This window comes from Ambystoma mexicanum, chromosome 5q, assembly GCF_040938575.1.
Source record: "Ambystoma mexicanum isolate Mex_15411 chromosome 5q, UKY_AmexF1_1, whole genome shotgun sequence".
NCBI classification, from domain to species: domain Eukaryota; kingdom Metazoa; phylum Chordata; class Amphibia; order Caudata; family Ambystomatidae; genus Ambystoma; species Ambystoma mexicanum.
Window position 1 is genome coordinate 889782044 of NC_090933.1, and position 72089 is coordinate 889854132.

A 72089-nucleotide genomic window follows, 5' to 3' on the forward strand; every position below is an offset into this window, starting at 1 on the left:
GGCCTCCCTCTCGGAACCTCTCTGTGCCCTCACCAAAAAGGGCGCTGCCTGGATATGATCAGCGGTGGAGCAGAAGGGGTTCGACACCATCAAAGTGGCGCTCACCGGGGAGGAGACAATGGCGTTCTTTGACCTCAAGAAGGAATCAGAACTGGTCATAGATGCCTGCCCGGTGGGACTGGGGGCAGTACTTCTTCAGCCGGACACTCAAGGGCAGATGCAGCCCGTAGCATGGGCCAGCAAAGCTCTCACCGATACTGAGCGACGGTATTCCCAGATAGAGAGGGAAGCACTGACCATTGTGTGGGGCTGCAAACAATTTAGGCTATACATACTGGGAAAGCCTGTGTCGGTTGTCACAGACCACAATCCCCTGATTCCCATAATGACAGGGGCATCATCCAAGCTGCCCCCAAGAGAGGTGGATGCTGACCCTCATGGAGTATGGGGTGAAGCTGCAGTACAGGCCTGGCACGAACAACCCAGCAGACTATCTGTCCCGCCATCCCAGGGCCGGTGATGTACAGAAATTTCAGTCAGGCGGAGACTGTGCCGAGGTGGTTCGGCAGGTGGTCGTGGCAGCCATGCCCATCGCACTGACACTGGAGGAAGTGGCGGAAGCCTCGCAAGCAGATGAGTGTTTCCAGCTGGCTCAGTCTGCCATGGTTCCGCTGGTGTTGGTGGACCGTGTAGTAGAGCTTGCTCATAGCGGCCTCCAGGGGACTGCCAAGACCAAAGCACACCTTAGAGCCAAAGTCTGGTTCACGGACCTTGAAAGAAGGGTGGATGAGCACGTACAACAGTGTGTCTGGTGTCAAGCAGCTGCGCCAGTGTCTCGGGAGCCCTGCATCGTGTCGATGGACGGGAGCGACCAGCCATGGGGGACGGTGAACGCGGACTTTGGGTCCAACGGGCGAGGTACTTCCTGGTCATCATAGATCAGTGGTCCCGCTACCGGGAGGTGGAAATGGTGGAACTGGTCAAGTCCACATCCAGCGATAACACCATCCAGGCGCTGGAGAAAATCTTTGCCACCCACGGGTTTCCACAAGAACTGTGTTCAGATAATGGTCCCCCGTTCCAGGGCCTCCGGTTTGCGGCATTCATGGAGGAATGCGGTGTCACACACTGGAAGGTCACCCCTGGGTGGCCACGAGCTAATGGTGAGGTGGAACGTTTTATTCGAACCCTCAAGAAGGTATTTCGGATTACCCATGGTCAAAGGGGCGAACTGCGGAGATATCTATACCAGTTCCTACGAGTGTATCGAGTGTATCGAGCCACACCCCACCAATCCACCGGGATGACTCCAGCCGAAGCCTTGTTCAGCCGGTGCCCACGGAGCCTACTGCCGGAGCTGGGAGGTCGGTCCCTGCGGTCATCGATAACCAGGAGACCCTGGAGGCCAGGAGGGAGCGCAATGAGTGTGAGAACATCCGGAGGAATCCCAGGCCAGTGAACATTGAAGTAGGGGACACCGTCCTTGTTTGCACCTGGCATCCGGAGGGGAAGCTGTCCCTCAACTAAGAGCCCAAGCCCATGGCAGTGACTCACGTCAAAGGCTCCATGGTGACGGCATCAGACCAAATCGGAACTGCCACAAGGAACTCTTCCTTCTTCAAGGAGGTGGACCTCCGAGACAGCCCCGACGAACATCCGGGCGGTGACCCCAGGGACCCAGTGCTGCTGGAGTCTCCTCGAGAGGCACGCAGAGAGGAGGGGCAATATCCCCGCAGGGAAGAATGACGATGCCCGGCCCGTTTCCAGGACTATATTCTGGACCCTGAAACCTAAAGGGCCAGAAGGGACGGTAATGGCCCAAGCCTGGCCTCCACCAAGTTGTGTGTGTAATGATTATCACTGTGTGTCCCGTTGACATTTCGTAGGTTATCCCACTGTTTCAGTTTATTTGTTTGTTATGAAAAAGGAGGGATGTTACGAAGTGAAGCGCGCATGCGTGGGCTGGAATGAGGCCCTGCATGCGCTGTAAGAATAAAGGGAGCCTGTGCCGTCAGTTGCGGCCTGGACTCCATAGCATGCAGTCCTGCCTCTGTGTGTTCTTACAAGGTACGGGGGCGGGGGCGATAGCTACGGAGGGGACCAGGCCTCATTAGACTTTTTAGCAATGGGTAAGCATACAAATGTTCTTCCATTTCTAGAATGTCACGCACAGGCATACAGTTGTGAGGACCCCTTGTGAGCATCAGGCAGCAATGTGAATCCCCGCCCCCAGCGGGGCGAAAACGTAAGGTTCAGCAAAGGGAAAAGGGGGGACTAGCAGGGAAGTCTGGGGTGGCTCCTCTGCCTCTCTTTGTCCCACATATTATACTATTCACATGGGGAAGGGAGTTGAATCCCCCAGTCATTATCACATTCTTAAATGCCCCTACACACAGCTCTGCATTGCCCTCTCAAACCGCCTCCCATCCACCAAACATTTTACTATCATTTACTTCATGTATGCTCAAAGGGAGCCAGCTATGGCTCACAATTGAAGTGCCATACGTGAGCTCATAGAGAATTCAGTCTGTGGTATACACTACATAAATGATCAATATTATTGTAAATAGAGCATGACTGTGGCCTATTAAAACATGACTGAATGAGTCCTTTTATATAGTGCTTACAGATAAGAAGAATTCCCGGGTGATAACAAATCCTGCGGTCAATGCAAAAAAAGGTACAGGGAAATCAATCAAACTCTGTGATCAGAGGCAAACCACTTAAGTGGGTATCCAGGGATTTGAGTCCCTATTTCCCGTTTTCACACTTTGAAATTTAAGCAATATCATGTTCCCCCTTGTGGTGCCCTTCAGGGTGGGCCTCTGTTCCCCTGCACGCACGCCATGAAGGAATGAGGGACACGGAGCCAGAGAATGATGCGTGTTATCGCTTTTTAATCATTTACACAGCTTTGTTTGGTTTGTTTGTTTATTTATTTGTAGGGCGCACCAAATCCGTAGGTAACTGGGTGCAACAAAGCAAGAATACTTAAGGCTTAGGTTACACAATGACATAGATACAGAATTAGGAAGAAACACGAAATAAAAATATACAGGAAATACATCAGAAAGGTGCAGTGGGTTACATAGATACAGATACATAGATATGTACATAGCAAATATAAGTATAGCAAAACTGTAACGAGGGTTACATAGATCAGATACAAAGGTAAATACATAGGAGTTGAGTCCAGTCCAGCAGGGATCATGTATCATTGGACAGCAACCAGTTCAGGGCTTTTCCGCCTGAAGCTGAGGTATGATTGGTCAGCTCTAGGAGCTGGAGGTAATGCGTTCCAGGACTGGGCAGCTTTCACCGGGAAACTATTTCCTCCAGGATGTTTTACCTTGTATCTAGGTATTTCTAGGCAGAAGGAGTTGGCCACTCTAGAGGGACGGGTAGATGATCTCCTAACCATTCTTTCTGTGAGGTATGGGGGTGCTGTGGTGTTGAGACATTTGAATGTTAGCGAGACTGCTTTGAGTAGGATCCTGTCATTTATCTTTAGCCAGTGGTGTTCTCTTCAGATTACTGAGACATGTTCTCTGTTGGGAATATTCCAGGCCGTTCTAAGGGCATTGTTTTGTAGGATTTGGATTTTGTCTAGGATATATTTGTTGGCCCCTAAGTATAGGGCATTGCAGTAATCCAATTTTGACAGTGTTAAGGCGTTGGCAAGGATAATGCAGCTCTCTTTGGATAAAAATGGTCTGCAGGCCCTGATGAGCTTACAAGTGTAGGCGGTAGATGACGCCAAGAAGTTAACCTGTTTCCTTAGTGATATGGTAGAATCGAGGTAAAAACCTAAGGTTTTTACTTCTTTAACTACCTTGATTGTATTACTGTCTATGTTAAAGGAGGAATAGTTTGAATTCAGTTTTTTTAGGTTTGCAGCAGAACCAAGGATGAGGATCTCTGTTTTGTCGTCATTCAGGCAGAGGTCATGGGATGCCATCCATGCCTGAATAAGGTTTATTTTATTTACCAAGGCCGTATCCTCGTCGAAATTGCCTAAAAGGGGGATGAAGTTCTGGGTGTCATCCGCATAATTGGTGTAGGTGACACCCAGTCTGTCCAATTTGTCAAATAGGGGCTTGGTAAATATATTATACATGGTTGGCGATACACAAGAGCCTTGTGGGATGCCACATGTAATCTGGATAGGGTCTGCCGATGCCGAAGGGGAGAAAACTCTCATTGTTCTATTGTCTTAGAAGGACTGGACCCATGCTATAGCATCCCTCGAGAAGTGGGCCGCGTAGGCTAGGTGTTTGTATAGAACCTCATGTTCCACCAAGTCAAAGGCCACTGACAGGTCGAGTGGGAGCAGCATGGCAATTTTCCCTTTGTCCAGGAGCTCATCAATTTGTGTTTTTAAGTAAATTAGTGCTGTTTCCGTGCCATGTTGTGGCCTAAAGCCAGATTGGCAGGTGCCTAGGAGGAGGTTGGGTTCAAGGTAGTTCTGAATTTGCAAGTATGATACTTTGTTGAATATTTTGAGGAGGAAAGTCACCGTGGTAATGGGCCTGCAATTAGTTGGGATGGAGGGGTCCAAGGTCTGTTTTTTAGCAGAGGTAGGACCCAAGACTTTTTTAGGTTGCTTGGGACAGTGTTAGTCATGAATGAGGCATTAATTAGTTTGGAGATGAATGGCGCTAGGTCTCTTGCTGCATCTTTCATTATTTGGGTGGGACAGTTGTCGCCCTGGCAGTTGGATAGTTTCAGTGACAGCATAATTTTTTCCGTTTCCTGGATAGTTACTTTTGTGAAGCTAAATGGTTCTGGGTGGCTGGAGGATTCAATAGGGATGGTGGACTGCATCTCAGAGGGAGGCAAGGAGGCTTTTTTTATTGCCAATCTTGTTTTGGATTGAAGTTATTTTATTGGTTAAAGCATTCTGAATGCTAGTGCACCATAGTTTGTCCTTAATTGCATTGTCTAGGGGAGGAATGGGAGATTCCAGTTCCCAGAGGATTACGAAAAGTTCCTTAGTGTTGGAACTGGCATTGGATATTCTTTCATTATAGAGGTATTTTTTTGTGCGAATTATTTCCTTTCTGTAATTATTTGCAAAGTGGGTCAGTTGCAACTTGTTTTCATCTGAGGGGGGTAAGGCACCATAGTGATTCTAGTTTTCTTTTTTGTAGTCTGAGGTCTCTGAGGTGTGGTGTAAACCAGGCATTGAGATGTGCGCTCTGTTTGCTTTTTTGCAGTTTGACCGGTGCAATAATGGCTAAGGCCTTAGACATGGCATTATTGAATGCCTCTACAAGGAGTTTGGGATCGGAGCTGCTTGGGAGAGAATTGAGGGATGGAAGGATATGTGGTAGTGATTTGTCTGAGGTGATATTTTTTTGGCTTCTAGTTGAAAGAGGTGGTACCAAGACTTTATCTTTGGGTATTTGTTTGTATATTGCTAGAGAGAAATCAATCAGGTGGTGGTCGGTCCACAACTGCAGGGTTATTTTAGTAATAGAGGTTTCGCAGTTCAGCAAATTCCCTTTGAGCATGCACAAGCCTGATTGGTTCCCATTGGCGTGATGAGGCTCCTCGTCACGCTGTGTTAACCCTTTTCAGGTGGGACACGACATCTCCCACTCTTAGGCAAACAGAAAAACCCTTTACTCACAGGTGGATTCACATCTCTTTGATCAGTCTTATGGGCCTTGTGTTGCACCACTTCGGCCTCATCGACACATCCGCAAGCTTCCCAGACTCTGTCGGGGTCACATTCTCATTCCCTGACCTTGCTTGAACACCTTCCGCAGCACTCTCCTCGTCCTCATAATCCTTCTCCCCTTCTCGGTAGCGTCGGAATTGTGACACATTCCGCGTGATCACTCGCCCTGGGTATCAGGCAGTCACCATGGTCCTTTTGATCTGCATGATGACAAAGGGATCGGGATCAAATCGGGACTCTGACTTCCGTTCTTGCTTCCGACACACAAGAACCTTGTGTCTCGTTTGCAGTGTCGTCCACTTTGCTCCCCTCTTCTCATCAGCATATCTTTTCATACCCTTTTTCTTTGTTGCATCCTCATTTTGGAGCTCCTTTAGGTCTTTTTCTCAGGTGTCTCTGCTGTGGGGCAATCTTGTCTTCACATTCCTCTAAAACACCAATTCCGATGGGCACTTTCCTTTTGTTCCATGCAGTGAGTTCCGATAGTCCCGCAGCATGCTACACAGCACCTGGTTCAGTGACCTCTGACTGAATGCATTCTGTTGCAGCACCTTTTTTAAACTCCAATCAACTTCTCAATCATTCCATTGGCTTGTGGCCAAAGGGGTGTAATCTTTCTGTGACGTACGCCCATGTGGCTCATGAATCGGGCAAACTCCCAACTACTGAACGGAGTCCCATTGTCTGACTTGAGTGTTTAAGGAATGCCCCACGCTGAGAATATGACATCCAGCTCAGGGAGGACGGTGCTGGCTGCTGTGGACGAGATCATCTGTACAAGATGGAATCGAGAGAATTTGCACATGATCACCATCCATTATTTCCCTCCACAAAACAGTCCAAAGAAATTGATTGCAACACAGAGTGGGGCACAAGCTTGTTCTATGATATCTTCCTTCAGTAGACTCTAGATCTCTTTCTTTACTTGAGGCTGCAGGGGAATGGGTATCCGCCGCAGGTGTTGCGCCACTGGAGATGTAGATCCGTCTATGTGTAGGGTGACTTGGTCCCCTTTCAAACACCCCAATCCTTTGAATAGTTCTTGGAATCGTTGCACCACTGACACTTTGTGCTGCATGGAGTATGTCATGGCTGCAATCTTCATTTCAAGGGCAATTGGTCGACCTAACAGATTACTTCCCAGCACTTTTCCTTGAGGAACTTGTAGCTCTGCCATGGCTCTTCTCCCTTTGTAGTTCAGTATTGTCGATAACTTGCCATGATTTCAAACTGGGCCTCGAGTGGCCCACTAGAATATCTTCAGTTCGGAGGGTTCTAGCTCTGGTGAGTGTGCCATCTTGTGAAATTCAGATATGCACATGATGTTTAGAGTGGCTCCCGTGTCAATGACAAACTTGGTGGGGTGATCACCCATTTGGAATTCGATATCTCCATCTGGGGCAGTCACTACATCACTCATCATGTACGCGTATTCATGCAGGTCTCTCTCGCTCTGGTGGAGGCGATGGCGACCTCCTAGTAATTTGCTGAGCATGACTGACCAGGTCTCTTCTCGCGTTGGTGCCCTGGGGGATGTGAATTGTTCTCCTGTCTCATCCCGCTGGGACCACCTCCATGCACGCTGTGTTGAAAGTATGTCTCTCGTGGTCGATGTTGCGCTGGGGGTCAAAGTATGTACACAACGCATCTGTAAGTCCGTCATACGTCTTGACATTTTCATTTGGAAACATGGGGATGGGATTTTCAACTTCATCATCAACTAGGTTGATGAGCAGCCTCTTGGCAAACTTGTCTGGGGCCTTCTCATCATATGCAGGCATTCATTTTTTCAAATCTTCGTAGCCATCTCTGCCATCTCTGTCCTTGGGCTTGTTGACCACCCATGTCGAATGGGCCTGGTCGCCGAAAGGCAGCAGCACTGGGCTCTTCATTTTCGAAAGCTACACTTGCCTGCCTCTGGCTGTCTCTCTCCATCCCCAGGCATCTTTACTGCAAGCAGGTGCTCCTCAGCTGCCCACTCGTGATGACGCAGTCACAGTGCCCACTAAGATTCCGTCTTTCCTATCACTTCACCTGGTTTTATTTATGTCCTTTTTTCTTTTTTTTTCTCCAGCTGGGGTGCAGGAATCCCACCTTCATCGCCAGTTATCGTGTCTCCCTTGTTGTGCCCTTCAGGGTGGGTGTCATGGCCACAGGCCCCAGAACACAAAAACCACACCATCTAGTGATGGGGCAATGGGTCACTTGACTCACTTATGTCCCTTTGGGACCTATAAATGCAGGGGCCCTGGCTGGACTCAGTCCTGGCGCCTTTGGCGCCAGGCTCATATAGAGATGTGAGCAGGAACACTTTATTTCAGTGCAGGAGTGCTTTTACTTTATTTCAGTGCAGGAGTGCTTTTATTTTACAAGAACTTTCCAGGAGCTGAAAGCCTTTATTCCAGAGAACATACTCATGTGCTGACTCATCGGGTGTGGCAGGGTGTGGCAGGCAGGCTGAACCTGGTGGGCCTGGCTTCAGAAGCTCAGCTATATAAGCTGCTCCATGCTTAAGGCCGGTGCTTCGGGTTACTGTGCACTCGCGTGCAACGTGACGCTCACTGCCGCTTGGACCAGTTTACTAACCTTTGGAAACCAGGAGTTCTCCTGCATACTCACCTCCAGGAAACCGGTGCTTCATCGCTTCATCTGTTGACTCATCTCCTGACATCCAGTGATCTTGATCCCGACGCTGCAGCACCGCACTCTGTATTCCACGAACTCAGACCCTGTGAAGAAGAAAAAAGACAAGGTTAGAACATCCATCTTAGGGCCGCGCCGCATTTGAACCAAGCTCCCCCTAGTTAACAACTTACAGCTACTGTACCGCTGCAGCTTCGTTCCTCATTCCCCCCGGCTGTTGCCTCGAGTTCTGCAGCTTCTGCTGGGCCGGCAACATCACCTGCAAGGGAAGAAAGCAAAAGAGCAAACATCAAAAAGACAGCAATGCAAGACAACAAACTTTACAATACAACAAAAACAGACTAAGAAAGACAAAAGAAAACAGGAACACTTACCTGAAGTATAGTGGCTTAGTCGCAGCAGGACTGGACTACCACGTGCAAGGGACCAGTGAAGGAACTCGGTCCAGATCATACAAGCGCCCCTGCCAGAAGCAGCAGGACGGAGTGCTTGCCAAAACTAATCAACAGGTGAGCTTTCCAGGGACAGTGCATCCCACGGGTACCACGGTTTGATAGAAGAGGTCTGGAAGGGGATCAGGTGCACAAACTCGCATACTCACGCCCCCTATTCTCCACGTAGGAGCAATCCCGAGCAGCATCACTTATTACCACCAGTCACCACATAAGTGCAGAGGGCGAAGTCGGACCCGAGCGACCTCACCCCCAGGAGGGCTGCAACCATGACCCAACGCCTCCACAGAGACCAGGTGCGCGTAACAGTGGCCTTCTGTTCCCCTGTGTGCATGCCGCGCAGGAATGAGGGACATGAAGCCAGAGAATTATGGGTGTTATCACTTTTTAATAATTTGCATTCTGCCGCAAACACGGCAGATTCCCTTTGCGCATGTGCGAGTGTGCACAACCTTGATTGGTTCCCGCCGGCGTGACAAGGCTCCTCATCACGCCGCGTTAACCCTGTGCGGGCAGGACACGACTAGCAGTAGACTACATATGCTACAAACCCAGGTTTAGTTTTGGACTGACGTTCAATGCTTTCTGCATAGTTTTCTTTCAAAAGATAAACTGGTATGCTGTGTTCAATTAAGCTCTGTAACTTAAACTATCACTAAAACACATGGCACATCAGCCTGTCACTTTATAAGAAGTCTTTACAGAAATGTTTGGAAAAATAATTATAGATCAACCTGGAATTATTTTAAGGGACCTGATGGGGCTTTACCAGCAAAGGCTGAAACCATCAAGTGCACCATCTGTCAGGAGGGGTAAGATCTCCAACAGCCATTCACTGGGTAAAACAGCCCTCGTCAACCACCTGCAGAACTTGTACAGGGGACTGTATGGCACTGTTCACTCCCTAAACCCCAAAAAGATGAGGTTGTGGCTAACTGTTCACAGGACACTTTTCAATGGCATCAGTGTCATAATCGAAATTGTGTCCCTACACTGAGTCCTCTTCCAGTAGTAATGGACTGGTACTGACACACAAAAGGCACAGATGCCTTCCAGGCAGCATACCAGGGTCTGTTGGTTCTAGAGTTTGTGTCCGAGAGAACAGGGACATGGACAACAAAAAAGACAACCCAAGAAAATATTTTAAACTTTATTCTATATATTTTGGTGTAATGCAGAGTATTGGAAAATAGAGATTCAAGTGAGGGTAGACATTTGAAGACCAGTTGTTCTACTTCAGGAAACAGTAAGCCTTTTTATGCCTTGAAACACTTGTGTATAGGCGCGTTACAAATGCCATATCATATCATATCATATCATAATGAATAAGAATGAATCACTTGCCAATGGTTTATAATCTCCCTATCCTCTTTTAGTTGGGTGGTGCATCTTTCAAATGTCGATGGAGGACCCTATACATAGGGACGTTTTTCTTTCCAAACATCACACATACTGAGTAGGAAATCAGATTTGTGCTGTGGGAGTGGATTGCAGACAAATCTAGAAATGAGTGAAGAGTTGTCAACGATCTGAAACCTATCTACTGGGTATTTTCTCTCATATGTCTTCCTTGCTGATGCACAAGAGTTCAACACTTTAGAGGTCTTCACCAACTTCATCTTCAAGGGTCTGGGCAATACATCAAGGCACATACGTTGCCCTGACTGTAAAGGTCTGCATGGCTTGCCAGGAATCTGTCATGGTGCAGGGACCCAAAACCCTGAAACTGGTGGGGCCATCCCAGACTTTGGCCCCCTTGGGGGCTTATCAGGCCCCAGCCAGGCTCACCTGGACTCAGTCCTGGCGCTGCTGGCACCAGGCTCATGGAGGTGTTAGTTACATGGTCCATTAACTTGGCTCTGAGAGGCTGAGCCACTCAGTTCAGGGTGTGGCCTGGAACTACTTTACCTGAGAGAAGGGATACGGAGAAGAGGACTATTTTCTTGGAACTACTTGCAAGGCTATTTAAACCGCACCCAACAATCTGAACACGCTTTGCGTTATTCTGCACTCATGCAGCGTAACGCTCACCGTGTCAGACCAGTTCTTGCTTCCTTCTGCCACGCCCATCCAGAGTCTTCCATCCATCGGCACCTGCGAACAGAGAATAACAGGAGTTATTTAAGCATCAAAGGCCTTACCTGCAGTACATCCAGTTCTCATCTCCTGCTTTCCCACGGACTGCCGCATCTGCAGAACAGAACGAAAAGCACCCTCTCGGGTAGCTACTCACCTGATCGGCCCGCTCCAGGAACTTCATCGGACAGTTCTTCACTCAGCAGCGTGCCTCAGCTCGACACCGCCACACGGATCTTCTATTCTTCTTCCTGGACTTGCGCTGTACCTGCTGAATAGAAAAGGACAAACAGGTTAGTCGCACATAGCAAAGGAAATCTACAGAGACGAACATTCGCAAGCCCAGCACAGCGCAAACCTTATTGGCAGGAATCCTGAGCATCATTGTCAGGAGGGTCATCCATCATCCGAAGGTCGCTTAACACCATACCTGTAAGACAATAACGGACATTAGTTATCTTGAACAGAAAGACTTCAAGGCAGTCATTCCAAGCAGTTATTGGAATAGAGACTTACCTGCTTACTCCCGGGCCTTCTACTTCAGCAACTTCCTTCGGATCAGTGACGTAACTCGATCCAGGAAAGACTGTGAACCGCGCCCCTGTCAGAGTGTGCAGGACGGAGAGCTCGCCCATTAAAAAAACAGAGGTGAGCCAGAAGAAGTGAAGGATAGACTGGAAGGAGGTGAAACCACTGACCAGCTCCCTTCGGTAGCTAATATCTTGTTTCGACTTGCAGGCTAACATCTCCTGAAGCAAGGACTAAGGGGAGACGCAAGCTAGCATCACCAGCCAAGCAGAGCAGCATGAGGACAGACAAAACCCTACGCACACGAGCACGTCCCCGTGGAGACCAGTTGAGCGTGACAGAATCTCAGGGGTAAGATCTGTACCACACATTCACTGAGACGCACAGCCCTGTCATTCAGTCTTGAATCATGACGCTTTCCACCATCCTAGCCCCAGCCCTTAGAGCCACCACAAGTGACAGGGAGGAAAAGGACTACCTACATGTCATTAATGGCACATTGGCAAAACAAAGAGGTGATGACTGGAAGGTTTTAAATTAATCTGAACCTCTGGTATTCCTCTGTGCACCCCCCTAGACCCTTGCTTTTGCCTGCTAAGCCAATAGAGAAAGGGAAAGACCATATGTAAATCAGGCTTGGTCCTACCTCAAAAGGGGTAGGCCAGTCCAAACCCCTCCTCCATTCAGGTTTGCAGTGCATGAAATGCAGCAAATGGATGTAGACGTGAGAGAGTGGGTCACGAAGAACACCATAAGAGCAGTAGCTCTGCAGGAAGACTCCTTTATCAGCAGTGTCTTCTAAGTTCAGAGAAAGGAAAAGATCAGACCTGTTATAAATTTGAAGGCTCTCAATGTGAATCCGGTCTACAGGCATTACAAGATGAAAGGCATTCACCTCCTCAGAAATCTATTGCAGACAGGGGGCTGGCTAGTTCATCTGCACCTCAAGGGCGCATGTTTAGCGCTCCTGATTCCCTGCGCCTCTCACAGGTGGATCCTGCCGTTTTTCTGGGCAGGACAGACCTGGGAGTTTTCCAGTATGCCCTTCGGTCTATCCTCAGTGCCATGGTGCTTTATAAAGCTTCTGTAGCTGTTAGCAGCCAAGCTCTGTTAACAGGGCATACAATGATAATTTACCTGGATGATATGATCCTGATGTCACAGGACAGAGAGCTCTTGACAATACAGGTTCAGATGGTGGTAGCCCTTCTGCAGGACATGGGGTTTCTGATAAACTGGGACAAGTCAGGTCTAGTACCAGCTCATTGGTTCATCTACATATCCTTTGTGAAACGGTCTTTCCTACCTCAGATATGTCGAATGTTTAACAGGTTGGGGTACTAAGTCAAGTCAAAAGAGATGTTGAAACTCGAGTTTACTTGGATTTCTTGTTTAGTAGATGGTATACCTTTTACTTTGGGTAGTCATTGTGAAGCATATGTCCTGTGCAAGTTCATCAATAGGCAGGATGCATCTATCACTAGCTTCAACAACATCTGCCATTTCTTGGGAAAATCTGCCAGCTATACCTTTACAACAGACCTTTTTTCCTAGAGTCAATACTTGACCTGGTCTGAGTGTCTCTGAAACTGAGATGACTCCTAGGTCCCCATTGAATTTTGGCCCCTATCTGGACATCTGGAGTAACATTTCAGGTATAAATGACAAACATTCTTGGTTCTCCGTGAGTCTTAGTCTCACAAACATCCCAAAATGACCCAATCCCAGTTATAGCCTGTCCAATGACTGGTAGGAATTGGTAAGTAGGGGGCTTATATTCCATGACTGGATCCACGTTTGTAAATCCAAGAAACCATTATATAACAGACCACGGCGTAGGCCATTCCAAGATAACTGTGACCTTTCTAGGATTCATTGTAGTTCCTTCAGTGGTAATAATATAGCCCAGGCCGGATTGGTGAAAAAGGCATTACTCTGGTTTGGCTAACAACAGATGCTCCCAGATGCACTAACACTTCTCAGACATGTCATGTACTTCCCTATCCTTTGAATATATAAGGATGTAATCTAAATACATAATGACCTAGTCTAGAGGAAGGTCAGCGAATATGTGATTTATAAAGTGCTGGAATATAGAAGGGGAATTGGCTAGGCTGAAGCACATTAACTGGTATTTGTAGTGACCAAAAAGTGTTCTGATGGCTATTTTCCACCCGTCTCCAGAACATATGCAAATCAAATGGTAGGGTCCTGTGATGTCTAGTTTTGTAAACATCTTAGATTCCTGTACTGATTCCAGGATGCCGGAAATTAGCTTAAAATGGTATTGGCCTTTAACAGGGACCTTGTTTAATTCCCGGTAATCCAGGCAGGGTCTCATTTTGGTGGTGCCTTTCCTAGGAACAAAAAACAGCGATACACTGGCAGGAGACTCGGAGATCAGGCCTTTGTGAGGATTTGTCTGTAAAAACCCATTTAGCACCTTCCTTTGTGCCTTATACAACACGAACATTCACCGAAACGGCATCTCAGAAAACAGGAGAAGTTCAGTGGCGAAATCATTGGGATGATGAGGTGGTAACTTCCTGTGTTCAGTCTCAGCAAAAACATACCAAAATGCTTGGCATTGTTCAGGTATCCTGTGTATGGGATCTACCATTGTGTTCTTCATCCCTTTTTCTATTTCAGATCTTTGATGAAGGTAATGATTAACACATGGATAGGAACCTAGCAATAATGAGCCCACTGCCCAATTAAAATAGGGGTTGTGAACCTGCAACAATGGTAGCATGAGGATTATTGGGAAGTGCACGATTCTGATTAAATCTTGTGGGAAGAGTTGGTAGCATCCAAATATCGCTTTGTTCCCGGATGGGTCCTGAAACCAAGGGCTGCCGGTCCACACCTTCCTCCAGGTGAACTGTTTCCCTGAATATACCAGGAAGACAGTCAATGACCATGTGTCGTTCATCAAATTGCCTGAGGCCTGCAGTCCACCAAGACAGGAGTGTTCCAGTAAATGGTTTCTCCATATCTAATGGATACGTTAAGGACCACCATACAACTGTTGGACTGATAAGTGTTCATTAGGGTGGAAGAAGAGGGGCCTAGAACAGGTTTTCTAAAGGGAATTCTCTGACCAGATGATCCTTGGTGGCACAGTACATGCAGTGAGCTTCATTACCTTCTGCTGTGTTCTTATGAAGGCATGCGTCCAAGCGCTGCACTGACCTGCACTGCTTCATGCTCCTCAGTGGGATTTGATAGCAGATGAGGAAGGCCTGGCAATAGTCTGGCTGCAGGAACTGGCCTTTTTTGAGTCCGGTGCGCCTACAGATTGTACTTGTGCTGTGCTTCATCACAAGGGTAATCAATTTGGTAAGAATAGTCAGGTGAGGCATCTCTGCTAGTTCATCATTGAGATCATCGTTAAGGCTTTTTATTTATAAGGTTACATGCAGAGCATCTTACCATGCCGTCCCAGATGCTAGATAGTATCACTCTGTCATGGTACGACATAACATCCATGCTTCTTTTGTGCAGATCCATTAAAGATTCTTAGGCAGAAAAAGTCTGTTCTGGATGCTCAAACATGGCTTTCATGCTGGTAACAAATCCGGAGAAATTACTCACCTTCTGTTTTTGGTGGTGACATTAGGGGTCACCTATGCCAGCGTGTTCCAATCCAGGTTTGAGATCACGTACCCAACTTTGGTTCGGTTAGAAGGAAAGAAGGAGGTCTTAAATGTAAATTATATGGTGCATGCATCAAGAACTTCCTTCAACTTCTTCGGATTGCCAATTTATTTCCCACATGGTAAGGCTTCCGGAGGTTTTATTGGAGGCGAGGGTGTTTAACAGTCACCATTTGTCTTAGGACTACATTATTTTAACGACTGAACTTCAGTTGTGAGCGTCCTGACAGCTGTAACTAGTTGCTTTAATTGGTCCATTGATAATGCACGAAGCTTCTATAGCAGGTTGTAACATCTGCTGGAGATAAAAGGTGTGCTCCAATAGAGGCACTGGCTGTCCGTGGAGTAACAATGGACAGTCCAGTGCTACCTAAGTTGATCACACAAGTGAAGCCCTTAAGTGGAAGAAAACCCTTGGAGAAGAGCAGGTCCAGAGTGTAAGAAACAGTGTTCATGATACCACGATCTGAAGGGACAAGGCAGGCTGTTCTTTGCTTGAATAAGTTATGAGGGGTCAGAAATGCGAGGGGGACGACTTTGTAAAGAGTTTTCAAAATTCGCCATTTTATTCACTCAAAAAGGTTGGATGAATGCCTCACTGTCCCTACCCTTACGAGGATTTCCCTGCTTAAAGTAACTAACGGAAACACTCTAACAAAGTATATCTGTCCCTGACACCTATACATTCAACACATCAATAAGGTAATGCATGGCAGTTCAACACAACAAAATAATATCACAATTGAACCTGTAATGTGACCACAGTCTTGGCTTATGATCTGGGTGAATTCCCCTTCCCCAGATTCAACCAGGGTTTTTGTTTCACAGGTCAAAAGAAAATAAGAAAGTCTTGGTTAGTAATAAAGTTCTAACACAGTTCTTTGTAACTTCCAGTGGACAACAGAAAGTTCCAATACTTCAGAATAGAATGCTCTTTCTCTTCTTCGCATTTATTTTAATTTTACTTTATTGTTAATTTGTACCGCACATAAGAATGGACCACAAAATAATCTTCTCCACAAGGTAACACAAATTGTCTTTGTCAGGATGATTTTTGCCACAACTGAATGCTTTCAAGAAATGTAACTCCTCCGCAGCGGGACTATACAATTCTTCCTTCAGCACCATCAATTATATAACATTGAGTGTCAGGCCAACAGTTCAGCACTTTGTCAACTACCACCTGGTCTTCATACAAAAAAGAAAATTAGGGAGAGTCCCTAATGCAAAAGTGGATCGGGACATTAAAGAAAAAAGGCAAACAATGGTATCCACTGAGTTAAATTTAGTTTTTAGAAGTAATTTAAATTGATTTCAATTGATGTGTATCCAAAACAGATCTCACAATTGGTTAAAGCCTCTATAGATACTGCAAACAATCCGTGAGGTAGATTGGTTAACAATTTAATAATGCATATGAATGGAAAAAACAGTATTCAAAGAAACCAAACATACAGGGAAATGATTTAAAAAGCATAAATTCATTTTCATTAATGAGAAAAAGAGGAAACAAGGGTATTTAGTAATGCAAAATTCAATAATGAATGGGAGAAAAAATTGAAACATCAAGAAACAGAAAGACAAAGTTTTTAGTAGACATGAATCAATCTGAAATATAATGAAAAATGAATCAAAGTTGAAACAAAATAAAAAATGGGTGGCCTATATAATAATATTCAAAGTACCACTCAAGCAACTAATTGTTTGGTTGGACAAACGTTTTTTGTCAAATACACGTCTGCCACCTGGTCTACTTCCATGCCAGGCCTACAATTTCAAAGGGTTGCAATCCGGGTATGCTCCCCTGCCTGAACAAATAGAACAAATAGAACACACTTCAGTGGTAACCCACAACTTGAACAACTTTGCAACAACAACTTCACAATGTTCTTTAGTTTAGTAGCATTAAACCGGTATCAACCTTTCAGGGAAGCAAGATTCACCTTTCTGCTCTTTCTCTGCAAATTATGGTTCTCTCCCTCTGAATGACCTTCTTCAGAAGGGTAGGTTTTTTGCCACTTTTTGTTTTTGTTTTGTTTCCCACTGCACCAGTAACCAAACACAGATTTGTTCTGCTTTTGTCTTGGCTTTGACAGTTTGTGTTTATATTAGCTGTTGTTATAGAGTACATCAAACATGAATAACGGATTTCACAACCCGGGTGTCTTCTATTACTCCCCTTTCGTCTTTGACATTATCTGTTGGACTTATATTGCTCAGGCTTTAAATTTTCTTGTCTTGTGTAATAGTTGTAGACATTAGCTTTTAACAAAGTTGCCTCTCCCGGATGTTGGCCTTTCCATAAACTCATATTCCCAATTTTACAGTCACTTGTTTTTTTAATATACCACTTGTACTGCTTTTTAATAGTTTGGTATTCAAGAATATTCGTAAAACTTCTTTCACTCATAAATGAGTGAAAGTGCCTACCTGGACCATGCGAGCAGCATCGGAACATCTCAGAGTCATTTTCAAACTGTGAACTCGCCGAGTAGGTTGAACACCTCCGATCCTCTCTGCAGTTGCAGGTATTATGATGCTTTGGCTCTCACCAACCAGGCAAACACTCTCTCTTCTATTTTTTTGTATTTGTTTATTATTTATATCGCGCACCTAACCATGAGGTAACTAGGCGCTTGAGACTTAGAGGTTACAAGCATGGTGTGGCAATGTACATTGAAGGCAAATATAGCTACAGAGATTGGGACCATGGTTACAGGTGGGTCAGACAACAGAAGACATTTGTACAATACCATAAGTAAACAGTGGTCAGTTAAACATAACAGTAATATCTTAATGTATTGCTCAGCCAATTTTTATTCTGGCTTTGAAGATGAGGAAGGAGGGTTCTTGTCTGAGAGGGATGGGAATAGAGTTCCATCATTTGGCAGCTTGGACTGGGAAGTTGTACCTTGGTGCCACAAGGTTGTGAGAATGAGACAATATGGTGGTACGTGAGGTTTGGTGTTTGCAGATTTTATCGGACAGATATTTAGGGGCTGTTTTGTGAGGCATTTGTGCTTGATGGCCAGGGTGCGTAGTGTGATTCTGTCAGGGATAGGCAACCAGTTGGCATTGTGTCTGTAAATGGAGATACAGCAGGATCTGGGTAGACTGAGTGCTGCTCTCTTGTGAGTTGTTCTGGAGTACTTGAAGTCTATTTAGGTTGTGTTCAGAGGAGCCTAGGAATAGTGTATTGCAGTAGTCTAGTTTCGACAATGCCAGTGCTCTAGCTAGCGTTAGGCAGCTGATTGTAGATAAGTACGATTTACAGCTGTAAATCAGTTTATTTGTGTGGGCTGTGGAAGACACCACACTGCTGACTTGTTTTTTAAGAGATAGTGTTGAGTCGAGGTAGACCCCTAGTGTTTTTATCTCTTTGGATACTTTGATTATGTTGCTGTCAATGCCGAAAGATGAGTACCTGGTGTCAAGTATATTTAATCGTGCCTGAGTACCCACGATCATTAACTCAGTCTTATCATCATTGAGACAGACTGTTGGTGGCCATCCAAGCTTGGATTTAAAGATAAATATCGTTCAGTAGTTTAGAGTCTTGATCGTAACAGCCAGCAAGGGTGATGGGTTCTTGGGTGTCATCTGCATAGTTGGTGTAAATGACACCCAAATTGTCCAGACGGTCGAATAGCAGCTTCGTATATATATTGTATAGTGTAGGTGACACACATGATCCTTGAGGGATTCCACAGAGTATGGGTGTTGGGTCTGCTGAGAGGGAATTCTGGTGGTTCAATTGGAGAGGAAGGATTTAACCCAGTCAGATGCGTTAGCAGAGAATGCTGCCGTTGTGGTAAGGTGCCTGGCGAGAATCTGGTGGTCGACGAGGTCGAACGCAGCAGATTGTTCCGCTTTCACCCGTGCCACTTGTTGCTGGAGCCTTCCTGGCTCCTGAGAGTTCCGGTTCACCGGACACCTCTCCAGGGGGAAAACATCCCTTGCTGCTTTTGCCTTCCGCTGCGCAGCACCTGCAGAATTAGTCTTCAAAGGGCAAGCGTTCGCTCGTCACACTTCCTGCTGCATGACCTCTGCACCTGGGACATATGGAGACACAGACCTTCTCCAGACCATCCACAGTCTTTGGCTTTCCAATAGCCTCAGCGTCTTCCTTCTCCAGTCCCGACCTCGGCTGCATATGCACAGGTCATTCTCTTCACACTGCTCTCCTCCTGCTTTCTCTACTGCCTGCACCTGAGGGGGCCTTTAGAGCCTCCAAGTCTCCCTTAGTTATGGATCAATATCATCAATTAGTTGACCACTTCTGCATCGTTCCTCTTCAGACCTCTTCCTCGTCCCAGTACGTAGGGAATTATGGGACTTGAAGTCCCTGTCATGAGCGCTACTCCCGAGGAGCCAAGACTGGCCCAGCGTCCCCGGAAACAGGCTCATCATCCACACCCCCGGTTCCAGCAGACCCCTACAGGGGCCCTTTGGACCATGTCCTGGCGCCTTTGGCGCCAGGCTCATAAGGAACCACAGTCCCGGCGCCATGGGCGCCGGGCTCATATTCTTAAAGTGTGCAGTAGTAATTGGGTGGACTTACCTGTGGCAGACCATGCTGCATACTCACCTAGAACAATCCAAGCTGGGTGAAGTCCCAGCCACTGGCTGGGAGGGACCAATCCTCTGTTACAGGAACTCTTTTCTTACCTGGGTGAGGCTGGAGGAAGAATACGCACCAAAGCACTTCTCCACTATTGAAACCACGCCCGATAGAATTCACGTGCTTCGCGTTATTCTGCAACAGCAGCAGGACGCTCACCGAGTCGGCTCCTGCATTCCAGGTCCAGACACACCCTCAGCTTCTCGAGCAGCAACCTGTGGATGAAGAAAAAGCACAGGAACATCTACTCACCAGAATTCAGCCACAAGAGTCCAGTCTCCGACAACCTGCAAATAAAGACATAAGGTTAGAAAACAGGCAACACGCTCGCAAGCTGCGCTCGCTTACCTTATCCATCCGTGATCACACCGGAGTTCACCGCGGCCTTCGCTTCGGCAGCATCCCAGCACCTGGAAGACAAAAGACATTGTTAGTGGTGTCCGAGCCGAAGGGTTCGCAACTCAGTTATACTTACGCGCTTCTTCACGCGCAGCAGCGGCAGCATCGCCCTCAGCATTTCGGCACCTGAAAGGAAGGAAAAGACATTATCAGAGGCGCCCATTTGGAAACGGCCACAATCAGTTATACTTACGTGCCACCGCAAGTGCAACAGCGGCGGCATCGCCCACAGCATCTCGGCACCTGAAAGACAGAAAACGACATTATAAAAGGGTGCTCCTTCAGAAGCGGCCTCAGATCTTCTATACTCACGAGCCTCTTCTTGCACAGCAGTGGTGGTGTCGCCAACAGCTCCTCGGCACCTGAAGGACTATTACAAGCCACAAAAGGACACTGAGCCTAAACACTGAAATCATCCAGTGACGTAACTGGATTCCACGCGCCCCTGCACCAGAAGCAGGATGGAGAGCTCGGCTTTACTAAACCAAAGGTGAGAGTTCATGGAGACCAGTCGACAACCAAGAAGTGGGAAAAGCAGAAGATTGGTGGGAGAACTTATCCAACCAGCTTGTAATTACCCCTTTTTCTTCCACCTGCAGAAAACTCACCTTACAAGCCAGACAGTCAATATTCGGAGGTCCTGCCCAGAGCGTCTTCCGAGTTCTACGCCTCATCATAGTCATAGAAGCAACTGTAGCAGTCCAGTTTGGGTCAGCGCCTCCTTGGGAATCAGGTGAGCGTTACAGAACGCGAAGCCTACCCATAATCTCCTACCCAGGCGCTATGGAAACTTCCGACACAGACCAATGGCCCAGTTGTTGGGGGAATTAAGAGCTGAAGTCCATGCTGCTCGCCAGGAAACGAACGCCCTTAAGAGGGAATTGATAATGTCAAAAGAACGAACTGACGATCTCGCCAGACAGTTATTACAGAGTCAAGCGGGGCAAACTCCTCTACCTAACTCAGGGGGGAATTATACCCCAGTTACTTCAACCAATCCCGTTCAAATCAACCTACCTGGAAATGTGCCATTGGCACCACCTGAATGCTTTTCTGGTGACCCTAAAAGATTTGCAGTGTTTATAAATCAATGCCGACTGCACATTCTTTGTAGACCCGCAGCCTTGCCAACTGACCAGACCAAGGTAGCCTTTGTACTTTAGTATCTTAGCGGCAGCGCCGCTGATTGGTCGATCCCTCTGGTTACACAGGATGACCCAATTCTTCGGAACTTCTCAGCCTTCCAGGCGAGTCTGGAGAGACTTTTTGCAAGACATTCCCAAGGGCAGGCCCTGGACAACGAACTCCTTTCCCTGCGACAGGGCAACCAGGACCTCTTAGCCTACATTGCATCTTTTAATAGGTTAATCGTGGAAACTAGATGGCCCGAGGATAAAAGGATCACGCTATTTCACAGAGGTCTGCGTGGTGAACTTAAAGACGTCCTTGCCCAGGTCGGGAATCCTCCTCAGGACTGTTCGGAATATATTGATTTGGTGGTCCAATTGGATCATAGGCTCCAAAACAGAAAGGCGGACCGATCCAGGTTTGAAACCCGAGTATTCACGAAAACACAAAGCAACGCCAAAGGGGTCGACACCGTTGAACCTATGCAGATTGGGGCCGTAAAGGGTCCCTTAACCCAGAAAGAGCGTGACAGAAGACGACAAATGCAATTGTGCCTCTATTGTGGAAACTCTGGACATTTTCTTCGAGATTGCCCGGTAAAACCACCTAAGAAGATAGTAGGAGCTTCTGACAAGAACTCTGAAAAGCCTGAGCCGGGAAACGACCTCGCCCGACAAGTGTAGAGGTCCGCTTGCCGAGCTTAAAAACCAGTTCTTTGACCTCGCACTTCATAATGCCTATGGTCCTTGTAAACCCAAAGCAACCAGAACGTTTGCATGCTATTAAGGCATACATTGATAGTGGAGCAATAGGAAATTACGTGGACCGCAAATTGGCTTCCAGGATGAACCTACCTCTTTGTCCAAAGGCGGTTAAAGACGTCATTACCACGGTGGATGGTACCGAAATCGCCTCCGGACCGGTAACCCATACCACTGCTGAAGTGACGTTACTAGGCCAAGACGGGCATCGGGAGGTAATTGTGTTCGACGTGATCAAGGCTCCTCAATTCCAAGTAATCCTAGGAATCCCTTGGTTGGAGAAACACAACCCTCAGATTGATTGGCGAGCAAAGACGATAATGTTCCCTGAGTGTGCACCAACCTGCTATCCACGACCCAGCATTGGCCTAGCGTCAGCAACGACTGACGGTCCACAATTACCTCAAGAGTATCGAGAGTTCCAAGATGTTTTTCAAAAGGAACAGGCTAACACCTTGCCACCTCACAGATCATACGATTGTCAGATAGATCTGCTACCCGGTGCAACTCCCCCTTGCAGTAGGATCTACGCCCTCACCGAGCCTGAGAACCTTCATCTGCGACAGTATTTAGACCAGTATCTGGCCAATGGCTTTATCCGTCCGTCAAAGTCTCCTGCATCCTCGGCTCTGTTCTTCGTACCAAAAAAAGAAGGTGACCTCAGAACCTGTATTGATTACCGTGCTCTGAATCAGATAACAGTAAAAAACAGATACCCCTTACCTCTGATCCCGGAACTCCTCGACCAGGTGAAAAACGCATGTATTTATACCAAGCTTGATCTCCGGGGAGCTTATCATTTGGTACGGATCAAGGAAGGTGATGAATGGAAGACGGCATTTCGCACTAAGTATGGGCTATTTGAATACCAAGTGATGCCCTTCGGACTATGCAATGCGCCGGCCGCCTTCCAATATTTCATGAATGACGTCCTCAGAGAGCTCATTGATGTCTGTGTTGTCGTCTACATAGACGACATTCCTGTGTACTCATCTTCGGAAGCTGATCATCGTAATCATGTTAGGGCGGTCCTTGAAAAACTTTGCCAACATAAACTCTTTGCCAAGCTCGAGAAATGTGCCTTTCATGTCACCGAGGTCGAATTTCTGGGATTTATTCTGACACCCAAAGGAGTCCACATGGACTCGAGAAAAGTTGACGCAATCCTCAAATGGCCATCTCCTACTTCCGTGAAAGGCGTTCAAAGCATGCTAGGCTTTGCCAATTTTTACTGCAGATTTATTCCAGAGTTTTCACGAGTGGTACAACCCATCACATCCCTCTTAAGAAAAAATGAGCGCTTTGAATGGTCTGCAGAAGCTGAACAAGCCTTCCAAGAGCTAAAGGCCAAGTTCACCTCGGCGCCAATACTGAAACACCCACACCCGGATCTCCCTTACATCGTTGAAACCGACGCCTCCAGCTTAGCAATGGGAGCAGTTCTATCACAATGGGATCCAGAGACTAACCATCTGCATCCTGTGGCGTTTTGGTCTCGAAAGTTCTCGGCGCCTGAGATTAATTACACCATCACGGACAAAGAGCTTTTAGTTATTAAATCCGCCTTTAAGGCCTGGCGGCATTATCTCCTCGGGGCCAAACACACCGTTACGGTGATCACCGATCATCGAAATCTACAGTATCTGAAAACCGCCAAAGCTCAATCCTCCAGACAGCTTCGCTGGGCTCTATTCTTTGCTGAATTTGACTTTGTGATCACTTACCGCCCGGGCAACAAGAACGGCAAAGCAGATGCTCTTTCCCGAATTGGAATGGGAGATAACGTTGTCAATCCCGAACCCGTACCAATAATTCCTGAACAAAGGATCTTGGGTCTGATTTCTTCGCAATCCATCGAGGATATTGAGGCAAAAACTAAACAACTTGTGACCCCATCAGACTTACAGAGCTGGTTACAAAGAGGAGAGAACTTCACCGTAAACAATGACTTGCCTTATTTCCAAGGACGATTATTCCTACCACACGCCGATTTACAAAAACAGGTAATTTCCTGTTATCATGATTCATTAATGGAGGGTCACCCTGGCATTGCCAAAACCACAGAAAAGGTGAAGAGACACTTCTGGTGGCCTTCATGGAGAAAAGACATAAAAGAATTTGTGATGTCCTGTGGTGTGTGGCTCAAAATAAGGGTCAAAAGAAAAGGCCGGCTGGTCTTCTGCAACCATCAGACATTCCACCGTGTCCCTGGCATACCCTTTCCATGGACTTCATCACAGACTTACCCTCTTGTTCCGGGTACATCCCTATTCTCGTTATTGTGGATTTGTTTTCTAAAATGGCCCACTCCATTCCGCTAAAAGGCTTACCTTCAGCTTCAGTACTAGCCAGAGAATTCCTTGAAAACATTGTCCGGTTACACGGCTTCCTGTCGGTACTAATCACTGATAGAGGAAGCCAGTTTATTTCTCACTTTTGGCGTAGTTGTTGTCGGTCAGCTCAAATCGATGTAAGACTTTCAACCAGCCATCACCCCCAGACCGACAGGCAAACCGAGAGAACAAACCAGACTCTCGAACAATATTTACGATGCATGCTAAAACAGTCTGAAAGCAACTGGAAGGACATCCTTTGGATAGCTGAATATGCATACAACAATTCAGTTCATTCGGGAACCGGGAAGAGTCCCTTCTACATCTTGTATGGAATTCATCCTCGAACCTCCAACCTCGACCCACCTCAAGATCTTGGAACACCCGCCGTAGATCAGTTGCACTCTGTTATTACCCAAGCTTTCAAGGAAGCGACTGCACATCTACAACAAGCTAAAGAAAGGTACAAAAAAGGAGCAGACCAACACCGAAGCGATGCCCCTCAATACCAGGTTGGGGATCAAGTCTGGTTGTCCACCAAACATTTATCGCTAAAAGGACCTTGCACCTTCAACCGCAAATACCTGGGACCATATTCAATTACGGCCATAATTAGTCCAGTGGCCGTTAAATTAGATTTGCCAACCCATATGAGAATACATCCTGTGTTTCACGTATCTCTTTTGAAACCCATGCAACCTGGAACCAGACTGACCAGACCTCCAGAACCCATTCAGGTGAATGGAGAGCCCGAATTTGAAGTTAAAAACATTTTGGACTCCAAGATCATCAAATCAAAACTATTCTACCTAATCGACTGGAAAGGCTACGGACCCCAGGAAAGATCCTGGGAACCCTATGACTACGTCCATGCTCCTCGTCTAGTCAGGAAATTCCACCGAACCTTTCCCGATAAACCAAAACCCCTGGGGAGGACAAGTTTGGGAGGGGCCTTGAGGGGGGGTGCTGTCATGAGCGCTACTCCCGAGGAGACTGGCCCAGCGTCCCCGGAAACAGGCTCATCATCCACACCCCCGGTTCCAGCAGACCCCTACAGGGGCCCTTTGGACCATGTCCTGGCGCCTCTGGCGCCAGGCTCATAAGGAACCACAGTCCCGGCGCCATGGGCGCCGGGCTCATATTCTTAAAGTGTGCAGTAGTGATTGGGTGGACTTACCTGTGGCAGACCATGCTGCATACTCACCTAAACAATCCAAGCTGGCTGGGAGGGACCAATCCTCTGTTACAGGAACTCTTTTCTTACCTGGGTGAGGCTGGAGGAAGAATACGCACCAAAGCACTTCTCCACTATTTAAACCATGCCCGATAGAATTCACGTGCTTCGCGTTATTCTGCAACAGCAGCAGGACGCTCACCGAGTCGGCTCCTGCATTCCAGGTCCAGACACACCCTCAGCTTCTCGAGCAGCAACCTGTGGATGAAGAAAAGGCACAGGAACATCTACTCACCAGAATTCAGCCACAAGAGTCCAGTCTCCGACAACCTGCAAATAAAGACATAAGGTTAGAAAACGGGCAACACGCTCGCAGCTGCGCTCGCTTACCTTATCCATCCGTGATCACACCGGAGTTCACCGCGGCCTTCGCTTCGGCAGCATCCCAGCACCTGGAAGACAAAAGACATTGTTAGTGGTGTCCGAGCCGAAGGGTTCGCAACTCAGTTATACTTACGCGCTTTTTCACGCGCAGCAGCGGCAGCATCGCCCTCAGCATTTCGGCACCTGAAAGGAAGGAAAAGACATTATCAGAGGCGCCCATTTGGAAACGGCGACAATTCAGTTATACTTACGTGCCACCGCACGTGCAACAGCGGCGGCATCGCCCACAGCATCTCGGCACCTGAAAGACAGAAAAGGACATTATAAAAGGGTGCTCCTTCAGAAGCGGCCTCAGATCTTCTATACTCACGAGCCTCTTCTTGCACAGCAGTGGTGGTGTCGCCAACAGCTCCTCGGCACCTGAAGGACTATTACAAGCCACAAAAGGACACTGAGCCTAAACACTGAAATCATCCAGTGACGTAACTGGATTCCACGCGCCCCTGCACCAGAAGCAGGATGGAGAGCTCGGCTTTACTAAACCAAAGGTGAGAGTTCGTGGAGACCAGTCGAGAACCAAGAAGTGGGAAAAGCAGAAGATTGGTGGGAGAACTTATCCAACCAGCTTGTAATTACCCCTTTTTCTTCCACCTGCAGAAAACTCACCTTACAAGCCAGACAGTCAATATTCGGAGGTCCTGCCCAGAGCGTCTTCCGAGTTCTACGCCTCATCATAGTCATAGAAGCAACTGTAGCAGTCCAGTTTGGGTCAGCGCCTCCGTGGGAATCAGGTGAGCGTTACAGTCCCTAGCAACAAAGTTAGTTTTTCTGTTATTCACAACATTTTCTGAAAAAGTGTTATAGGTATTAGTCATTGGGCTTAATTGATAAGAAGAATACAATTCTTTAAAATGTAGACTGTTATTATTCACACCATTCCTTTCACTATACTTTTGAGAGTTAGTGGAAACTTTAGTTGTATGAGTTCCTCGGGTTTGAGGAGGGGTTTTATTTCTCTTTATGCCAAAGGGTTGTGGATTATTTTACCCACAGAAAGGTGTTCAAATTATTATGGAAACAAGCCATTATATACTTTGGCATCTCTGATATGTCTTCCTTAGAGGAAGACAAATTCTGTATCTGACCCCATAGATTCCTCTATCCTCCCTGGGCCGTTTCTCCAGGTGATCCTCCTGCAGAGCCCCACCCCCAAGGTCAGGATCAGGAAGCATCTGCCTTTCCCTGGCAACCTGGGAGGAGACTTAGGCTGGGGTTTAGTGGGGATCTGTAAGATTAATCACAAAATGATCTCATTGACGCAGGGGTCGGGACAAATGATTTGGAACTGTGAAGGAAAGAGAGAGAGGAGCATGAAAACAAGGTCAATGTAAGAATCCATAGTGAAGACACAGTAAAAGGAAGTATCAGCGCAGGGAGGTTACCTGCATTTTGCAACACACAGACGTCCTTCCCGAGAGCTATTTTCATAGAGTTCCGGACCTTTGATGTTCACATCATCATGGGGGTCGTGTTTTCCTGCAGCCATCTTGGAGGTGGCTAGGCAGTTTACTTGGTCTGCTGAGCCCGCCATATTAAATGGGGCAGGATGCCCGCGAATGCACTAGCACTTCCACAAGGACCATGGCACTCTCCTGACAAGATCTTCTGGTGTCCAGTGAGCATGTACTGTTCCTAATTTCCCAGCCCTGTTCGACGTGACTAATGGTAGCTGTCTTAAAGAGTCTTGTAGTTGAGTGGCTGCACAAATACACTCCACAAATACACTCCTAGTATGCTGAATGCTAACATATGCACTGTCACACCCGCTAGGGGAGTATGGTGGAGGGGTGAAGGCCATTGCTGCTGTAGGGCAACTTGCTGGTAAAGGAGTGATTGCTGTGGTACCAGAGCTGCAAGTGCTAATGCCAGTAGAGTAACGTTGCAGAAAATGCTGGGGGTGGGGGGGAAATGACATCTAAGTGAAAGGGGCCACTGCCAAATGAGTGGGACAAAATGGTGTGCCACAAAAGTTGGCGGTCAAACATCCTTGTACCCCCACAAAATTACGCCCATGGCTAATGCAGCCATGTTTGTTGTTGCTGCTGTGGCTGAGGAGGAGGATGAGATGGGGCATTACTGACCAAATAAACAATATCTTGAGCTGTTTCCTCTCTTTCATTTTCTTTGAGTAAATTAGTATACTGTTATGTTACTACTGGCTGTGGGGTAGTGGAGAATACGCTATTTTTCTTTTTATACTTTTTTTTTAACTTTGTTTTTCAATTTTTTTATTAGAATCTTTTAGACCTCTAAATCAGGGCAGGCTATGTCACTTATAGTCTTCCTCATCCCAATCAAGATACTCTGTTTCAAGCATATCCTCCACTTTATGATTTTTGTGCAAGCGCCACAAAATTTCTGAAACCATCGTTAGGGAAGGGAAAGAGAGAAGGAATGGGTGTTCCGAACTGGGAATATCTGGTTGGCATAGCAACGGGCAATGCCATGGCATGAAACTGCCAAATCACTAAAATTCCCTAGCAATATTTTCTCCAATCAGAAGTTTTGTAAGAAACAAGTTGAGTGCCAGGCTTTCCATTTGCCAGCTGAGCAGTGATTTCATATTGGGCTAGAAATGCTTGTGTAAATGCGCATTATAAATACGATATCATATATCATATCATATCATATCATATTTTGGGCTCATTTTCCATAAACAACAGGGCCATTTTGGGATACTTTTGATGCCAGATCCAGGTTCACTCGCTCTACCCCCACCCCACTCTCTCTATCCCAACCTGTCACCCCATTAAGTGTACAAGTTGGGTTTTGTTGGGGCTATTTTGGGCTACTTTTGATGAGTCCTCCTGAGGCTACTTTGTTCTTCATGTTTTTTGCCCCAACCAACTACCATCACTCACTCACGCCAACACCACTCTCTCTAACCCCACCCACCCTCCCACCACACTTCCTCAATCCATCCACCGTACCCGATCTCGCTACACCCACTCACTGTAGCCTGCCTCTCTATACCTCAACCCACCCACCCTACCTGATCTCTGTACTCCCACCCACCTACCCACACTTTCTGTACCTCAACCCACACACCCTACCTTGATCTCTCTACCCCATCCACCCTACCCCCACTCACTCTATCCCACCCTCCCTGCCCCCACTCTCTCTATCCACACATGCCCAATCTGCACCTTCTCTACCCTCACCCACCCAATCCCCACTATCCCTACAAATTCCCCCACCCTGTCTACCACTTCCCACCCACCCTACCCCCACCTTCTCTACCCACACCCACTCTCCCTACCCCCACTTTCTCTACCCCAATGCACCAATCCTACCCCAGCTCTTTATACCCCCAGCCACTCCCCACCTTCTATATCCTCACCCACCCAATCCCCACTGTCCCTACCCCCACCGACCCAACCTTCCTGTCCACCAATGCTTCCCACACCCTGTCTACCAATACCCACCCACCGTACCCTTCTCTACCCCCACCCATCATCCCTAACCCCACTCTCTCTATCCCAAACCACCCACCCCTTCCCCGCTCTCGCTACACCATCTACCCTACCCCAACATTCTGCTGCCGCTGACCCACCCTACCCCACCCTACCCCCACTCTGTACACCCACCCACCCTATCCCCAAACTCTCTACTCCCAGCCACTCAACTACCCTACCCCTACTCTCTCAATCGCCACCCACCCAATCCCCACTCTCTCTACCCGTGCCCTACCCCCATTCTTTCTAACTCCCACCCACACTACCCTCACCCACTCTACCCCCACCCACACTATGCCCACTCTCTCTACCTCCATCCACCCTACCCCCACTCTCGCTACCCCAACCCACATCCCACTGTCTCTACCTCCACCCGATCCTACCCAATTCACTCTACCCCCAACTACCCTACCCACACACTCTCTATCACCATCCACCTTACCACCACTCTCTCTACACCAACCCACCCACCCTACCCCCACTCTCTCTACCCCTACCCACCCCTGCTCTCTCTACCCACACCTACCCCCACTCTCTGCCGCCCCTCACTCTACCACCACTCTCTCTTTCCCTACACACCCTATCCCCACTCTCGCTACCACCACCGACCTTACCCACGCTACCCCCTCTCTCTACACCCACCTACCATCACAGACCCACTCTCTCTACCCCCACTCTCTCTCTACCCCCACCCACCTACTCTATCTCCACTCACTCTACCCCCAACCCTACCTTCACTCTCTCTACCCCCACCCACCCAACCTTCACTCTCTACACCCACTCAGCCTACCCCTACTCTCTCTATTCACCCACCCTAGCCCCACTCTCTCAACTCCCACCCACACCCCACTCTCTTTACATACAATCACCCACCCTAACCCCACCAACCGTACCCATACTCTCTGTATCACAACCCACCCTACCCACACTCTCTACTCGACCCCAACTCTCTCAACCCCCACCGACCCACCTTACTTACACTCTCTATCCCCACTCTTTCTATCCACACCCACCCACCCACTCTACCTCCACTCGCTTTATCCCCACTCAAATACCCCAGCGTCAATCTCTCTATCCCCACCCACCCAGCGTCCACTCTCTGCTATCACCCACCCTACCCCCACTCTCTGTACCTCAAATCACACACCCTGCCCTCAACTCTCTACCCACACCCACCCTACCCGCACTCGCTCTATCCCACCCACCCAATCCCCACTATCTGTACAAATCCCCCACCCTGTCTAGCACTTCCCATGCACCCTACCCCCCTCTCTCCCCACACCCACCCTTCCTACTCCCACTTCCTCTACCCCAAGCCACCCACCCTAACCCATCTCTTTCTATCCCCAGCCACTCCCCACCTTCTATACCTTCACCCACCAAATCCCCACTGACTGTATCCCTACTATCCCAAACGTCCCCCACCCTGTCTGCCATTACCCACCCACCACACCCTGACCCTCTTTACCCCCACCCACCATCCCTAACCCCACTCTCGCTACCCCAGCCCACACACCCACCCCTGCTCTCTCTACCCCTACCTACCCTACCCCCACTCTCTGCTGTGCACCCACCCACCCTACCACCAATCTCTCTCCCTACGTGCCCTTCCCCACTACATACACCCACTCTCTCTACTACCACCCACCCACCCGAGTCGAGAACAGTCAAAACAACATTTACAATTTGAATGTGTCAAGTACCTGGAATGCAGGTTGTGGGTGAAGGTTACTTTGTCTATGTAGAAAAATTCATGCGTACTCTCTCTACCTCCACCCACCCACTCTGTCTACTCCCACCAACCATACTCTCTCTATCACCACCTACCATAACGATACTCTATACTTGACCCCCACTCTATCTACCCCCACCAACCCACCTTAATCCCACTCTCTACCTCCCCTCTCTCTACCCAAACCCACCCATTCTACCTCCACTCGCTCTACCCCCACCCAACCATCCTACCTTCACTCTCTGTACCCCCACCTACCCAACATCCACTCTCTACCCCCACCCATCCTACCCACTCTCTCTACCCCACCTACCATACCCACACTCTCTCTATCACCCCCCACCCTAACACCACTCCCTCTACTCCCACCCACCCACCCTACACCCACTCTCTCTACTACCACCCACCCACCCTACACCCACTCTCTCTACTCACACCCACCGACCCTACACCCACTCTCTCTACCCCCACTAACCCTGCTCTCTCTACCTCCACCTATCCTACCCCCACTATCTGCTGACACCTACCCACCATAACACCACTCTCTCTATCCCTATGCACCCTACGCCCACTCTCTCTACCACCACCCACCTACCCCACCCTACCCCGACTCTCTCTACCCCCACTAACCCTGCTCTCTCTACCTCCACCTATCCTACCCCCACTATCTGCTGACACCTACCCACCATAACACCACTCTCTCTATCCCTATGCACCCTACCCCCACTCTCTCTACCACCACCCACCTACCCCACCCTACCCCCACTCTCTCTACCCCCACTAACCCTGCTCTCTCTACCTCCACCTATCCTACCCCCACTATCTGCTGACACCTACCCACCATAACACCACTCTCTCTATCCCTATGCACCCTACCCCCACACTCTCTACCACCACCCACCTACCCCACCCTACCCCCACTCTCTACACTCACCTACCCACCCTACCCCCTCTCGCTCTACCCCCCACCCACTCTATCCCCACCCACCCACACAACCTACCATCACTTCCAGCCTCCCAACCTCCACTCTCTACCCACACCCAGCCTATTCCCACTCGCTCTACTCACTTACCCTATCCCCACTCTTTCTACACCCACCCACACCCCACTCTCTCTTCTCCCACCCACACCCCACTCTCTCTCCCCAGCCACTCTCTCTCCCCTCACCCATCCACCCTACCCCCACTCTGTCTACCCCCACCCACCCAACTCCCACACTCTCTACCCCCGGCATACCCATACTCTCGCTATCACCACCCAACCTACCCACACTCTCTACTCGACCCCCACTCTCTCTGCCCCCACCGACCCACCTTACTCCCACTCTCTCTACCAGAATCCACCCACTCTACCGCCACTCGCTCTACCTCCACACAATCACCCCATCCATCCTACCCCCACTCTCTCTACCCCCAAAGACCCACCCTACCCCCACTCTCTCTACCCCCACTCTCTCTCTCTCTACCCCCAACAACCCACTCTATCTACAAACACCCACCCACCCTCCACTCTCTACCCCCAAGCCTACACCCACTCTCTCTATTCTTCCACCCTATCCCACTCTCTCTACACCCACCCACACCCCACTCTCTCTGCTCCCACCCACACCCCACTCTCTCTACCCCCATACCCCCACTCTTGCTACCCCCACCGCCCATACCCATACTCTCGCTATCACCACCCACCTTACCCACACTCTCTACTGGACCCCCACTCTCTCTGTCCCCACTGACCCACCTTACTCCAACTCTCTTCCCCTCTCTCTCTAACCAAACCCACCCACTGTACCTCCACTCGCTCTACCTAACCTGCACTCTCTAGACCTCCACCCACCAAACCCCCACTTTCTCTACCCCCACCCACCCACCACCATTTTCTCTACCCCCACCCACTGCCACTATCTCTACCCCTGCCCACCCCCACTGTCTCGACCCACACCCCCACTCTCTATACCACCACCCACCCCCACTCGCTCTACCCCCACTCACCCACCCCCACTCTCTCTACTGTCACCCACCCCCAGTCTCCCTACCTCCACCCACCCTACCCCTGCTCTCTCTAACCCCACCCACCTGACCCTACTCTCTCTACCCCTTGCACCCAGCATCCACACTCTCTGCTCCCACCCACCTTACCCCCACTCTCTGTACCTCAACCCACACACCCTGCCCTGTTCTCTTTAGCCCCACCCACCCCACCCCAGCTCTTTCTACCCCCAGCCACTCCCCACCTTCTATACACTCACCCACCCAATCCCCACTGTCCCTACCAAACCCCACCCTTTCCCCACCATCCCACCATGTATATCACTATGCACCCACCATACCTTCACCATCTCTACCCCCACCCACTATCCCTAACCACCCTCTCTCTACCCTAACCCACCCTACCCCACTTTCTCTACCCCACCTACCCTACCCCCACTCTCTGCTGCCACCCATCCACCCTACCACCACTCTCTCTATCCCTATGCATGCTACCCTCACTCTCTCTGCTGCCACTCACCTACCCCACCCTACCCCAACTCTCTCTATCCATATGCACCCTACCGCCACTCGCTCTACCCCCACCCACACTACACCCACTCTCTCTACCCCCACACTCTCTACCCACACCACACACTCTACCTCCATTCACTCTACCTCCACCCACTTTACCTCCATTCTCTCTACTCCCACCCACCCCCCATTCTCTCTACCCCCACCCACCCGGCCCCACTCACTCTGCCCCATCGCTATCCTACACCCACTCTCTCTACCCCACCCACTCTATCTCCACTCTCTCTACCGAATACTTACACTCTCACTACAAATAACCACCCACCCTACCTTCACTCTCTTTACCCCATTCATCCAACCTCCACTCTCTCTATCCCCACCCAACACCCACTCTCTACTTAATTCCTTGCTTTCAAAACTGCTTCTCATTGGGATGCTTGGTGTGGCCAGGTTGAGCCTCGTCCCCATCCTAGTGAACAACGTATTTCATTCATCAACATCCATTATTTTGTCTGGCTTATATCCTTCCGTTTTATCGTACTATTCTAACTGAAAGCTGTGTCTTTAATTCTGTATGTGCACTGAAATAGTTTAAAAACCTGATCTATTAGTTACTTATTTTCTAATCTTCTCCCCTCCTGAATGCCTGCACGTGCAGCTCAGAACAATATGGTTATCGGTTAAACCCAAAATAAAACACCAACCTTACGCACAGCCCTCCTCTGAAATGCCACAGATATTTCAAAAGGTTTCCTACCTCTCAAAGGCAGCGCTAGGGGGTGGGTGGGTAGAGGTCCACGGCAGATGTTGCAGTCTCAGCTGGACACTGCAATCATAAATCGCGGCACTGTGATTGCTGATGAATGACTCTTCTGAACTTGAATTTAGCAGCAATGAGTCAAGAGTCAGCTTTATTTCATTGCAATGCAAGGAACACATTGGACATAGTAACGTAGCCTGAGACAATCTCTCCCAACCAAGATTCAGATAAGAAAATATTTGAAGAATGTTGCTGGAAACCTGATTATGTGTTTGAGACAATCAATGTGATAAAGTTGTATACATCAATTAAACATGAAGTAGCTAAACAAGCAGTAAAATACTATTTAGAAGAAAAGTCTGCAAGCTGATATGCACGCAATAATATGGTATTGGAAATGTTGAAAATTATCCTAACCAGTAATTACTTTGATTTCAATGGGGCTATTCACCTACAACAACAAGGAGTAGCCGTGGGTGCAAAATGTGCACCGTCTGTGGGCAATTATATTTATGTCCTTGTTAGAAAAATAATTCAAATCACAAACAATTAGTTGGCATAGATATATGGATGAAATTATATTGTTTTGGAAAGGAACTGTTGTGGAATTTCAGGAATTTGTTGAATTACTGAATCATAACTTTTTATATTAAATTCACATTGACATATAATTACGAAAAACTCACATCCTCATATTTGGACATTTCTGCAACAACGGATACATTACACACTACATTGTTTAGGAAGAAATGTGAGGCTAACCGTGGGGATACTAGAGCTGTAATTCACAATATTCCGAAAGGAGAATTCTTGAAAGCAAAGAAAATATGTACACAAGAATTAGAATATCAAAAAGTAGCAGATAACATAATGGAGAGATTTCTTGAGAGAAACTATAGTGTAAATACACTGAACAAAGCGAGATCAGATGTTGCAACAAACAAAAAACCCCACATAAAATGTTATTACATAGTCCTGCTAGACCGAAAAAGGAAATGAATATCCTAAGATTCATCTAAAAATGTACAAGAAATAGTGGAAATGTAGGTAAAATACTACAGAAACATTGCCATATACTGCAACTTGATAAGGACCTACAAAAGTTAATAGATATATCGGCTCACATAATATACCAAAATGCTTCCACTTTACAAACATAACTAAGTTACAGTTATTTAAAAGTAAAAACTCCATAAAAGATACGGCTTGGTAAACCTAATGGTTTTTATAAATGTGGGAAATGTGTGATCTTTCCTTATACGTTAGACACAAATTACAACTCAGGCGGTAAGGGGTTTACGGCGCCGTAAACAGCGCCGACCCTTACCGCCTGAGTACGAGGTCCCTTAGCGCCATGGCGGATTTAACACCTGCTTTTAGCAGGTGTTAAAATCCATGGCGCTAAGGGACCATGGGCCTCATTACGACCCAGGCGGTAAGTTACCGCCTGGGCCGTGACTTTACCACCATGGCGTAAACTATGTTTACGCCATGGTGGTTGGCGGATTTACCGCCCCATTCCAACCTTGGCGGGGCGGTGAATCCCCATTTTCCCATTTACCCTTCCCCATTCCCATTTTGCCCCATAGGGCATAATGGGAGTGGGGAAGGCGTTAATTACGCCACCGTAAATTACGTGGCGTAATTAACTCCATGGTCCCTTAGCGCCATGGATTTTAACACCTGCTAAAAGCAAGTGTTAAAACCTCCATGGCGCTAAGGGACCTCGTACTCAGGCGGTAAGGGTCGGCGCTGTTTACGGCGCCGTAAACCCCTTACCGCCTGAGTTGTAATGAGGCCCCATGTTGTTAATTACGCCACCGTAATTTACGGTGGCGTAATTAACGCCTTCCCCACTCCCATTATGCCCTATGGGGCAAAAATGGGAATGGGGAAGGGTAAATGGGGATTGGGGACTTACCGCCCCGCCGACCTCGGAATGGGGCGGTAAGTCCGCCAACCACCATGGCGTAAACGTAGTTTACGCCATGGTGGTAAAGGTACGACCCAGGCGGTAACTTACCGCCTGGGTCGTAATGAGGCCCAATGAAGGCGATGCAATTACCAAACGGCTACATTACAAAGATTAGCAGGGTAATTCATAGAATTTCGCTGAAAAGTGTCGCAAGCGGCTGGCTCAGAGTGTCTGCGTGCGATTGTCTGCGCCAGGCACGTGCGCTAAAACCGATTTCCGCGGACAGCGTATTCATGGATTTTAGGCTCCCAAACCAGCCGTGGCGCAGAGAATCGCAGCGACCCTGCAGCAGCGCCAGTAACGCCCCGAAGAACGCCCTGGCGCAAGGAAAACCCATCAAAATCGCTAAATCATCGCAAAGGGCTGCGCTAACCCTGGACCAGTTCACCGGGCTGGCAAACAGCAAACGCCAAGCGGGGAACGTGTATTTCAGGGGTGCGCGGGAAGTTCCAAACGCGATTGGCCCAGTGCGAGCAAGGTATGTGTATTTCAGGGGTGCGCGGGAAGTTCCACAGGCGATCGGGCCTGGGGGAGCGGGCTACGTGTATTACAGGGGTTCGCGTGAACTTCCTCACGCGATCGGGCCTGGGGGAGCGGGCTACGTGTATTTCAGGGGTTCGCGTGAAGTTTCTCACGCGATCGGGCCTGGGGGAGCGGGCTACGTGTATTTCAGGGGTTCGCGTGAAGTTTCTCACGCGATCGGGCCTGGGGGAGTGTTCTACGTGTATTACAGGGGTTCGCGTGAACTTTCTCACGTGATCGGGTCTGGGGGAGCGGGCTACGTGTATATCAGGGGTTCGCGTGAAGTCTCTCACGCGATTGGCCCCGTGCAAGCAGGGTACGTGTATTCCAGGGGTGCGCGGGAAGTTGCACACGCGATTGGCCCCGTGCAAGCAGGGTACGTGTATTCCAGGGGTGCGCGGGAAGTTCCACACGCGATTTCAGCAGGGTACGTGTATTCCAGGGGTGCGCGGGAAGTTCCACACGCGATTTCAGCAGGGTATGTGTATCCCAGAGGTGCGCGGGAAGTTCCACACGCGATTCCAGCAGGGTACGTGTATTTCAGGGGTGCGCGGGAAATTCCACACGCGATTGGGCCCGTGCAAGCAGGGTACGTGTATTCCAGGGGTGCGCGGGAAGTTCCACACGCAATTTCTGCAGGGTATGTGTATCCCAGGGGTGCGCGGGAAGTTCCACACGCGATTTCAGCAGGGTATGTGTACTTCAGGGGTTCTGGGGAGTACTACACGTGAATTGGCCGTGTGGGTCCTCCCAGGTGTACGCTCCACAACCTCCACGGACCCTGCAGGCAGCCCACACCACGGGGGACTACCCTGCACCCCTGCTCATGTCCCGCAGGCAGCCCATCCACCATGGGCATGCCCCCCAGCCAACCCACATGTCACCTTGCACTACTGATCAACAATGCATGTCTCCCACCACCCCCACCCCCCAGCAGTGCAGGGGCACCCTCCACCAGGCCCCCACTTATGTCTCCCACCACCCCCACCCCCCAGCCACCATGGGCAGACCCCACCAGGCCCCCACTCATGTCCCCCTGCACCCCCACCCCCCAGCAGTGCATGGGCACCCTCCACCAGGCCCCCACTCATGTCTCCCACCACCCCCACCCCCCTGCCACCATGGGCAGCCTCCGCCAGGCCCCCACTCATGTCTCCCACCACCCCCACCCCCAAGCAGTGCAGGGGCACCCTCCACCAGGCCCCCACTCATGTCCCCCTGCACCCCCACCCCCCAGCAGTGCATGGGCACCCTCCACCAGGCCCCCACTCATGTCTCCCACCACCCCCACCCCCCTGCCACCATGGGCAGCCTCCACCAGGCCCCCACTCATGTCCCCCTGCACCCCCACCCCCCAGCAGTGCAGGGGCACCCTCCACCAGGCCCCCACTCATGTCTCCCACCACCCCCACCCCCCAGCCACCAGGGGCAGCCTCCACCAGGCCCCCACTCATGTCCCCCTGCACCCCCACCCCCCCCAGCAGTGCAGGGGCATCCTCCACCAGGCCCCCACTCATGTCTCCCACCACCCCCACCCCCCTGCCACCATGGGCAGCCTCCACCAGGCCCCCACTCATGTCCCCCTGCACCCCCACCCCCCAGCAGTGCAGGGGCACCCTCCACCAGGCCCCCACTCATGTCTCCCACCACCCCCACCCCCCAGCCACCAGGGGCAGCCTCCGCCAGGCCCCCACTCATGTCCCCCTGCACCCCCACCCCCCAGCAGTGCAGGGGCATCCTCCACCAGGCCCCCACTCATGTCTCCCAATCCAACCCCACCCCCCTGCCACCATGGGCAGCCTCCACCAGGCCCCCACTCATGTCCCCCTGCACCCCCACCCCCCAGCAGTGCAGGGGCACCCTCCACCAGGCCCCCACTCATGTCCCCCTGCACCCCCACCCCCCAGCAGTGCAGGGGCACCCTCCACCAGGCCCCCACTCATGTCTCCCACCACCCCCACCCCCAAGCAGTGCAGGGGCACCCTCCACCAGGCCCCCACTCATGTCTCCCACCACCCCACCCCCCGGCAGTGCATGGGCACCCTCCACCAGGCCCCCACTCATGTCCCCCTGCACCCCCACCCCCCAGCAGTGCAGGGGCACCCTCCACCAGGCCCCCACTCATGTCTCCCACCACCCCCACCCCCCAGCCACCATGGGCACCCTCCATCAGGCCCCCACTCATGTCCCCCTGCACCCCCACCCCCCAGCAGTGCAGGGGCAGCCTCCACCAGGCCCCCACTCATGTCCCCCTGCACCCCCACCCCCCAGCAGTGCAGGGGCACCCTCCACCAGGCCCCCACTCATGTCTCCCACCACACCCACCCCCAAGCAGTGCAGGGGCACCCTCCACCAGGCCCCCACTCATGTCTTCCACCACCCCCACCCCCCAGCAGTGCATGGGCACCCTCCACCAGGCCCCCACTCATGTCCCCCTGCACCCCCACCCCCCAGCAGTGCAGGGGCAGCCTCCACCAGGCCCCCACTCATGTCCCCCTGCACCCCCACCCCCCAGCAGTGCAGGGGCACCCTCCACCAGGCCCACACTCATGTCTCCCACCACCCCCACCCCCCTGCCACCATGGGCAGCCTCCACCAGGCCCCCACTCATGTCCCCCTGCACCCCCACCCCCCAGCAGTGCAGGGGCACCCTCCACCAGGCCCCCACTCATGTCTACCACCACCCCCACCCCCCTGCCACCATGGGCAGCCTCCACCAGGCCCCCACTCATGTCCCCCTGCACCCCCACCCCCCAGCAGTGCAGGGACAGCCTCCACCAGGCCCCCACTCATGTCCCCCTGCACCCCCACCCCCCAGCAGTGCAGGGGCACCCTCCACCAGGCCCACACTCATGTCTCCCACCACCCCCACCCCCCTGCCACCATGGGCAGCCTCCACCAGGCCCCCACTCATGTCCCCCTGCACCCCCACCCCCCAGCAGTGCAGGGGCACCCTCCACCAGGCCCCCACTCATGTCTCCCACCACCCCCACCCCCCTGCCACCATGGGCAGCCTCCACCAGGCCCCCACTCATGTCCCCCTGCACCCCCACCCCCCAGCAGTGCAGGGGCACCCTCCACCAGGCCCCCACTCATGTCTCCCACCACCCCCACCCCCCTGCCACCATGGGCAGCCTCCACCAGGCCCCCACTCATGTCCCCCTGCACCCCCACCCCCCAGCAGTGCAGGGGCAGCCTCCACCAGGCCCCCACTCATGTCCCCCTGCGCCCCCACCCCCCAGCAGTGCAGGGGCACCCTCCACCAGGCCCCCACTCATGTCTCCCACCACCCCCACCCCCCTGCCACCATGGACAGCCTCCACCAGGCCCCCACTCATGTCCCCCTGTACCCCCACCCCCCTGCCACCATGGGCAGCCTCCACCAGGCCCCCACTAATGTCTCCCACAACCCCCACCCCACAGCCACCATGGGTAGCCCCCACCAGGTCCTCACAATCCCCAATCATGTGCGTAATGGTCAGCCTCCACAGCCAAAAAGCCCTACCAAGTAACCCATTCACCCACATGGAAATGGAAATCACATGTTACACCCCCAATGTACATGAAGCTAATGAAGCCATGTCTGTCACACACAATGGTTGCAATTGAATGGGAAAACACCCAACATGAAATGCATGAAACCAATGAGATGACACCACACAGTGAAGTATGCAAACAAAATTGTATTGAAAAAAAATAAGAATGCCTAAGAAAGAAAACAAACGACAATGTGAATGACAAAAAATAAGCTGCATGTCCGTATGAAAAAATAAAACTTGAAATCCAAATCGAAAAAAATTTAGTCCAAAGTCAAATGTAAAAAAATTCTCCATTCAATAAAGAACTATGTACAAAAATAACAAGTGTCCATGAGCCCAACTGAACAAAGGAAACCTACTAAAAAACCTACCAAAAAATCAACTATATACAAAAAGTGGAGCAGTGTCCGTCGACTCCAAATCATAATACGAAAGAAAGGAAACCTAAAACTAAAAAACTATATAGAAAGGCGGCGGGCAAGTCCAGCGGCTCACTCTGTGGTGTCCCGGGCCAGGGCATCATCGAATTCCTGTTCGATGTCCCGGAGGCGGTCCAGTTCCATGGCCCCGAGGGTCCGCAGGGACGACGCTGTGTCCTCCTCCAACCCCCTGCGGATTGCCTCGAGGCACTCGGCCCGCCTCAGGGCCCTCCGCATGGAGTTCTCCGCCCTGACCATTGTGAGCCGCGCCTCTTCCGCCCGCCGCCGCTCCGCACCTATGGCGTGGCCCAACCGCTGCCACACGGAAGACACTCTCTGTCCTGGGTCCCCCTGCCCTCCGGCCGATGCCTGCCCCTCCGATGTCGAAAGCCCCGAGCCTTCATGGCTCCCACCATGTTGCTGATGCTGCTGCTCTGCCTCTGCCCGTGCACTGCCTCCTGCTGCCTGCACATCCTCCGCCGGCTGGGGTGCACTTGTTGATGTGGCCACCCCTGCTGGACCACCGACTCCCGACTGTGGCAGGGATGCCTCCTCCACCAGCATGGCCGCACCGTCAGAGGCAGCTCCACAGGGCACCCAGGTGACTGATGGGTGGGAAGATGGCACAGAGGACGACTGGCGCGTAGGGGGTCCAGTTGAGGAGGGGGTCGGAGCAAGCCCCATCAGACAGCGGAATCCGGCCTGGGTGACCTGTCCCAGCAGGCTGACGTGGTCAACGAGCCATTCGAGATGACGTGCAGTCTCCCCATGAAAAGACTGCAGGTCACCTCGCATGGCCCGTTGACGCAACGCCATACCAGCCAGGACAGGCTCAACCCGGACCTGGATGGCCACGTCCGCAGGCAGAGGAAGGCCAGTTGACGTCAGCTCATCCCCTGCCTGAAAACGGGTCTGGACGTAGGCATCCCTGCTGGTGCAAGATGATGCAGGGACAGGATCGGGGACAGGATTGCACACAGGCACCTCCGCGGCCGCCTGTGCTGCCTCCTGTCCCTGGTCCTGCACTGCACCACTAGCACCAGTGGGATCCCCACCTCCAGACCCCGTCTCTGGTGCTTGCGCGGCCCCCTCCTCCACCAAACCCCCCACCAACCTGGATGACTCCGTGCCATCTTCCCCCGTTGGGCCCTGTGGGGTCCCAGCTGCCCCTTCTGCTGCCGAGGAGTCCAACTGCAACCTCCGCCTCTTGGACCTCCCCCCGGCAGCTGCGGCCTGGGACGCGGCACCGGACTCCTCACTCCCCGACGAGATGACAACACGGGAGGGGAGCCGGGCCTTGCGTCTCCGGCTGGCGGTCGGATCCCTGCCGCTGTGCTCCACAGCACCTTCTCCGCCCTCTTCATCAGTTGACGCTGCAGACAGGGAGAAACAAAACACAGGCATCAGGGCACTGTACATTGGACACATACACGCATGACAGTTGCACAGGAGTGGCATTGGCAAACCTCAGACATGTCATCACAATCCCCAACACACATGTCATTGCAACTGGCACACATGAGCCATACCACAGCCATATCGCAACTGCCACCACCATCCCTACACATACAACAGCATCAGCAGCCAAAGGGGAGCCAGACATCACATGCAACACAGGAAGTGCACCACACATGTACACACACCACCACACTTGCATGCATGTCCACACCTCTGCCAAGTGTCGCACTGTTCAGACGGGCATCCATGTCACATCTGCCAATCAGGCTTCCACATACCGCTGTCACAGGCATCCATGTTGCATCACTTTTGCACCCTTGTCAAATACACACACATGCACATGTACACAGTGCTCATACATGCAGCCGAAAACAACATACATGCCTGACATCACGGACATGTCTACTTACATACACATTCATCCAAACATGTGTGCACGCACAACTGCATTTGCCATGCAAGCCCACACACACAAGCACCATCCATGTCTCACACATTACAGCCCTCGCATGTGTCAGCCCCACGGCCCAGTACACCCCCACCCATACTCGACCCCATACAAACAGATGTGCAACCGGCACAATGGCGAATGATCACCACACGCACTGCTCACAATCAGAATGCATGTACACTCACCGCTCGACTCCAGACGGGTCTGCTTCTCTAGGACCTGGACGTGGAGCGCTGGGGATATGCGTTCCAGGACCCCCATCTGTTCTTCCGACAAGTGGCCCCGGCGCCCCTTGGCATCCGCTGCCTTCAAGAGGCGCCGGGCCTTGTTCAGGGTCCTGGACCTGAAGTCCTCCCAGCGCTTCCTGACATGTTGTAAGTCCCGGACTGCCACCCCCTCCGCGTTGATGGCAGTCACGATGTCAGTCCAGATCCGAGTCCGTCCTTCCTTGTCGGCGCGGGAACTTCCAAAGAGGGCATCATACTGCCCCAGGACTTGCTCCACCAGGACACCAACTTCGGTGGCACTGAAGCTGGTGCCCCTCTGCCTCTCTGGCCGGGGGTTGTCAGTGGTCACAGTTGGTGTTTGCCCCGACATGACAACCCCAGAGGCAGGAGTGGGTGTGCAACTGGGTCCTGGGGCTGGGCTGTGGAGCGATGGTATACCAGTCGGGAGTCTTCGGTTCCAGCAGGGGTGGTCACAGCAACAGCACCCCTGGCTGATGTGCAGGCAGCAAATGGCAGTGCACGTGGGCAGCAGGCAGTCAGGCAGCAGCAGATGGCAGGTGGGAGCGTGCTCAGGGCTCTGGGGGGCAGTAGTTCGGCCTTCTGGGCAGGAGCGTGGTCTTCCGTGTGCTTACGCGTGGCCAGCTTGGTACGGAGTGATTTGGCACGTGAAAATCCTGCACGTCAGCGTGAAAACCGAGGAAAGGCCCTTAGCGCGTAAGCGCGTCAGCACGCATACGCGATTCTATTGGACCAAAGGCCCTCAGCGCGTAAGCGCGTCTGTGACGTGAGCCGCACAGGTGTTTCCCACACAGCACGTGATGACAGAGCACACGTGGAAAGACTGCACGTCAGAGTCTCATTGCGTGTGATTGGTGGAAATGGCCGTACATGGGCCGTACACGCAGAAGTGACAAAGCGTGTAATTGGTGGAAATGGCCCTAGCGCGTAGACGCCGCGTAAGTGACGCTGGACGTGTGGGCCTGTATAAAAGGTACGCGTAGAACACCATTTCCTTGTACGTGCTTTTCGTGGAGAGCGAGTGGGTGAATTCTGTACTTCTTGTCAGTTCACACGCGATTTACTTCACGGCGTTTCAAGTTCGTATTCCCTGTTACCTCTGACAGATTTTTCTCCTTTTACTCTTTTACTGGTTTACCTGGGCCTGTTCCCTCAAACAGTGTTCCCTTCTACTGTTGTCCTGTCTCCTCAGACAGCGTACAAATCTTCTTTTGTCGGGGGTGTTGCCAACCAAACGCGCTCCTTTTACACGCTCGTTTACCAGGCAGACGGTGAGTCACGCACGTATCTAACATCTGTGCTTGCCCTGTGTGTAGCCTACCCCTTCAGAGGTCATTCTAGGCTGCGTGTGACACGCATACGTTCATTCTTGTGTTACTGGGTGCCACAGCGTAGTGCAGGTTTTTCTTTCTGCACACGTGTCTAGGAGGGGTTGCATGCACGTCATCTCCCTTTTTTGGGGCTCCTGTGCGTAGCGTGACCCGTCATCTTTCCCCAGGGGTTACAATCAGCCTTGCAAGAGCACTAGGGTACAATTACCATCTGGTACCCAACCCCTTTGACCCCCAATTGCCCAGGACTATATTTTACTGCCACTCCCATACGCACATTAACATCAGTGCCATGGCTGGGAGGCGAGGATTCCGTAAGGGTGGCAAAGGTGGAAGAGGCACGAGTGGTGGCCGTGGTGGATCCGGTAGGGGACGTGGTCATTACTTGCAGGGTGAGCCTGTCCCCCCATGTGTGGAGGACCAGTCAAGGGCACCCATAATCCCCCCCCCCCTCCCATTGAGGCTGATGTGGCTGACACCATCCATGCTCAGCCCTTGTTGGACCAGCCCATTGTGGCACCAGACCTGGCTGACTCCATGGCTGACTTCCAGGTCAGCAGGCCTATGACACGTGCGCTGGTGCACATTGATGTCACCATGCCACGTGCATCTGGGGCAGCAAGGTCATCTGCTGCACCAAGTAGGCAGGGCGGAGAGGCTGCAGGGGCAGCTGCGGCTCCATCCACCCCAGCCCTCACACACCCAGCCCGGACAGTGTCGGTCCTAGTCCATGCTGCTGATATACCCCCTGACACCATCACACTAGAGCCAATGCCTGCACCAACTCCCATGCTGAGTGTGCAATCCCACACTCCTGATACAGAGTCCACCAGGGCTCCTGCCCCTAGTGTCCAGAGCGGCGCAGGACACTCAGGATCACCACCACCTTCCAAGCGGAAGAGGAAGAGTGCTCGTCCGGCACAGGCTGATGCCCCAGACACGGCTACACAGTCCGGCCCGTCCAGGAAGCCCAGCTTCACGGATGACGAACTGAATGCACTTGTCGAGTATGTGTCCGCACATGACAACGAGATGGTCATTGTTGCAGGATCCAAGACCACACCTGCACAACGCCAGGCACACTGGCAGACCGTTGCGGACATCGTAAGTGCCCTTGGAATCGTGAGGCGCACAGTCAATGATTGCTATAAGCGCTGGAATGACCTAAAGCGCAGGGCAAAGAGTAAGCTGGCCTCAAGTCATGCCGCAACTCTAGTGACTGGAGGTGGGTCTCCAGTAGCAGACATGGAACTCACTCCACATGAGTCAGTCGCTGGGACCTACGTCACGGAGGAACAGATCCAAGGCGTGGGAGATTTGGCTGATTACGAGGCATTGTCCGGTGAGTGCACATGCATGTGTGTGTCATCCATGTGCATGGTGTGTGTGAGGGCTTCTGTTTGTGTGCCAGGTGAGAGTGTGTGCGCCTGAGTCGTATGGGTCAGCCATGTGCTTCATGCAATACATCCAGCGCATCTGCATTTGCCCATAGCTGTATCCCTTCTGCCAACAGTAGACATCTAGCCCAACTGCACACCAGTTGCCCTTGAAGTGTCACCTTGCCACAACATAGTTGCAAAATTTTCCACTGTTCATTTAGTCAGATTTCTTACATTCCACCACTTTTACTAGGCATGTCGCAGTCCTCTAGTCACATGTCTGACATGGCTATGGTAAAGTGGAGTGACTTTGTTACCTGGATATCATTTGTTCAAACATGTCCCTGTGCAATTTGACCATTTCGGACTGGCAGCTCCAGGTGAGGAATCTGACCTGTTTGAATTAGAAAAGCTATTACATGCGGGAACTGGACATAATGAATAGGTGCTGGCCTCCTCTCCATCTTCACTCAATAGCAATGGTACATGCCATCTGTGTGATGGCATGTGTGTTTCACCTGCCAATCACAGGCCAATGTGTGATGCCACTGCCAGGCAGCATGCAGAAAATTTGTTCATCTTCAATCTTGGTGCCATCAGTGTGTGCCATTTGCATGCCCTTCATACGCAGTGAGGGTGCATGCATGGGAGGGTTTTAGTCATGTGGGACATGTGTCAAACAAGTACTGGTTCTCTTGCTTCTCAGCCCTCATTGTGTGCCATGGTGTTAATGCCTGTTTCCATTTCTTTGTTTTTATGTCTTTGCAGGGGAAGACGCACCTGATACTGCTGGGGTTGTGGAGATGGTGCAGACCCAGGAGGGGTCCGAGGTCCGACCAACCACCAGTGAGGGACGTGGTGTGGTGGTGGGTGAGAACCCACAAGTGCTGCAGGTCGTGCTCTCAAGGGGTGTCTCTGGCTGCACCTCCCCCGAGCTGTACTCAGGTGTTGATTCGGATGAGACCTACGTGCCGTCGCAGGTGAGTGTTCCAGGGAGGGATTCTGTTCTGTCTCACCCACCTGCAGCAGGGTCAGAACCCTCAATGGGGATGTCAGTGTTGGCAGCTACGCCTTTGGTGGTTACGGATGCAGGGTCACACTCTGCGACATCTGATCCTGTTCCTGGGCCAGCAGATCAGAGGGGGAATGCAGTCCTGCAGCCTCAGGCAGTGCCGGCACAGCAAGGCGCAGTTCGCCTTGCCCCAGACAGGTGTGGTGCCCGCCGACGTGGTGGCCGTACGCCACCTGGCAATACCGCATGGGAGCAATCCATTTACGGTATGGCAACCCAACAGGCAGCATCATCAGAGATGATGGCTCAGGCCATGGATAGGGTGGCCACTTCCATTGTCCCCCCTGAAAGGCTGATGGAGCGACTAGAGCAGGTAACCGACTCCATCTGCCAGTCACACAGGGAGGACATGTTGGGGTCCAACAGGGACAGGCGGGCGGCACTGGCGACTCTGCAGGAGGCCATCTCCATTGAGTCCCAGGGCCACAGGGAAGCCCTGAGGCAGGAGCTCCTTCACCTCAGGACGACTCTTGTTGAGCTTGAGGCTTCTACACACCAAAGGACAGAACAGCAGCTGGAGCGTCTCACCCATACGCTCTCAGCTGAGATGCAGGCAACGAGGGCGGAGGTCCGGGCATCCCGTGAGTTGTTGCATGGGGACCTCCGCACACTCATCCTCCAGAACCAGACCTACCACACCCGCATGCTTGCAGCCATGGAGGAGCAGACTAGGGCCTTGCGTGGGCTGCCTCCCATAGTGCAACCACCTCCCGATGCAGCTGCACAGGGTGATAATAGCGACAGCAGTGATACTCCCACAATAGGGTAGCCGTGTGGGCCATGAGCCCATGGAGGTGTTTTTTTTTCCCAGGATCCACGCAGGTGGGTTCTGGTGTGCATCCTGTCCTCGGACCTCCTGGGTGGCCTCCCCAAACCCCCGGGCCCTTCAATGGCCATTTTTTTTATTTTTTTTATTTTTGTTTTTATTTTTATTTTTATTTCTTTTATTCCCAATTTTTTTGGGACGATTTGTTGGCTTCCGTGGTTCCTGTGGGCATACGCTGCATTGTGGCTGGGCACATGCAGGCTTGTAATGTATTTGGTTCAGATGCTTGGGTTTGAGTCACACACACCCCTCCTGCTTCCCGTTTCCATGGGCTTGCAAAGGGTGTGCCCAAGTGACAGTGAATTACACAGTGACGTTGGACTCCCATGAGCTGTGTGGGCAGTCTGTAGTCAATACTGTGTATACATTCCTAGTGCATATTGCTGTTGTGTTGTACACTGCATGTTGCATTGATGTGTAACTCATCTTCTGTGTCTACCTCCCAATTTGCAGGTACCTTCCTCATGTCTACACAAGGACCTCTAGTCTGGAGATGTGGTCCATGTTGGCAGCAGTGCACCTACAACTCTACAGGCGCCAACACTGCACAGTTGGTAGTGGTGGGAGTGAAGGCATTTCCAGGTGGTGAGACTACTAAAATTAAACATTAGTGATGTCAAGTCAATGGTAGTACGTGCTCAAGTTTGTTGTTGGTCTGCCATTACTGTGAGCATTTCACGTGTTGCAAGTTTCTAATAGGGACACTGTACATTGTGACAGTAGTGTCATGTTGTGGGGATTACTTTGTTTAGCTGCAAATAGCATGACATGGCACGGTGTGTCGTGTGGCGGTGCTGGGGTTGGGTTGGCTGACATGGCACTGTCCTCTTGTTGCATTTTGCAAGTGGGTATTAATTTGAGCTGCTTGAATGTGTAACTTCACAAAACTGCATTGGTGGTGTCAGTGTGGGTAGGGATGCACACATTGTGACACTTCCAGGTGAACATTCTCAGGCTGATATGGTTTTCACGGTTCTTTCTCCAGACATTCAGGATCAGTGTCAGGTTGAGTCATCATTGATTGTCAGATGGAATGTGCCAGGGCAGTGTGCACTCCACAGGGGTGTGATTTCTATGTGAAGTAATTAGCCACTAGCTGTGTACGGGCTGCCTCCCCCCGTGCCCTTTCACCTCCCATGCGCAGCGGCTGTGCATGTGGTTGGGGATGGGGGGGCACCACCATGTCCACGGCCAGGCCCCGGCGTGTTGCAACGTTGTGCAGGACACATGCTGCCACTATGATCCTGCACACTACTGGGGGAGCGTACAACAGCTGCCCGCCAGAACGGTCAAGGGAGCGAAAGCGTGACTTCAGCACTCCGAATGTGCGCTCCACTATGCCCCGGGTTGTAATGTGGGCAGCGTTATATCTTACCTGGGGTGGCGTGGTGGGGTTCCGAATTGGCGTCATCATGTGGGGGCTGAGAGGGTAGGCACTGTCCCCTGTGGAGGTGGTGATTGGTATCATTGGTGGGGTTGTGACCTAGCTCAGTATCTGACATGCATGCATGTGCAGTGGCATTCATACTCACCAAGCAGCCATGTATCGCCATGCCGGCCAGCTTCTAGGTCCCGGCTTAGGGTGGACATTCGGTAAATGAAGCTGTCGTGGGTTGACCCGGGATAGTTGGCATATACTGAGGTGATGATTCCCTTGGCATTACATGCTACCTGTACGTTGATGGAATGCCAGTGCTTGCGGTTCCTATAGATGTGCTCAGATGCCCTGGAGGGACGTAGAGCCACGAGGGTGCAGTCGATGGCACCTAGCACTTTGGGGAATCGTGCCACAGCGTAAAAATCCAGGGTGGCAGCATGCCTTTCTGCAGGGGTTCTGGGCAGGTATATGTGCCTGCGGACTGATGGGCGTGCAGTGATGATGTTCAAGACCTGGTGTAGGCAGCGTGACTGGGTGGCCTGTGATACACCACCCACAATGGCACTTGTCCGCTGAAATGATCCAGTGGCTAAGAAGTGCAGTACATTGAGGACCTTCTCCAGGGGGCTGAGTGCTTGGGAGCACAGGGTGGGTGATGTGAGGTCGTCCTCCCACTCACTCACCAGGTCCAGTATGATGTGTGGTGGAAACCTGTACCTCCCATGCACCTGGTCATCAGGCATCCCGAAAAGGCTGGTTCTGGGTGTGAATATTCTGGCCCTGACTATCCTCCTCCTCCTCCTTTGGTAGGCCACGGCCACTGCTGCTAGGAACGGTATGTTCATCCTGGGTCTGAGCTAGTTATTTTGTTATCACGCAAATTAATGGGTTGCGCATGTTGTAGGCGAGCGTGTGACCCTCACACCCCAGAAATCCAGTGCACAGTCCAATAACGTGTGGAAATTGCCCGCACACCGGGATACAGGTGCGCTGACGTACTTGCGTGTGTAAGTGTCCGCGCACACCTGATATACACGTACATAGGCCAATCGCGTGTACGCGCACTTTTGTCCAATTACACGCGATGAGACTCTGACGTGCTGTCCAATTACACGCGATGACACTCTGACGTGCAGTCTTTCCAAGTGTGCTCTGTCATCACGTGCTGTGTGGGAAACACCCGTGCGGGTCACGTCACAGATGCGCTTACGCGCTGAGGGCCTTTGGTCCAATAGATTCGCGTATGCGTGATGACGCGCTTACGCGCTAAGGGCCTTTCCTCGATTTTCACGCTGACGTGCAGGATTTTCACGTGCCAAATCACTCCGTACCAAGCTGGCCACGCGTAAGCACACGGAAGACCATGCTCCTGCCCAGAAGGCCAAACTACTGCCCCCCAGAGCCCCGAGCACACTCCTACCTGCCATCTGCTGATGCCTGACTGCCTGCTACCCACGAGCACTGCCATTTGCTGCCTGCACATCAGCCAGGGGTGCTGTTGCTGTGACCACCCCTGCTGGAACCGAAGACTCCCGACTGGAATGCCATCGCTCCACAGCCCAGCCCCAGGACCCAGTTGCACACCCACTCCTGCCTCTGGGGTTGTCATGTCGGGGCAAACACCATCTGTGACCACTGACAACCCCCGGCCAGAGAGGCAGAGGGGCACCAGCTTCAGTGCCACCGAAGTTGGTGTCCTGGTGGAGCAAGTCCTGGGGCAGTATGATGCCCTCTTCGGAAGTTCCCGCGCCGACAAGGAAGGACGGACTCGGATCTGGACTGACATCGTGACTGCCATCAACGCGGAGGGGGTGGCAGTCCGGGACTTACAACATGTCAGGAAGCGCTGGGAGGACTTCAGGTCCAGGACCCTGAACAAGGCCCGGCGCCTCTTGAAGGCGGCGGATGCCAAGGGGCGCCGGGGCCACTTGTCGGAAGAACAGATGGGGGTCCTGGAACGCATATCCCCAGCGCTCCACGTCCAGGTCCTAGAGAAGCAGACCCGTCTGGAGTCGAGCGGTGAGTGTACATGCATCCTGATTGTGAGCAGTGCGTGTGGTGATTATTCGGTATTGTGCAGGTTGCACATCTGTTTGTATGGGTTCGAGTATGGGTGGGGGTGTACAGGGCCGTGGGGCTGACACATGCGAGGGCTGTAATGTGTGAGACATGGATGGTGCTTGTGTGTGTGGGCTTGCATGGCAAATGCAGTTGTGCGGGCACACATGTTTGGATGAATGTGTATGTAAGTAGACATGTCCGTGATGTCAGGCATGTATGTTTTTTTCGGCTGCATGTATGAGCACTGTGTACATGTGCATGTGTGTGTATTTGACAAGGGTGCAACAGTGATGCAACATGGATGCATGTGACAGCGGTATGTGGAAGCCTGATTGGCAGATGTGACATGGATGCCCGTCTGAACAGTGCCACACTTGGCAGAGGTGTAGACATGCATGAAAGTGTGGTGGTGTGTGTACATGTGTGGTGCACTTCCTGTGTTGCATGTGATGTCTGGCTCCCCTTTGGCTGCTGATGCTGTTGTATGTGTAGGGATGGTGGTGGCAGTTGCGATATGGCTGTGGTATGGCTCATGTGTGCGAGTTGCAATGACATGTGTGTTGGGGATTGTGATGCCATGTCTGAGGTTTGACAATGCCACTCATGTGCAACTGTCATGTGTGTATGTGTCCATTGTACAGTGCCCTGATGCCTGTGTTTTGTTTCTCCCTGTCTGCAGCGTCAACTGATGAAGAGGGCGGAGAAGGTGCTGTGGAGCACAGTGGCGGGGATCCGACCGCCAGCCGGAGACGCAAGGCCCGGCTCCCCTCCCGTGTGGTCATCTCGTCGGGGAGTGAGGAGTCCGGTGCCGCATCCCAGGCCGCAGCTGCCGGGGGGAGGTCCAAGAGGCGGAGGTTGCAGTTGGACTCCTCGGCAGCAGAAGGGGCAGCTGGGACCCCACAGGGCCCAACAGGGGAAGATGGCACAGAGTCATCCAGGTTGGTGGGGGGTTTGGTGGAGGAGGAGGCCGTGCAAGCACCAGAGACGGGGTCTGGAGGTGGGAATCCCACTGGTGCTAGTGGTGCAGTGCAGGACCAGGGACAGGAGGCAGCACAGGCCGCCGCGGAGGTGCCTGTGTGCAATCCTGTCCCCGATCCTGTCCCTGCATCATCTTGCACCAGCAGGGATGCCTACGTCCAGACCCGTTTTCAGGCAGGGGATGAGCTGACGTCAACTGGCCTTCCTCTGCCTGCGGACGTGGCCATCCAGGTCTGGGTTGAGCCTGTCCTGGCTGGTGTGGCGTTGCGTCAACGGGCCATGCGAGGTGACCTGCAGTCTTTTCATGGAGAGACTGCACGTCATCTCGAATGGGTAGTTGACCACGTCAGCCTGCTGGGACAGGTCACCCAGGCCGGATTCCTCCGTCTGATGGGGCTTGCTCCGACCCCCTCCTCAACTGGACCCCCTACGCGCCAGTCGTCCTCTGTGCCATCTTCCCACCCATCAGTCACCTGGGTGCCCTGTGGAGCTGCCTCTGACGGTGCGGCCAGGCTGGTGGAGGAGGCATCCCTGCCACAGTCGGGAGTTGGAGGTCCAGCAGGGGTGGCCACATCAACAACTGCACCCCAGCCGGTGGAGGATGTGCAGGCAGCAGGAGGCAGTGCACGGGCAGAGGCAGAGCAGCAGCAGCAACATGGTGGGAGACATGAAGGCTCGGGGCTTTCGACATCGGAGGGGCAGGCATCGGCCGGAGGGCAGGGGGACCCAGGACAGAGAGTGTCTTCCGTGTGGCAGCGGTTGGGCCACGCCATAGGTGCGGAGCGGCGGCGGGCGGAAGAGGCGCGGCTCACAATGGTCAGGGCGGAGAACTCCATGCGGAGGGCCCTGAGGCGGGCCGAGTGCCTCGAGGCAATCCGCAGGGGGTTGGAGGAGGACATGTTGTCATCCCTGCGGACCCTCGGGGCCATGGAACTGGACCACCTCCGGGACATCGAACAGGAGTTCGATGATGCCCTGGCCCGGGACACCACGGAGTGAGCCGCTGGACTTGCCCGCCGCCTTTGTATATAGTTCTTTAGTTTTAGGTTTCCTTTCTTTCTTATTATGATTTGGAGTCGACGGACACTGCTCCACTTTTTGTATATAGTTGATTTTTAGTTAGGTTTTTTAGTAGGTTTCCTTTGTTCAGTTGGGCTCATGGACCCTTGGTAGTTTTTTACATAGTTCTTTATTGCATAGAGATTTTTTACATTTGACTTTGGACGACATTTTTTTGGATTCTGATTTGCAGTTTTTTTTTTAATACGGACATGCAGCTTATTTTTTCTCATTCCCATTGTAGTTTGTTTCCTTTCTTTAGCATTCTTTATTTTTTTCAATACAATTTTGTTTCCATACTTCACTGTGTGGTATCATCTCATTGGTTTCATGCATGTCATGTTGGGTGTTTTCCCATTCAATTGCAACCATTGTGTGTGACGGACATGGGTTCATTAGCTTCATGAACATTGGGAGTGTAACATGTGATTTCCATTTCCATGTAGGTGAATGGGTTACTTGGTCGGACTTTTTGGCTGTGGAGGCTGACCATTACGCACATGATTGGGCATTGTGAGGACCTCGTGGGGGCTGCCCATGGTGGCAGGGGGGTGGGGGTGGTGGGAGACATGAGTGGGGGCCTGGTGGAGGCTGCCCCTGCACTGCTGGGGGGTGGGGGTGGTGGGAGGCATGAAAGGGGGCCTGGTGGAGTGTGCCCCTGCACTGCTTGGGGGTGGGGGTGGTGGGAGACATGAGTGGGGGCCTGGTGGAGGGTGCCCATGCACTGCTGGGGGGTGGGGGTGCAGGGGGACATGAGTGGGGGCCTGGTGGAGGTTGCCGCTGCACTGCTTGGGGGTGGGGGTGGTGGTAGTCATGAGTGGGGGCCTCGTGGAGGCTGCCCCTGGTGGCTGGGGGGTGGGGGTGGTGGGAGACATGAGTGGGGGCCTGGTGGAGGCTGCCCCTGCACTGCTGGGGGGTGGGGGTGGTGGGAGACATGAGTAGGGGCCTGGTGGAGGCTGCCCCTAGTGGCTGGGGGGTGGGGGTGGTGGGAGACATGCGTGGGGGCCTAGTGGAGGGTGAGCCTGGATGCTGGGGGGTGGGGGTGCAGGGGGACATGAGTGGGGGCCTGGTGGAGGGTGCCCATGCACTGCTGGGGGGTGGGGGTGGTGGGAGACATGAGTGGGGGCCTGGTGGAGGGTGACCCTGGATGCTGGGGGGTGGGGGTGCAGGGGGACATGAGTGGGGGCCTGGTGGAGGCTGCCCCTGCACTGCTGGGGGGTGGGGGTGGTGGGAGACATGAAAGGGGGCCTGGTGGAGTGTGCCCCTGCACTGCTTGGGGGTGGGGGTGCAGGGGGACATGAGTGGGGGCCTGGTGGAGGCCGCCCCTGGTGGTTGGGGGGTGGGGGTGGTGGGAGACATGAGTAGGGGCCTGGTGGAGGCTGCCCCTGCACTGCTTGGGGGTGGGGGTGGTGGGAGACATGAGTGGGGGCCTGGTGGAGGGTGCCCATGCACTGCTGGGGGGTGGGGGTGCAGGGGGACATGAGTGGGGGCCTGGTGGAGGGTGCCCCTGCACTGCTTGGGGGTGGGGGTGGTGGGGGACATGAGTGGGGGCCTGGTGGAGGCTGCCCCTGGTGGCTGGGGGGTGGGGGTGGTGGGAGACATGAGTGGGGGCCTGGTGGAGGCTGCCCCTGCACTGCTGGGGGGTGGGGGTGGTGGGAGACATGAAAGGGGGCCTGGTGGAGTGTGCCCCTGCACTGCTTGGGGGTGGGGGTGCAGGGGGACATGAGTGGGGGCCTGGTGGAGGATGCCCCTGGTGGCTGGGGGGTGGGGGTGGTGGGAGACATGAGTGGGGGCCTGGTGGAGGGTGACCCTGGATGCTGGGGGGTGGGGGTGCAGGGAGACATGAGTGGGGTCTGGTGGAGGCTGCCCCTGCACTGCTGGGGGGTGGGGGTGGTGGGAGACATGTAAGGGGGCCTGGTGGAGTGTGCCCCTGCACTGCTTGGGGGTGGGGGTGCAGGGGGACATGAGTGGGGGCCTGGTGGAGGCTGCCCCTGGTGGCTGGGGGGTGGGGGTGGTGGGAGACATGAGTGGGGGCCTGGTGGAGGCTGCCCCTGCACTGCTGGGGGCTGGGGTGGTGGGAGACATGTAAGGGGGCCTGGTGGAGTGTGCCCCTGCACTGCTTGGGGGTGGGGGTGCAGGGGGACATGAGCGGGGGCCTGGTGGAGGCTGCCCCTGGTGGCTGGGGGGTGGGGGTGGTGGGAGACATGAGTCGGGGCCTGGTGGAGGCTGCCCCTGCACTGCTGGGGGGTGGGGGTGGTGGGAGACATGAGTAGGGGCCTGGTGGAGGGTGCCCATGCACTGCTGGGGGGTGGTGGTGCAGGGGGACATGAGTGGGGGCCTGGTGGAGGGTGCCCCTGCACTGCTTGGGGCAGGGGGTGGTGGGAGACATGAGTGGGGGCCTGGTGGAGGCTGCCCCTGGTGGCTGGGGGGTGGGGGTGGTGGGAGACATGAGTGGGGGCCTGGTGGAGGCTGCCCCTGCACTGCTGGGCGGTGGGGGTGGTGGGAGACATGAGTAGGGGCCTGGTGGAGGCTGCCCCTGGTGGCTGGGGGGTGGGGGTGGTGGGAGACATGAGTGGGGGCCTGGTGGAGGGTGAGCCTGGATGCTGGGGGGTGGGGGTGCAGGGGGACATGAGTGGGGGCCTGGTGGAGGATGCCCCTGGTGGCTGGGGGGTGGGGGTGGTGGGAGACATGAGTGGGGGCCTGGTGGAGGGTGACCCTGGATGCTGGGGGGTGGGGGTGCAGGGGGACATGAGTGGAGGCCTGGTGGAGGCTGCCCCTGGTGGCTGGGGAGTGGGGGTGGTGGGAGACATGAGTGGGGGCCTGGTGGAGGCTGGCCCGGTGGCTGGGGGGTGGGGGTGGTGGGAGACATGAGTAGGGGCCTGGTGGAGGCTGCCCCTGGTGGGTGGGGGGTGGGGGTGGTGGGAGACATGAGTGGGGGCCTGGTGGAGGGTGCCCATGCACTGCTGGGGGGTGGGGGTGCAGGGGGACATGAGTGGGGGCCTGGTGGAGGCTGCCCCTGGTGGCTGGGGGGTGGGGGTGGTGGGAGACATGAGTAGGGGCCTGGTGGAGGCTGCCCCTGCACTGCTTGGGGGTGGGGGTGGTGGGAGACATGAGTGGGGGCCTGGTGGAGGGTGCCCATGCACTGCTGGGGGGTGGGGGTGCAGGGGGACATGAGTGGGGGCCTGGTGGAGGGTGCCCCTGCACTGCTTGGGGGTGGGGGTGGTGGGAGACACGAGTGGGGGCCTGGTGGAGGCTGCCCCTGGTGGCTGGGGGGTGGGGGTGGTGGGAGACATGAGTGGGGGCCTGGTGGAGGCTGCTCCTGCACTGCTTGGGGGTGGGGGTTGTGGGAGACATGAGTGGGGGCCTGGTGGAGGCTGCCCCTGGTGGCTGGGGGGTGGGGGTGGTGGGAGACATGAGTGGGGGCCTGGTGGAGGGTGCCCCTGCACTGCTTGGGGGTGGGGGTGGTGGGAGACATGAGTATGGGCCTGGTGGAGGCTGCCCCTGGTGGCTGTGGGGTGGGGGTGGTGGGAGACATGAGTGGGGGCCTGGTGGAGGCTGGCCCTGGTGGCTGGGGGGTGGGGGTGGTGGGAGACATGAGTAGGGGCCTGGTGGAGGCTGCCCCTGGTGGCTGGGGGGTGGGGGTGGTGGGAGCCATGAGTGGGGGCCTGGTGGAGGCTGGCCCTGGGGGGTGGGCGGTGGGGGTGGTGGGAGACATGAGTAGGGGCCTGGTGGAGGCTGCCCCTGGTGGCTGGGGGGTGGTGGGAGACATGAGTGGGGGCCTGGTGGAGGGTGACCCTGGATGCTGGGGGGTGGGGGTGCAGGAGGACATGACTGGGGGCCTGGTGGAGGCTGCCCCTGCACTGCTTGGGGGTGGGGGTGGTGGGAGACATGAGTGGGGGCCTGGTGGAGGCTGCCCCTGGTGGCTGGAGGGTGGGGGTGGTGGGAGACATGAGTGGGGGCCTGGTGGAGTGTGCCCCTGCACTGCTTGGGGGTGGGGGTGCAGGGGGACATGAGTGGGGGCCTGGTGGAGGGTGCCCCTGCACTGCTGGGGGGTGGGGGTGGTGGTAGACATGCATTGTTGATCAGTAGTGCAAGGTGACATGTGGGTTGGCTGGGGGGCATGCCCATGGTGAATGGGCGGCCTGCGGGACATGGGCAGGGGAGCAGGGTAGTCCCCCGTGGTGTGGGCTGGCTGCAGGGTCCGTGGAGGTTGTGGAGCGTACACCTGGGAGGGCCCACATGGCCAATTCACGTGTGGTACTCCCCAGAACCCCTGAAATACACGTACCCTGCTCGCACTGGGCCAATCGTGTGTGGAACTGGCCGCGCACCCCTGAAATACACGTACCCTGCTGAAATCGCGTGTGTGACTTCCCGCGCACCCCTGAAATACACATACCTTGCTGGAATTGCGTGTGTAACTTCCCGCGCACCCCTGAAATACACGTACCCTGCTCGCACTGGGCCAATCGTGTGTGGAACTGGCCGCGCAACCCTGAAATACACGTACCCTGCTGAAATCGCGTGTGTGACTTCCCGCGCACCCCTGAAATACACATACCTTGCTGGAATCGCGTGTGTAACTTCCCGCGCACCCCTGAAATACACGTACCCTGCTCGCACTGGGCCAATCGTGTATGTGACTTCCCGCGCACCCCTGAAATACACGTACCCTGCTGAAATCGCGTGTGAGAATTCCCGCGCACCCAGGTATACATGCACACGTTTTTTTTGTCAGGGGGTGTCCGTGTTTGTGGGTACCCCTTTGCACGTCATTTGTCCTGGAGGGCCACAGTATAGGACATTCATCATGGCAGTATATAGGTGCTATTTGTTGGCGCACCTTTTGGCGCACATTTCTTACAGCCGCAGAGACGCTACCGCCTGCTTTCTTGTGGCGGTCGTGTTTGTGCCTGTGCGTTGGTTTGAGCGTGCGCTTTTTTCCCCTATTCTATTCCATGAATACGTGTTGTAGGCGAGCATGTGGGCGTTCCGCGCACTTGTGCCCTGTACTTCCCCCGTGACGCCCACGTTTTGGCAAGTTGTTCCCCATTCCGAGTGTTATGCCCGTGTTCCGCCTACTTTTGTTGCGTGCGCCGCGCTATGTGCGAATTTCGCTGTGGCCTGTGCGATTTTCGCTGTGACCTGGCGCACGCTGTTAGATGGCCTGTGCGCCAACATGCGCCGCGCACTTTTTTATCGCACATCCGCTGGTTTTCTCGCGCACGGCCTTCCATGAATCGATGTGCGCTACTTTTGGTGCGATTTTCGCACTTGCACTGCGATTTTCGCTATTCCACTGCGATTCGCACGTTTTTGGCCACTTGCGCCGCGCTAATTATTCCATGAATCGACGTGTAGATCTTTTATAAACTGTGATACAACATTTTTCATCTATGGGATATACCACACTTGTAATAAAGTGTACATTGGAAGCATTGTACGCTGACTTAAAGAACGCCTGAAGGAACACAGAGGTATTCGGAATAACAATATAAGACAACCTCTCAGTGTACTAAAGCTTTAGAGAGAAAAGGTAATAAAGACATGGGCCCTCATTACAACACCGGCGCTAAACCATGGCGCTATTAGCACCATGGTTGGTGCCGGTGTTGTAACGGGTCCGCCATGGTTCAATGGGGAATTACCACCCCATTCCAAGGTTGGCGGGGCGGTATTTCCCCATTGAACCATGGCCCTTCCCCATTCCCATTTTCGCCCCATAGGGCTCTAAGGGAATGGGGATGGCACTAACAGGCCGATTCATGGAATTCCTCACAAAAGTGTCGCACGCGGCTGGCGCACAGCGTGCCCGTGCGAATGTCTGCGCCAGCCGCGTGCGATAAAATCAATTTCCGCGCACAGCGTATTCATGGATTCTCGCCTCCAAAAGCAGACGTGGCGCAGAGTGGCGCAGCGACCCTGCAGCAGCGCCAGTTACGCCCCCAAGAACGCCCTCGCGCAAGGAAAAGTCATCAAGATCGCAAAACCATCGCAAAGGGCTGCGCCAACCCTGTACCAGTTTACCGGACTGGCAAACGCAAAGCGGGGAACGCGTATTACGGGTTTCGGGAACACACGTGCGCGAGAAGTTTCACACGCGATCTGGCCTGGGGGAGCGTGTGCGTGTATTTCAGGGGTGCGCAAGAAGTTCAATACGCGAATGGCCTGGGTGCGTGTATTTCAGGGGTGCACGAGAAGTTCCACACGCGAATGGCCTGGGCGCGTGTAATTCAGGGGAGCGCGAGAAGTTCCACACGCGAATGGCCTGGGCGCGTGTATTTCAGGGGTGCGCGAGAAGTTCCACACGCGATCGGGCCTGGGGGAGCTTGTGCGTGTAATTCAGAGGTGCGCGAGAAGTTCCACATGCGAATGGCCTGGGCGCGTGTATTTCAGAGGTGCGCGAGAAGTTCCACACGCGATCGGGCCTGGGAGAGCGTGTGCGTGTATTTCAGGGGTGCGCGAGAAGTTCCACATGCGATTTGCCTGGGCGCGTGTAGTTCAGAGGTGCGCGAGAAGTTTCACACGCGATCGGGCCTGGAGGAGCGGGGTACATGTATTTCAGGGGCTCGCGGGTGGTTTTACACGCGATCGGGCCTGAGGGAGCGGGGTACGTGTATTTCAGGGGTGCGTGAGAAGTTCCACACGCGATTGGGCTGGGTGCGGGTATTCCAGGGCTGCGCGGGAAGTTATACACGCTCGCCTACAACACGTATTCATGGAATCGAACGTGGCCAATCCGGAAACACGTACGCTATCAGGAAGTAGGCGTACGTCCACCCGCACAGCATAAAAGTGCACGCAAACAACAAACAAGCTCAGACGCCAGGATGAACATGCCGTTCCTAGCAGCAGTGGCCGTGGGATACCGCAGGAGGAGGAGGAGGATAGTCCGGGCCAGAATTTTTACACCCAGAACCAGCCTTTTTGGGATGCCTGATGACCATGTGTATGGGAGGTACAGGTTTCCACCTCACATAATACTCGACCTGGTCAGTGAGTGGGAGGATGACCTCACATCAACCACCCTGTGCTCCCAAGCACTCAGCCCCCTGGAGAAGGTCCTCAATGTACTGCACTTCTTGGCCACTGGATCATTTCAGCGGACAAGTGCCATAGTGGGGGGGGTGTCACAGGCCACGCAGTCACGCTGCCTACACCAGGTCTTGGCCATCATCACTGCACGCCCATCAGTCTGCAGGCACATATACCTGCCCAGACCACCTGCAGAAAGGCAGGCTGTCGCCCAACATGAGCTCCATCTCCAAAGTGGACGGCCTTGTGAAGACATGAGGAATGAACCTGCAAATTAGGAGGGAGACATGGATGCACAAGCACACATCAATACACCATGCAGTGCACAATACAACAATAATATGCACTAGGAATGTATACACAGCATTGACTACAGACTGCCCACACATGTCGTGGGAGTCCAACGTCACTGTGTAAGTCACTGTCACTTGGGCACACCCTTTGCAAGCCCATGGAAACGGGAAGCAGGAGGGGTGTGTGTCCCATGAACCCAAGCATCTAACCCAAACTCAGGACAAGCCTGCATGTGCCCAGCCGGAATACAGTGGATGCCCACGGGAGCCACACAAGGCAACACACTGCAACAAAAAATCAAAAATCAAAAATCAAAAATGGCCATGTGTGGGCCAGGGGGAGTGGGGGAGGCCACCCAGGAGGTCCGAGGACAGGGTGCCCACCAACAGCCACCTGCGTGAATGTTGGGAAAAAAAACACCTCCATGGGCTCATGGCCTGCACGGCTACTAAATTGTGGGAGATTCACTGCTGGATTTGCTCTCCTCAACCTCTGCTGCTGCTGCCACAGGAGGTGGTGGTGCTATGGGAGGCAGCCCACGCAAAGCCCTAATTTGGTCCTCCATGGCAGCAAGCATGCGGGTGTGGAAGGCCTCGTTCTGGAGGGATATGGTGCGGAGATCCCCATGCAACACCCGACGTGTTGCCCGGACCTCCGCCCGAGTTGCCGGGGCCTCTGCCCGAGCTGCCTGCATCTCTGCTGAGAGCGTACGGGTGACGCGCTCCAGAAGCTGTTCCGTCCTGGTGACAGTGGAAGCCTCAAGGTCCACAAGAGTCTGCCTGAGGTGCCGGACCTCTCCCCTCAGGGCTTCCCTCTGTCCCTGGGCATCTAGAGAAATTGATTCCCTCAGATTGTCCAGGGCCGCCTGTCTGTCCCTGTTGGACGCCAACATGTCCTCCCTGACTGATTGGCAAATGGAGTCTGTTGCCTGCTGTAGTAGCTCCATCTGCCTTTCTGGGGGGACAATGGAAGTGGCCACCCTCTCCATGGCTTGAGCAATCATTTCTGATGATGCTGCCTGTTGGTTGGCCATACCGTATATGGATTGCTCCCATGCGGTATTGCCCGGTGGCGGACGGCCACCGCGTTGGCGGGCACCACACCTGTCTGGGGCAAGGCGAACTGCGCCTTGCTGTGTCGGCACTGCCTGAGGCTGCAGGACTGCATTTCCCCTCTGAACTGCTGGCCCAGGAACATGATCAGATGTTGCGGAGTGTGGCCCTGCATCCGTAACCACCACAGGCGCACCTACCAACACTGACATCCCCATAGTGGGCTCTACCCCTGGTGCAGGTGGGTCGGACAGAACAGTATCCCTTCCATGAACACATACCTGCGAATCCACATAGGTCTCATCCGAATCAACACCTGAAAAGAGTTCTGGGGAGGTGCAGCCAGGGACACCCCTGGACAGTATGGCCTGCAGCAAGAGAGGGTTCTCCCCCACCACCAAACCACATCCCCCACTGGTGCCTGGTTGTGCTTCAGATCCCTCCTGGGCCTGCACCATCTCCTCTCCCTCAACAGCATCAGGTGCGTCATCCTCTGCAAAAACATGAAAGACAAAAAATGGAAACAGGCATTAGCACCATGGCACGCTATTAGGCCAGACAAGCTACAGTACCAGTACTTGATTTACACATGCCCCACATGACTATAACCCTCCCATGCATGCACTGTCCATGAGTTGGAAGGGGAGGAAAATGTCAGACACTGATGACACCAAGATGGGAGAGCAACACATTAGCTGCATGCTGGCTAGCAGTGCCATCACACATTGGCCTGTGAGTGGCATGTCCAATACACATACATGACACATGCCATCACACAGATGGCATGTACCATAGGCATGTCATATATGTGACAATAGGGCAGAGTGATGCGCGGTAGAACCAGGTGAATTTCTACAATCAGCCTGAATGAACACAGCTAAATACGGGACAATGTTGTAGCAAGATGCCACTTCAAGGGCAACTGGCGCGATGTAGTGCAAAATGCCTACTGTGGGCAGAAGGGATACTGTAATACCCAAATCCCGGGGCGCCGAATGCATTGGATGAAGCACATGGGTGGCCCAAAACACTCAGGCACACACACCCTGACCTGGCACTCAACCAGAACCCCTCCCACAAACAACATACACATGGATCACACACACATGCATGTGCACTCACCGGACAATGCCTCGTAATCTGGCAGTTCTCCCACACCTTGGATCTGCTCCTCTGTGACGTAGGTCCCAGCAACATGCTCATGTAGAGTGAGTTCAATGTCCTCTTGTGGGGACCCACCTCCAGTCACCAGAGTTGCGGCATGACTTGAGGCCAGCTTTTTCTTTGCCCTACGCTTAAGGTCGTTCCAGCGCTTGTAGCACTCAACAGCTGTGCGCCTCATAAACCCAAGGGCACTTATGCTGTCCGCGATAGACTGCCAGTGTGCCTGACGTCGAGCAGGTGTAATCCTACACCCTGAAGTGACCAACATTTCGGCGTCATGTTCGGACACATACTGCACAAGTGCATCCAGTTCGGCATCATTGAAGCTAGGCTTCCTTGGCGAGCCGGACCGTGTAGCCGTGTCGGGGTCATCAGCCTGTACTAGACGAGCACTCTTCCTCTTTCTTTTTGTGGGTGGTGGGGATCCGGAGTGCCCTATGCCGCTCTGGACACTAGAGGCAGGAGCACCGGTGGACTGTGTAGTAGTAGTGTGCGATGGCACACTGACCACATGACTTTCTGCAGGCATTAGCTGAAGTGTGATGATGGCAGGGGGAACCTCAGTCTGATGTACCGGGACCAACACTGTCCTGGCTGGGAGAGTCAGAGCTGGGGTGGAAGAGCTGCAGCTGCCCCTGCAGCCTCCCCACCCCGCCTACTCGGGGCAGCAGATGACATGGCTGCCCCTGTACCACGTGGCCTGGTGACACTGGCTTGCGCCGCCCCCCATGGCCTAGACTTGGCGACCTGGAAGTCAGCCTGGGAGTCACCCTGTGCTAGGTCAGGTGCCACAATGGGCCGGTCCAACAAGGGCTGAGCAGGGATGGTGGCAGCCACGTTTCCCTCAACCATGGGGGGGGATGTGTGTCCCTGACTGGTCCTCCACACGTGGGGGGCTAGGGGTAGTCTGCAAATCCTGACCACGCCCACCTCTTGAGGCTCAGCCACCTTTGCCACCCTTACCACTTGCTCGCCTCCCAGCCATGGCACTGATGGAGTTGTGCGTATGGGAGTTGCAGTGGACAATTGTCCTGGGCAATTGGGGGTCAAAGGGGTAGGGTACTAGGTGGAATTCGTACCCAAGTGCCCTAGCAAGGCTTTATGGAACCCCTGGGGAAAGATGACAGATCACGCAACGCACAGGCACCCCTAAAACAGAAAATGACGTGCACGCGACCCCTCGTAGACCACTTGCGTGGGAAAAGGAACCTGCACTACGCTGTGGCACCCAGAAACACAAAAATGAACGTATGCGTGTCAACGGCAGCCTACAATGACCTCTGAAGGGGTACGCTACACACGGGGCTAGCACAGTTGGTAAATACGTGCGCGACTCACCGTCTGCCTGGGAAAAGAGCGTGAAAAATACGCGCGTGTGCGTGTTGGCAACACCCCCGCCAAAAGAAGATTTGTACACTGTCTGAGGAGAAAGGACAAAAGGAGAAGTCAACGCTGTTTGAGGAAACAGGTCGAAGAGGAAATCAGAAAAATACTGACAGAGGTAACAGGGAGTACGAACTAGAAACGCTGTGAAGTAAATCGCGTGTGAACCGACAAGAAGTACAGATTTCACCCACTCGCTCTCCACGAGAAGCACGTACAAGGAAATGACGTACTACATGTACCTTTTAAACCGCACCACACGTCCTACGTCACTTCCGCGTATACGCACTGAGGCACTATCCTCCAATTACGTGGGCTGACACTCGGACGTGCAGTTTTTGGTCTTGTAACATTCCCCCGGGTACAGGGACACGCCCGCGTGTCTCACGTCACAGACGCGCCTGTGCTGACAGGGCCTTTGGTCCAATGGAATCGCGTACACAGGCCAATCGCGTGTGGAACTTCTCGCGCACCCCTGAAATACACACACACGCTCCCCCAGGCCTGATCGCGTGTGGAACTTCTCGCGCACCTCTGAAATACACGCACACGCTCCCTCAGGCCCGATCGCGTGTGGAACTTCTCGCGCACCTCTGAAATACAAGCGCCCAGGCCAATCGCGTGTGGAACTTCTCGCGCACCCCTGAAATACACGCGCCCAGGCCAATCGCGTGTGAAATTTCTCGTGCACCTCTGAAATACACGCACACGCTCCCCCAGGCCCGATCGCGTGTGGAACTTCTCGCGCACCTCTGAAATGCACGCGCCCAGGCCAATCGCATGTAGAACTTCTCGCGCACCCCTGAAATACACGGGCCCAGGCCAATCGCGTGTGAAACTTCTCGCGCACCCCTGAAATACACGCGCCCAAGCCAATCGCGTGTGGAACTTCTCGCGCACCTCTGAAATACACACGCCCAGGCCAATCGCATATGGAACTTCTCGCGCACCCCTGAAATACACGCACACGCTCCCCCAGGCCCGATCGCATGTGGAACTTCTCGCGCACCTCTGAAATACACGTGCCCAGGCCAATCGCGTGTGGAACTTCTCGCGCACCCCTGAAATACACGCACCCAGGCCAATCGCGTGTGGAACTTCTCGCGCACCCCTGAAATACACGTGCCCAGGCCAATCACGTGTGAAACTTCTCGCGCACCTCTGAAATACACGCACATGCTCCCCCAGGCCCGATCGCGTGTGGAACTTCTCGCGCTCCTCTGAAATACATGCACACGCTCCCACAGGCCCGATCGCGTGTGAAATTTCTCGTGCACCTCTGAAATACACGCACACGCTCCCCCAGGCCCGATCGCGTATGAAACTTCTCGCGCACCTCTGAAATACACGCACACGCTCCCCCAGGCCCGATCGCGTGTGAAACTTCTCGCGCACCTCTGGAATACACGCACACGCTCCCCCAGGTCCGATCGCGTGTGGGACTTCTCGTGCACCTCTGAGATACACACACACGCTCCCCCAGGCCCGATCGCATGTGGGACTTCTCGCGCACCTCTGAGATACACGCACACGCTCCCCCAGGCCCGATCGCGTGTGGAACTTCTCGCGCATGTAGAACTTTGGCGCACATTTTTTTCCTGCGCAGGGACGCTACCGTCTGCTTTCGTGTGGCGGACATGTATGGGCCTGTGCGCGTCTTTGGCCGTGCACTGTTTTTCACTATTCGATTCCATGAATACGTGTTGTAGGCGAGCGTGCGGGCGTTCTGCGCACTTGCCTCCTGTACTTCCCCCGTGACGCCCACATTTTCACGAGTTGTTCCCCATTCTGCGTGTAACGCCCCGTGTTACGCCTACTTTTGTTATGTGCGCCGCGCTATGTGCGAATTCGCTGTGGCCTTATCGCACGGCGTTCGATGACCTGTGCACCAGCGTGCGCCAGCGTGAGCCAGCGTGCGCCGCGCACTTTTTCAGCGCACATCCCACATTTTGCGCGTGCACGGACTTCCATGAATAGATGTGCAATGTTTTCTGTGCGATAATCGCACTTGCACTGCGATTTTCGCTATTTCACTGCGAATCGCACGTTTTCGCACGCGTGCGCTGTTTTTTCGCCGCACTTTAATTCCATGAATCGGCCTGTAAGTACGGTACCGCAAATTGCGGTACCGTACTTAGCACCAAGGTCCCTTTGCGGGTGCCTACTTTAACGGCTGGTGTACACCAGCCGTTAAGACGGGTCCCGCAAAGGGACCTCATAGTAAGGCGCTAAGTCTTTAACGGCGCCGCAGCCTTTTACAGCGCCGTTAAACATTTAGCGCCAGGGTCGTAATGAGGCCCATATTCTGGAGGCAGTGAGAAGCAACCTGGATTTATAATATGAACCAAGACCATGAACAACATGTTTTTGGTGATCATAACTGTGATGGAACAAAGCGATACGTTCATAGTCGGTTTCTTGAAAAAAAGAGGAGATACATTTATAAATGAGGTAAAAATGTATCAAGTTTAAGCACACTTTTATAGGTTTTTCCAACTGCAAAATAACTACTTGATACCTTTGGGGGTGGCACATATTACGTCAAATTCTAGTAAGATTCTCACAGTATTTTGTCCTTGGTAATTTTGCTATCTTAGAAGCTTCCCATGGCTCGCTCCTACCTTCCTAACTGACCTTGTCACATGACATTCTCTGCATCACCTTGTACCCGGCATCAGTGGGTTGCATACTGGAAGCATGTGCCTGCTCGCATGCAGCTATATCACATGCTATGCCTTTCTGAAGCTTTCAGAAGCAGAACCTCTCTCTGAAGGGCTGCCGCTTTCTAATCACATCGTCTGATGAGCTTTGCTGTTTTTAAGCGCCAACCAATCATAGGACTTTGTGCCACTGACACGTTTGACATTGCATTCAAACATGGCTGACAGTGTTCATTCTTAATTCCAAACATGACATTTCATATATTGGGATTTTGAGTTCATTAAAATCTGTTTTTCTATTTTTTGCTGAGCTCAAATGACTAATGTACATTAGGCTGGCACATATTGTTCCCTTGCTCTTACTATAGCTTTTCTTTCCACTTGGAGTACTTTGCTGTGGGTTTAGCACACATACTGCTTCTGGGGTCACAGTCTGGGGCAGTGCCAGCATGCTTCTGGGTGTTCCCTGATTCTTGTTATGGGTGCTGGGGTGTATACTGGCCCCTATCCGGTGCAGGATGGAGCTTCGTATGGAGCTTCGTATGTCCAATCACTGCATCTGGAACATCTGGCATCATGGAACTTACCGCCTTTTGCAACAGCATATTTCTATGGTGGGGCCAGCCACCCATATCTGCTGGTCCACTCCCCTTCCCCACCCGTTAAGCCCTATTTCACCGTTCCCTTGTCCCCATACCTTCAAAATCTATTGTGGCTGAAACTGAAACTGCACTGGTTACCTGGCCACTCTCTGATTTCGAGCCCAGGTCCCTCCCCCGCCAGTCACACCCACCTGCACTGCCCGCCTGGCAAACCCCGCACTTGGAGACTGTTTCTGTAGCCTTACAGTCCCACTACCAGCACTTAACACCTGATGTCTGCACTTACCTTTGCACTTGCCACCTGCTGGCCGTTACTTTTACTTATTGTTATCATTCTATTCTCATGTACTGCACTGTCCCTTCCCCCTCCCCCCACACTTTCCCCCTTCTCCCATCCCATGCACTTGCGCAATCTGAATGATACCTGGCCTAGTAGGATCATTGTCTGTCCTCCCTTTGTTCCCCATCCCTTGACTCGTCGCGCCTTGAAACACTTGTGTATAGGCGCGTTATAAATGCCATATCATATATCATATCATAAAGATGTGGCCAGACGGGGATGTACTAAGGCATTGATGAGACACCCAGAGTGGTCCTTGGCTTCTCAAGGACACCGTTTTTTGGTACAGAGTGCAGGTAAGAAGAAGCAGCTCTTGGTCCTGATCAACATAATTTCACAAAGAAAACATGCCTGCGTGCCTGTGGTAGAGGCAGTAGGCACCATTTACTTTTGGGTAGAGGCAGAATGCATGAGAGGAAACATGGCATTCCACAAGACTAACAGGTGCCATGGGTGGCACTGGTACCTCTGGCGCCCTCTTTGGTACTGACAATGCTTCATGACTATCTACCCCATTGACACTTCATGGTCTCCGTCTAGGTGTCGAAAAGAAGCGTATAATGTGTTCACCAAAGATCTGTAAATATAACAAATATACACATATTATTACCCAAAGAATATTATTACCCAACGAAAGTTGGTACTCATTTAAGTACCACAGAAGGATGAAAGGCTGAGTTAGCCTTGCTGGGATTCAAACCTCCAACCTGCAGATCACACATAGCTCTCAGTAACAAGTGCTTAACCTGCTGAGCTAGTTTTGCAATTAGCACATAAGAGATACATGCTTTGTGTATTGTCTGCCCTCTACACTCATGCAAAGGATGTGCTGGAGGATAACCTTTCAGAGTTGTCCTGCCCCTCCATCTGTCTCTCAAGCTCACTGCAAGAGCTAGCGGGATTCTCACCTTTCTCTTGATAGAAAGTGGGGAAGTGTATGTATGTATGTATGTATATATGTGTTTAAAAACACAAACCTATCTGGGATCACTATACATGAGGATGCATCCAGAAGGTTGTAGGTATGGCAGGAGGATAAGAGATGCTTGGATGGGGAGGGGCAACATGGGTGGCTCAGGAGGGGGAGAATTAGGGTTGAGTGAAGGGGTCAGCAATCGGCAAGATGTTCTATGAAGAGTAGGGTCTTCAGGCCATTCGTGATGTGTAGGCTGGAGTGGTCCAGTCTTGTTTACGTTGGTAATTTCTTCTTTAGTGAACCCCGACCGGATTCCCCACCACTATTGCCAGTATAAGATTCATGGGCCAAAGGAGTGGGAGGGGTGAGGGAGATGCAGTGCGTGTGCCAAGCTGAGAACATTCTGAACCTCAAACGTTGGTTCTTGACCATGGCCCTGCTGCCTTATACCTACTGCTGAACGCTGCAACCTCAAACCCTTCTCAGCACATCCCCTTCCGAAACAAATTCAACAAGTGGCTTCTCTTCTGGCACCCCAACAGACCTCTGCAAATCTTGGAAATACACGCTGGTCTGTTGCAAGATTGGAAGATGGGGTACAGTCGTACGTGTGCTAGAATCAGATGTAAGTGAAGGTGGGCTTTGGGTTGGCATGAGTGAGGTGTCGGACACAGGCACATCTGTGATGAGGCTGTATGCATTAGTAGCCACTTCAAGAAGTGTGTCAATGCTTGGTGTTCTTGTGTCCGTGGTCCATATGCTACTTCTGTTTGGTACCTGGTGCTGTACTTTGCGGCCACCAACAATTCGTTAATCTCCAACAATTGCAACAGCAACTGTTTCCGTTGCAAAACATTGAACATTTACATGCCTCCCTCCCCCTCCAACATTTGCCTGCTTTTTCTTGAGAACATCTGATTGTGTGCTGCCTATTGACTCACACATTTCAGATTTTGGCAGCCCTTCGGAACTTGGTAGTGCTGTACTTTACTGTACTGTAAGATCTTGCACCTGGCCTCAACCGCTCGAATGAGCTGCGCTGCAATGCTTTAATAATCAAGCCGTCCTAGCACAAACTCTTTCTACCTCCAGGCATGTGGTGTGTTGCGTATTTTATTTATTTATTTTAATTATAATGCGCCAAAAGCCCATGGGCATCGAGGCGCACACACAACGACAAAAGACTTACATATAAAACAGGACAGAAGCTGAGTGTCTAAGCAGATATACCAGGTCGAAAGCCTTCACCTAAATAAGAGACTCTTCTGTCTGTGCAGGTGGTGCGTTGGGTCACATATTAATTCACTTTGCCACTGCCTGAGTGATCTGCAAAGCCCTGGAAACAGATTTTACCATCACTCCCCAAACACTTTTATCCTCGCCTCAAAGTCAGATATTATATTTAAAAGAAATGCAAGTGTTCATGTCAGCTATTTCGCTCAAGCAATTTGTGTGTGAGCATGTGTTCAATCAAGTCATCCTAGCGTCAATTCCTTGTTCATTTAGGCAGGTGGCGTGCTGCACAAGAAACCCAATCAACCTGCCAGTAATGCCAATGCCTGAGACATCAGCAAGAAACAGGACCTATTCTTGCCAAGCATGCCCCAAACACTTTACCCCTCCCCTCAAAGTTTACTAATACATTTTCAGCAAATCAAGCACTCATGACAGGTATTGTGCTAAACCAGGTTGTGTCTGGGCTCACCTTCAATCAAGGTAGCACAGTGCAAATTCTTTCTGCATCCAGTCGGGTGGTGTGTTGGACCACACACTCAATTACCCTCGCACTAATGCCACTGCCTGAGTTACCATCCAGAACCTGCAAACAATGTTTCTCAACAGGCCCCAAACACTTTCCCCCTTCCCTCAAAGCATACTAATACATTTAAAGGAAACTGAGGTAGAATTCCTATATCATCCACGCCTCTGCAAAGGCCTCTCGGCTGCCGTTGAAGCTTGGGACACTGCAGGTCGTCGACTTGTTGCCTAAAATCATCTCTCCTGCTGCTCTCCTGAATGAAGATGGGCCTTCTTGCAGCTCCATTCTTACCATCACCACAGATTGCACCTGCTGGGCCTTGGTCAGGCCCTTGCACCGATGCCCTGCTCCTGCTGTGTCCTGTAGATCTCTTCACGTCCTGTGATCTGCTGTGGCTGGTGTTCTGAGGTTCCTGGCATGTCTAACTTCGAGTCTGCCTGAACCTTCCCAGAACCACTGCGTAGACACGTAGACACACTCAATATCGACAATGCCTTTGGCCACCACACCTGCAGCCCTTAACGTCCACAACAGCATAAGTAAGTGTCCCCAGCAACTCTGAATACCTCAGTGGAGGTCACTCCCTTTCTTGAAAGGCTGTGATGAATGGAGTTCTACACAAGGTTGCCCCCCTCCCTAGATTAGCCCCTCGTGTGGTGGGATTGAGAGTGGCCCTCTTGAAATTCTTCCTTACCTTCTAAATGCAAAGGTGCTTTTAAAATACATTATTTTTCCAAAGCTTGAAATGGGAAACCTGCAACTTGCTATCATCCTTTCTATTTTTTTTGGCTAGTGAGGATAGCTCAGGGGCAACATGCTCACCTTGGAAGCAAGATGACAAGGAGCAACACGGGTTCCATCCCTAGTCGGTGCTTAGAGACCTCTGGGTATTAAGTGCGTTATAAATAACCTATCATACCTGGGATGCTGACTTTGCTGTATCACTAAACCTACTTCCTTGCCTGCTGAAGGAAGTTACCTGCCTTATACTTGTGATGCCTTATACTTATAAGACACGCTATGTGTTCGAATGCATCATTCTTCGTGCATATACATCATCATATCACGTTTATTCGGAAACACATTTTCCATAAACAACAATACAGAATAAGATACAATACAAAATACATGACATAAAGATAAAAACACGTTAAATAAGATAATAAGGTTAAAAAAGTGCATGTGTGTATACAGATTCAAAACCAACAAGGGAGTACCTGAGTATTCAATAAATTATCAGAGTTCAGTCCATTTTTGAGAAATGATTTTGGTTCTCCGATGCCAGGCCTTTCTCAAATAGTCCACCGATCCCAAGCGACGGGTAGTGTAACAGCAGACAGTAGATAACAAAGGGCCGGCCTGGCTTGAGACATTCCAGCGGACCTCAATAATGGCAAGAGTGTTTTCCTCCTTAAGTCCAGGTAGGTAGGGGAAAAGAGCACAAAATGCAAAAGGTCCTCCACTGGGCACTGATAACAAGGACAAGCCTCAGATTGAACATTGTGAGACCAATTTTTTGTTCGGGCCCTCAACCATAGACAGTCAAAGCGCGCTCTTGTAAGTGCCCAGCGGTCATAGAGTTGGTTGGTTACTATGTAACAAATACGGCTGGATAGTGTCTGCAGTGGTTAGAACAACATGCCTTCTGTTTGCACTAATGCCCAATTCAGAGAACTCTCTGTTTGACACGAGGATGGATTTAAACAATTGCTTATGAGCCCTCACATCACACGGAGTCAAAAAGGCTGGAGGGCAGATGAGACTAACAGAATTTAACTGGCTCACACATTTCTGAATATACATAAGCATAAGCATATAAAAGTGTTGTTTGATATGTGTTTCTCTTA